Source organism: Anguilla rostrata, chromosome 13, assembly GCF_018555375.3.
Source record: "Anguilla rostrata isolate EN2019 chromosome 13, ASM1855537v3, whole genome shotgun sequence".
NCBI classification, from domain to species: domain Eukaryota; kingdom Metazoa; phylum Chordata; class Actinopteri; order Anguilliformes; family Anguillidae; genus Anguilla; species Anguilla rostrata.
The window spans coordinates 33,925,979-33,987,375 of NC_057945.1; the positions used below are offsets into that span (position 1 = coordinate 33,925,979).

General features: G+C 44.1%; 3 protein-coding genes across 9 annotated transcripts in view; 2 read left to right on the plus strand and 1 right to left on the minus strand.

Annotated features, from left to right (window-relative positions):
* Nucleotides 1–277: 277 nt before the first annotated feature.
* Nucleotides 278–21,426, plus strand: LOC135237101 (guanine nucleotide-binding protein G(i) subunit alpha-3-like). Of its 3 annotated transcripts, none has more exons than XM_064303845.1 (9): nt 278–1,035; nt 9,756–9,798; nt 10,685–10,826; nt 12,154–12,311; nt 14,088–14,216; nt 15,035–15,164; nt 16,044–16,197; nt 19,337–19,571; nt 19,793–21,426. In XM_064303845.1, exons 1-8 carry the CDS (start codon nt 918–920, stop codon nt 19,525–19,527), a joined length of 1,065 nt encoding a protein of 354 aa, XP_064159915.1. In that variant the 5' UTR covers nt 278–917; the 3' UTR covers nt 19,528–19,571; nt 19,793–21,426. The 3 variants fall into 3 exon arrangements, with proteins under 3 accessions (XP_064159915.1, XP_064159913.1, XP_064159914.1); XM_064303843.1 differs by having other exon boundaries at nt 279–1,035; nt 19,839–21,426; XM_064303844.1 differs by having other exon boundaries at nt 279–1,035; nt 19,337–19,561; nt 19,839–21,426.
* An 847-nt stretch (nt 21,427–22,273) lies between these two features.
* LOC135237100 (guanine nucleotide-binding protein G(t) subunit alpha-2-like) lies at nt 22,274–39,064 on the minus strand. Its single transcript, XM_064303842.1, has 9 exons — nt 38,728–39,064; nt 30,591–30,633; nt 29,027–29,168; nt 28,327–28,484; nt 27,328–27,456; nt 26,580–26,709; nt 25,105–25,258; nt 24,058–24,266; nt 22,274–23,139 (listed from the first exon to the last, which is right to left on the minus strand). Exons 1-8 carry the CDS (start codon nt 39,056–39,058, stop codon nt 24,076–24,078), a joined length of 1,278 nt encoding a protein of 425 aa, XP_064159912.1. The 5' UTR covers nt 39,059–39,064; the 3' UTR covers nt 22,274–23,139; nt 24,058–24,075.
* Nucleotides 39,065–42,455: 3,391 nt separating this feature from the next.
* Nucleotides 42,456–61,397, plus strand: part of LOC135237926 (AMP deaminase 2-like) — a 56,430-nt gene continuing 37,488 nt past the window's right edge. For 2 of the 5 annotated variants that reach the window (XM_064305487.1, XM_064305489.1), the window contains exon 1: nt 47,671–47,854. In XM_064305487.1, the coding sequence (XP_064161557.1) occupies nt 47,770–47,854 (85 nt within the window). In that variant the 5' untranslated portion in view covers nt 47,671–47,769. Of the gene's footprint in view, nt 42,864–43,926; nt 44,098–47,670; nt 47,855–58,352; nt 58,714–61,397 lie in introns of those variants that run through there. The other 3 variants (XM_064305488.1, XM_064305491.1, XM_064305492.1) reach the window with 3 other exon arrangements.

Sequence of the window (61,397 nt, forward strand, 5' to 3'; positions counted from 1 at the left end):
AATTATACATTAAGAAATATGACATAGAAATATGAAATTAACTTAATTATGTATGCATTTATGTACATAATAATGACCAAGTCCTCTTCTTCTTAATGATTATTATTACTGTTATTAATATTTTTAATAATAACGATATTAACCATAATCATTATTATTATTGAGAAAATGCATATTTTGATTTCGCCTGAAAACAATTGCAAAAGTATAGCACTGTTGAAAGACTTCATTTCCCGTCATTCCTGCGAAACATGAAGTTTACTCATATTTGCATACAATTTCTTTTTTTTTTTAACAGCAACGGACAGTTTGCTGGTTCGCTAGCACGAACAGTTTTGTTACTACTATTTACTTTCCCGTTGAATAAAGCTTAGCTAATAATAGTGGGCACATATTGCCCAAGTTTAGCGGAGCTGATTAAACGCGTTGTTGGAGAGCTAGCGGGTTTTTATAGAAGGTCTACGCTGTACCTGTTTTTTTCTCCTGATCTAAGGCAGCTAACCAGCAAGCTTACAAGTTGAGTAGCAAGCGTCTAGCTAGCTAACTATGCACAGTTTCTGAAGTCGAAAGGAGGGACAACGCCTGTTCCTATGAAACCGTCTTTGTAGTATATACCTGTTTTAATAACGTGTTACCCGGACTATTTTTGATATTACCGTCTAAATGGCAATTTTATTATCGTGGGAACATTTCGAAAAGTAGCTATACTTCAGTGTATTGCGCTGCTCCCTCCCATGTGTTGTTGCCAACGCCTTTTTTCGTCTTTGCTGTGGTTTACTCAGGCTGGCAGGGAGCTAGCAGTAGCAAGATAGCTTCTTTTGGCTAATTGCAGTTTTCATACCGGAGTAATTGATTTGCTAAAACACTGCTTCTTAGGTGTAGCGTACTAATAGACTAGTTAGGTAATTTATTTCAAAATGGGGTGTACACTGAGCGCCGAAGACAAAGCGGCAATGGAAAGGAGTAAGATGATCGATCGGAATTTACGAGAAGACGGGGAAAAAGCTTCAAGGGAAGTCAAACTGCTTCTTCTAGGTGAGTGATATAACGTATGGCACAAGTTAACCAATTTGAAAAGTGTCAAGGTTAGACTAACGTTTGTGATGTTGATGACAAGCTAGCTATATTGATATATTGGCCATCTAGCTTTCATATCGTTGATTAGCTGTCTAGCTTACGTTAAGTTTGATACGCTAAAATATATGTAACAGAGCTAGCTAAGTAACATTTGGTAACACTAGTTGGTAGTGAAACATTTAACGTTACCGCTTTCTAGACTGGCTAGATTAATACTTCTTTGTAATTGGCGAGCGGCCGTTAGCGAATTGTTCTATCATTAAGTTAGTCATTTGGCAAGCAGGGGGTCGGTAGTTTATTGTTAGTTAACGACGTACAATTTTTTTGCTAGACTGTGTGCTATGCAGCGGATGTCTGGAAATACGACCGTTAAGTTAGTCTAGTCTAGACCAGCTAAGTTAACATACTTGAAGACTCCATTCTTTTTGCTCTAGTTAATTTTAAGGTTAGTGAGCTACCTATCATTTTTGCTTAAGTTCCAGTCGACCTTAATCGACTGCACTGAGCTGGCTAGCCAAATTACTTAACAAAGTTTAAACAAAACGTGACAGGTATTCGTTTATAAGTCATCGTTAGTCTGTTCTATCAAACGTTACTTCTATCGACAGCTACAAACACATTCTGTACTCATATGGTTCTCTTCAAGTAAGCACACTTGACGAAGAACAGGGTGGCATAAACATTTGGACATCAAGGGACCCTGGTTACTTCAGTGTTGTCGTATTTTCAAGCATGTTTGCTACGTTGGCTTGCTGAAGTTAGCTGACGATGGCCAAGTAAGTTGGCCTTAATAGTTTGTGTTAAATACTCTTTATTTGCTTTTCGCCAGGCCACATCGCATATGAAGATTTAATAGTAAGCCAAATATGTTCCAGCTTTTAACTTGTTGTATCTCACTTAATTCCAGAATATAGTTCGTCTTTCATGGTATGTCCAGAAAGTCACGTTCAAGGCCAAATTAATATTTCCAGTAGGTGGTGTGACATTTTACTCCCATTTATGTGCAATCAAATCAGATAAAGTGTCTGTAAATAGGCGTCGTGGGGTTTCTTTTTTTTTTTTTTTTTGGTAACTAGCATCACACAACTGCAGTAATTATTTTTAACAATGCAGATTGCAGAGACGAGCAATAACTTGAACCGTCTGATATAAGTTCATAAAATTACATTGTGAAATTTTCATTATTGATTATACACACACGACCCTGCCACATAGTTACCCTGGAAGGATTTACCCTGCTGAGGGTACTTACGAGTGAAGAGATTGGGAGTAAGCTGAATTTTTAATATCCGTAAACTGCTGTTCTCAGCTTGACAATCTGCTTTGTTACAGTTGTGTGTCTGCTTGATTAAAAGCAGATCAGTTCAGTTCCTGGATCAACAAATCTGTCATTAATAATTAAAATGTCAGCCCAAACGGTTGGCTTCTGGTAATGTAGGTGTACATTTCAATCTCATCAGCGAGAGACCATATTGTCACTAATACCGATCTTCTTAAGTAGCTTTTCGGTCACAAGCTAGCCTTCTTTTGAACACAGATTCGGTACAGAGATAATGTCCTCTACAAAAGCACAAGTGGATACAAGTCAGACACTGGAGGATAGCCAAACAACTGAAGGGTTACAGGTTTCATAGTACTATTTAAATATGAGACTTCAGATGATCTCACTGGGAAGCTTTTAAATCACGCGCTTATACTGTAACTGTGGAGACATATTCCATTCAAACATTTTTGGGGAAACGAGAGGGGATGCGTTAGGTAAATTAATGTCGCGTTGATTACTGCCAGTTATTGGTGGAGGAAGTGTGGTATTACAGTTGTTTCTGTGTAGTGGTATAATGCACACCGCATGCATAGTTTATATGAGGTGTATAAATTCAACTGGATCCGGTTTCAGTATTATTTCAAAGACGTGTATCTTTTCCACGGTAAAAAAATTGTGAATGGCTTTTGTCATGGTTATATTTTGACGGGTAATTCAAATATCCACACCTACAGTGACTCCACACCTACTCCTACTGACTCCTGACACACTTTTGTACAACAGGCCGTAAATACAGGGGCTGAATCCAGTAACACTTAGTTTATATTACAAGCGCATGTGATACCTGGTTTGACAATATAGCCTTCCCAAGAAATTGCAATTCAAAAAAGTATGTCCCTACAGTTTTCCCTTTGAATGGTGTCATGTAGCGTGCTTGTGAATCATCCTGTTATTGAAATATAATAGTGGAGCAGGGAGGGGGAAACCAAGCACAGAGCCTTCTTTAGCCTAATGAGTGTGACAAGATGATGAGATGTAGTCTGTATGTGTTGTATATTTTCTGCATATATGAGGTTTTGTGGTTTTATGGAAATAAATTGGACAGATAATTGTTATCCATTTGCAAAAAGACTGGTTGGAATTTTCTGTTCATCTTTCAGTCTTACTCAGTTTATGGACATTTTGCGTAGTTTAAGATGTAATGCCATTGTTTATCAGAATTCATAATCTTCATCAATCAGGGTATATTGTGGTTGAGGTGAATTTAGAATAGGCTTAAACTGACCTCAACTACCTTATACCTTGATTGATGAAGCTTCTTTCAGTGCCTGACTTCACAGCAGTCCCACAGTCTTAGGCAGAAAAGGTTGGATACCAGCTTAATTGAAGTAGCTCAGAACTGCAGCACAAGCTGTGCACTTAACCGCTGGCTGCCCCTCTGGCTTGTCCTCCTGTCTACTGTGCCTGTTTCCAGAGCCTGGGAAGACATAGCTCAAGTGTAACGCTGGCTGACATCTCTCTCTCTCTGGGCAAACTATACCACCGTCCTGCGGTGCAACCTGACTTTTCTGTTACTGCATGGAGGAGAAAATTAAGTCTGTGATATTTTTCTGGGAAAAAGTGACCCCGACACACGGTTATGCAGCATTGAACGTGCTCAGTACTCCATTCACCTTCCCCATCTTCAGGGCTGGAATTTCTGTTCGTGATTGTGAGAATCATGAGTATTTGTGGAAAGCTCCAAACATTCGTTCAACATAACGCATGTACATACCATAATGTAGCCTATATACGCTGCAGACTATTTTATAGTGTAATCTCTCTGGTGTCAGTATTCTGTATCAGAGTTTGAGTGCACAGGTCTAATTGTATTTGTGCAACTATGCATGTATGCTCTTGAGTGCATATGTGTGAAATGATGCCAGACTTCCTTTTCTTGCAAGTCTGCTGAGTTTAACCAGAGGTGTTAGTGAGCTGACAAGATGGATCACTGGCTTATAAGAGGAACATCTTGTTCTTGTACAGAGGATTCCATTAATTGACTGTCTCCCTGTAGCAAAGATGTGCTGAACAATCAGCAGGCACGTATTCCCAAATGAGAGCCAAACCTTTCAGCCGTAGAAAGACGGGCTTCAGTCAGAATGACCGCTGATTTTAGCCATAGCTAGTTACTCTTCAAGTGCGATGACATGACCTGCTCAGTGTGCAATTCACGTATTTTGTGACGTTTGTGTCAATACTTCCGAATATCTGTGTTAGTTGAGCTCTCAAGTGATGCAGACTGCTTTTAAAGCAAAACACCTAGCCGAAATCTGCATGATGCTGCTGCACTTGTAGTAGCACAGGTATGGCCTCACGTGTCAGACTCTTATTGCTTATCCCTGAAATTAAAACATTCAAGGCGCAGTCTGCTCAAAAATGAATGTTTGAGGATTTTTGTAGGTGGATATGTTGGGGGGGGGTACGCATTTCTTAAGGTTTGGTGCCTTTGTCCAAATAATCTGGAGTACACCTACGGTCAAAAACTTCACACTAATGCCGACTATGCATTCAAGGGTTGAGATTTGTCCCATTTTTTGTAAAGGTATCAACAAAAAGTAGCATTTCAGTATCAGTATGAACTACTGGTACTGCTACCAAAAAAAACAGCATGCAGTTAGTTAGTTAGTCATGCACACATTATCTACATTGAAAATAAACAGCATATGCTGGGGCCAGATGGCTTTTGATATAATGTAGTCATTTTTTAAACGCTTGCATTGCGAAGGATAACGTGTCACGTGTAATGGATACACGTGTTCCAGACTGTAAAGGCCTTTTGTCTTATTTGTTTTTCCAACGGCTTTTTAATGTGCATGTCTTGTTCTGGTCAGAGATTCTCCGGACTATAAAACTATACTGTATGCTGCTGGCAGAAGAACATTTTAAGTGTCTGGGCCAAGGTTGTTGTGGGTTTACAGGGAGCTGTGACAGCTAATGCGGATAACTGAACAATTGATATGTTGATTTGTAAGAGGGAGAATTAAAATGCACATGAATTCTCACGCTTACAAGTGACAAGTGATTTAAATATAATGTAACATAACTGAGGTAGACACACAAACTCAAGCATGATATAGGAGTATTTATTTGCCACCTTATACTACAGGCTGTCATATTCTCACCCTGCTCCTTCTAGTTCTCAGCTCTTTGATGTCAGCACAGCAGCACCAAATGCATGCTTGGATATGTTTAGACATGTAAAGAAGCCATATTGTCGCTTACTGGCATTGCAATGTCAGGGTTTAATTAAGCCTACATGTTACTTCTCTTGAAAAGGAAAGTCTGTTTGAAAAGTGAATAATATACTGCTCTGTGGCAGCCGGCTCGCAGAAATGTAAGCATAAATGTGTTAGCCAGCTTTTGTGGTTGCATTGTTTGTAGTGTCATTGTGTGAAATCTCGTCAGCATCTTGTTTATCTGTTCGGCTTGTTTGTAAGCTCGTCAGGCAAACCTGTCAGCTGTGGTGGTGAGAAGTGGAATATGACGAGGCGATCACCAGTGCTGATTGCAGTGCAGCTTGCTTATGGCAGTAAGGCACTAATCTTTCATATGAATCGCACAGTTCAGTATTTTCTCATCTAGCCTCTACAAAAAATAAGATGGAACATTATAAACAAGCAAAAAAAAAAAGGTCAGCTCGATGGCACACGGCCTAAATAAATTCAGACGAAATGATGATAACTGTCTATTTAGCCTTGCTTTTATTTCTGAATTATTATTATTATTATTTGTTTTAGCAGGGTTGTTATCCCACTGAATTTTCCCCAGCTCCTGAAATATATATTATATATATATTACTACCTGCTGCTCTTGGCTTTGGGGTGCATTCTTCAGGGGAATCCTGAAAAACCTGTAGAAATATTCTGGGCTGATGTAAGCTTGTAGCCTCTGTGCGTCTACCAGTCCCAGTTTATCCTTTTGGCTGGAAGAGTTTCTCTTAGCTGGAATAAAAATAAATAAATAAATAAAAATTGGCCCGGGGTGGTATAACCGGTGACACATCCTAGTTGGATGAAGTAACAAATTAAGGACCAGACCAGACCTGTTTCTGTGGAAAACATGCAATTGCATTTTTATTTTAACATCCGCAGGTTGAGATTACACACCTCTGACAAGAAACTTGCTTTTAGTACACGCAGCAGGTAGAAGTGCATGCGACACCACTGACGGTTTTAGGTGCGATGGATGTGTAAAATAAAGCGGTAATTTCATGCAGTCTTTCTGTTTCCTGCGAGGATCATTCGTTTCACACCGGCCCCACCCTTCCTCTGATTCTGCATTTTTACATTGCATTTAGTCCTGTTTCTGTACCAGAATGTGGTGGAAAAGATGTTTCCTGCAGTTGCTTGTTTATCGGATTTACAAAACTACATTTCTGCCGTGGATGTTGAGCGAAATTTGCTAAAGTGGTGTTGTGGTTCTTAAAGACTCCCGTCTGTAACTTTTTAGTGAAAGGGGACCTTTGCTTAACGTGCACTTGAACTATAGATATATGCCTCAACTTGTCATTGAGCTTAGAATGGCTTGCTTCTCGTATCAAAGGGCAAATTCTGTCTGACGTGCTGTGCTGGCTTCACACATTTTCATGATTTTTCACATTTTTATCAACTTTCTGTGACTTGTCAAGAGTGACAACTTACTCCGATTGATGCTCTGCGTGCACATGGCTTTGGGAGCTGTTGATCTCACATGGTAAATTAACGAAATGGCGAAGCCGTATCTTGTGGTTAATATTTTACAGCTTTTTAATGGCACCCTCTGTCCACACATTTTATGGATTGTGCCTTTAAGTGTTTTTATACAAACTATTTACCCTTGTTTTATGCACCGTTCTGTGTGCTTAAGTAATTAGTACCAATCAGATTTCCCCTTCATTAAATGCAGTTTTATTGCTCAGTTAAACAGTACTAACCAAATAAACACATTTCAGCAGCAACACAGTTGTGGTAAATATACAAGGAACAGAAATCCCCTTGAAGTTGTGGTCAGTCAGCCAGGGTTGGATATGTGTTGCGTTTTCTGTAAATTCTGGACACCATGTGAGCAGCCTGGAAAAATGAGTTGTTCAGTGTTGTGACCAGTAATGTTCCCTTATAGGAGATTTATTGTTTTATATAACAAGGACCTCCCCTTTCCACCTCATCCATCCTCATTTTGTCTTTGTAACTTATGGGCTTTCCTGACTCCAGGCCAGGCTCTGGAGAGATGTTTCTATTGGTGAGGTGGCTTGAAGACTGAATTTGTCGACTGAAGTCACGCAAATAATGCAAATGCTTGCAATCAGAGCTCTAGCTGCAGAGCAACATTCATTTGTTACCAATCGGGTTTTAGAACATGGCACTGTACTGGCCTGGGAAGTGTACTCAGGAAGTGTAACTACCAACCTAAAAGCAACTCTGCAAGTCCCGTACCCCCCCCCCCCCCCCCCCACCGCGCCGGGCCACCAGGGATGCATAATATGAAAAATAAGTCTTGTAGAGTTCAGAATAGTTATGGTATTCAGTACTGCATCTGTGGGAAGCCAGCTGTGGGAAGCCCCCAAAAGGGGGGCCAGAGTAGTATAATGGGCAGGGAACTGGGCTTGTAACCGAAAGGTTAGATTCTCGGGTAGGGCACTGTCGTTGTTCCCTTGAGCAAGGTACTTAACTAGAATGGCTTCAGTTTTCATATATGGATGCAAAATGCTAAAAAAAAAAAGAAAACATGCCACTTAAAACATGTGGGAGCGCTCTGGATGAGAGTGTCTGCTAAATGCCAGTAGCATTAGATCATATTCGATTAATGTAATCTAATGTACCGTCCAGCGGCCCAACCGCAGCACCACAGTCTGTGTGCTACGGGGAATGTCTGAGGAATTTTCCACAGAACAGCGTTCTCCTCACCACAGCCTGCTGTTGGACCTGCTGACCGTCTCAGAAATATGGTCCAATCGGAGAGCCTAAGTTGTGGTTTTCAGGCATGGTGCATTAAACTGGTGTTAGCAGACCCTGCTTCCCAGAATGAGGTTTAACCCCCAGAGCTCTGAACTCCAACATGTTCATGCCTTGAAGACCTCTCAGATCTCTGAACTCTGTCATGTTCAGACCCTATAGACCTCTTAGATCCCTGGACTCTAGCATGTTCACACCCTGAATACCTCTTTAGTCTCCAGACTCCTGCATGTTCACCCCCTGAAGACCTCTCTAGTTTCTGGACTCAGTAATGTTCACACCCTGTAGACTTGCCTGCTGAGACCGTTTTTGGCTTCTACACAGGCACACCTGTTATGGTTACAGCTGCCATAACTTTATGCTTGTGGGTGTTCTGTGTATTTAACCTGGAAGTAAAGGTTGTAGTCTGGATTGATGACAAGTTCCAACTCGCCTGACCGTAGTATTGCATAGTGTACGCCTTTCCATCTTTTGTGTTCTGATTTGATCTTTATGTCATGTTTTTTAACATGCATGTAACGCTTTAAAAAAAATGATTTCTGTGTAGCTGTCTTTTGATTACACTTGTCTAAATACAGTAAAACGTGCTCCTTGAAAATGCCACTTTGTCATAGTCGAAGGAACCGCGTAAACATCAGACCCTACTGATGGGCTTAAAATTGTTTTGCTGATTAGTTTCTGATGAACATTCCTATAAAGATCAGTTAAATCCAGATTGTCCGAGTAAAGGCAGTTGTTTTATACTGAAACAAAAGGCTCAATTTACAACAGGGGCCTTTCGTTTCCCTCTTCATCCTCTTAATTGTGTTGGAACGTTTACTTGTCCTCTGGGACGTCTTTTTATCTCTAATTAATCAGATTCCTTGTCATGCAGTGTGGATTAATTTAACGTGGTGTTTATAACTGCACTGGGTTCTTTGATCTGACCTATGATCGTTTCACATTTCTTCAAAGCATGTCTTGAAGCCGGAAATTTGTTCTTGCCAGTTTAAAAGTGCATTTGTTTACATATTTGCAGCCCCCCCCCCCCCCCGCTTATTCTGTTCTTGTGGAGGGAATTTCCATCTAGCTGTTCAAATGCTTTTTTTTATCCTTTTCATTTCTCTGAAGGGATGGATCTTCCTGTAAAGCTGTGAAGCTTGGGATTGTGATGTTGGCCTTACCTCTGATGTGCCTGACATTCAGCATCACAGAATAGCAATTAGCTAGCGGGGTTAATATAGCAACTGTACAGACGCATGTCCACAGAGGCAGTGTGACCGACTTGGACGTTTTTAGAGTCTGCTGTGTATTGGCCAAATAATGTAACATGCAAGAAGGATACTAAATTAAGCGTTCAATGATCCGATTTATTAAAGTTTATTTCGAAGTCTTGTATATAAATAGCTTTTTGCTGAATTTGCATCCTTAAAATGTCCTGAATAATGTTTCTTTGTTTGCAGGTGCTGGTGAATCTGGAAAGAGCACAATAGTAAAGCAGATGAAGTAAGTACAGTATTAAGCCTGGTACAGCATTGCTTCCACTGTACGTGTTGGTGTCAAGAAGAGAAATGTTACCATCTTTGGGCAGAAATCCTTAATTTACTACAGTACTGCTTTCTGTAGCAAAGTAGTTAGAATTTCTGAGCTAGCTGAATGAATCGTTTTGTTTTTGAGCTGATGACATATACGTTAAATGGTTGAAAGCATACTCTTTACTGCCATATCAATGATTTGATATTCATCATGTCATTGTGTCAAGGAATTGTTAGCACAGATGAATGCATTTATCAAATTGAAAGTAGCCTGAAAGTAGTATCCTATTCCTGCTCTTTAAATGTGAGTTAAAAAATCTCTTCTGATGTTTTTAGCTTTTAAATGTCAGACCGTAGTTCATGGGTATTGTTTAAAAATAAATTGCATGTTGTGTGAAATTAATCACATGGGTTGGTGTGCGGTGAACCAGGCTGGTATGGTTCGGTTTCTAGTCATTTTTCTCGTTGCTGTCGCTCATTTCGCTTGCTCACTCGCTTGCCCTTTAACAGTCATTATATTGACTTACTCTGACAAGCTTTTTATAATCAATCCTTCATGGTATATTTTGTCACTTTTGGTCTGTTTTGTCTGATGATTTCTGAGAATAAAGTACCTGCACCTTGAGAATCATGGTTGAAACACCTGGAACCTGACCTAAGTCACCTGGTCAGGGATTTCTGTGGGCCCTAATCATCATAAATATCATGTTTTGTGTATGTACTCCTGACCGATGTGTGAGTGTAACCTCGTAGCTTTATAAGTTCCCCTGCCTGCGTGAGAAGCAGGGTAAGATTGATGGGTAAGAGTGTTGATTCTTCTCCTACCGGCAGCATCCTAACCGCACCTCTGCCCTTAGAATCATCCACGAAGATGGCTACTCAGAGGAAGAGTGCAAGCAGTACAAGGTGGTGGTGTACAGCAACACCATCCAGTCCATCATCGCCATCATCCGGGCCATGGGCAGGCTGCAGGTGGACTTCGGGGACGTGGCACGAGCGGTGAGCGCCGGCACTTTGGTCTGGCTCTGTTATCCTGGGCCCTCGGTCACAAAGCAGGGCTACTGAACTCGCTGGGTAACTGTAAAACCCGGAACACTCCCGAATCCGGAACATGGACTGAACCCCTGTTCTGGGTTTTACTCAGTACAGTAGTCCAGCTAAGTCAGTAATTCCTGCTTTGTGAAGCAGCCCCCTGGTATTGACTGGAGCTGCTGTGTGCAGAGGTGGCCAGGTGTGGGAGAGGAGCAGGAATGTCAGGCGGTAAAGGATGCAGCAGATGAATGAGGCTGAATTGTAATGCATTTTTCTTTCAAAGAGCTGCCGTCGGCTGCCCAGGTAGGGCTGCCCTCTGGCACCGTTCTGACTGCAGAGCAAAGGCTTCGCAGGAAACGTGCGCTGTTTTCAGCTTTTCTGCAGCTTTCTAAAGCTGATGGAGCATGTTGCATGTTGGGACCGGGCCACTGATATGATTGGCTATTGTACATTTGGAGAAAGCCATACAAATTTTAATACAATTTGTTTTAAAAAGCTGCAAGTGAGCCATGCAAATGGCTGTATGTGTAGATGCCTGTTATGCTGTTGTCCCCGTAAACCACCTTTCATTTGCATTCTGTTTAGAAACCTTGCAATCAGAGTGTAAGGGAAGCAGGAGAAGGCCTCAAACCCATAAACTGTAGTTCTCTGCAGGTTTACAGAGCAGACATGCAGAGATCCTCTTTTTCAAGGAATCGAAGGCAGGCTGGCAGAAACGATACTTTCACTTTTGAGCCTGATTAACCGGGCGTTTGTGCCAGCAACCTGCGATATGAAAATGCGTTTCCTCCTCCATGCCCAGGAGCGCTGTGTGAAAGAGCAGCGCCCTCGCCTCTGTGTGAACAGCAGACGGATGAGTGGTCCGTGAAGGCATTTCAAACGCGGGGCTTAGCGGCATCCATTTCCATTCACTCAGTCATAGCAGGGTCCGCTCGGTACTGAGCGTGTGGCTCAGGCGCTGAGTGCTCCTTGGGTTTCAGTTCAGTGGCTAGGTTTAGGGGCGTCCATTTCCATTCACTCAGTCATAGCAGGGTCCGCTCGGTACTGAGCGTGTGGCTCAGGTGCTGAGTGCTCCTTGGGTTTCAGTTCAGTGGCTAGGTTTAGGGGCGTCCATTTCCATTCACTCAGTCATAGCAGGGTCCCCTCGGTACTGACCGTGTGGCTCAGGTGCTGAGTGCTCCTTGGGTTTCAGTTCAGTGGCTAGGTTTAGGGGCGTCCATTTCCATTCACTCAGTCATAGCAGGGTCCCCTCGGTGCATAATGTGTGACTGAGGCGCTGTGTGCTCGTTGGCAGGACGACGCGCGACAGCTCTTCGTGCTGGCGGGCTCGGCGGAGGAAGGGGTCATGACGGCGGAGCTGGCCGGGGTCATCCGCCGCCTGTGGACCGACGGCGGCGTCCAGACCTGCTTCATCAGATCCAGAGAGTACCAGCTCAACGACTCCGCCTCATAGTAAGAGCCCCTGAGCCGCCTCGTGCGCTCAACCGCCTCATCATTCTCACCTGAGTGTGGTCTTTTTTTTTTACCTGGAGGAAGACCCGAAACCAGAGCTGCGTTCAACACGTTCACTGTAAACACTGTTTGCTGCTAGCTGTGGTAATTCATCAACTTTAGGAGGGTCGTGTTTGCCACTACTTCCTGTAACATGACGAAGAGTAGCCCAAAAATTTGTTGCTAGGCGATGAGTTCCCATCCTGAGGAAGGCACAGACCGTGACCAGCCATCCATACAGCCTGCTAGAGTTGTGTAATTTCTAATAAATACATGCATAGCTAGCTACAGTATTAGTACCATCTGCAAAGCCAGGAAGATATGGCCGATGGAGGTATACTTATTTGAAATGTCAATTATAAGCCTTATTTGTACATAGAAACTGGCCTTTATGTACAGTTGACACCAAGCCACCAGCTGTCTCTTCATGTAAAAAAAAATAATAATAATTCTTTGCGTTTACTTTCTGTTTGTCACTCTGAATCCACCACTGGAATTGGAATCTCTTTAAAAAAATAAATAAAAAAATAAATAAACGAAAAGAATAATTGCTTCATACCTGCTCCATTCTGCCGGTGGTGCTCATCGTGCATGCACTCCGCTTCTCTGCCTTCCGAGCGCTCCTCTTAGGCTCCGCCCCTCTGCAGTTACACGGGTCTCCAGGGTAGCGAAACAGTGAGTGCACAGCAGTATCCTCTGCCCCCCTTTTGCCTCAAAGGCCAATTAACACATTTTCAGAGCACTCTAGCAGGATGAGTGCCATTGTCACACTTTCATTGTTAGCGGTGAGCCTCAAGCTGTCGAGACTTGGAACAGTGTGGGTGTAATTCGAGAGCTCCCAGCTGCACAGCCGATGCCAGGCCACGGGCCTGCCTTTGGATTTGAGTGTCCTAATAAGAGGAGAGTAAGTGTCTCTTCAGTGCCCACTCCCCCCCCCCACCCCCCCCAAAGCCACTCTACCCTCTCAGCTCAATGAAAACCTGGGAGGCTGAGTGGTATATTGCGAGGGTATCGGTGTTTTAATTCCGGCTGAGTCGCTGTTGAAGCCAACGCCGCAGTCGCAAAAGGGAGGTGCCGTTGCAGGAGACCCAAATGGGTTGCCGAGAAGGACACCGCGCTTTATTATATAAACACGGGAGCCATGGTGGCTCAAGCGACAGTCGCGCACAGAAGTGCGCACACACAACGGGCACCTTGTTTACCTTTGGCCTTCACCAAAATATATACCTTTATTTGATGTTTATACTTGTTTTCCAGTGCTTATGCCGAACCACTTTAAGTTCCCTTCCTATAAAATCCAGGATCATTTTCATTTTGTGTTGAACTGAACATGCTAGCTATCGCTAATTTTAAAAATGGTTTAAAGGGTGCTGTGCAGTGTATTTGCTGCATTTAAACTGTCCAAAGACCCAGCCCCCCCCCCCAGCATGGAGACAAACCTGTGCTTTCATTATGCCCTGCTTTCTGTACCACCTCACATGCTGCTAGGAAAACACACTTGCTTAGTTTTGTACTTCATTGTGTGCTTTGTGCTTGACCACCAGTAGCAAGCGTCTTTGTGTTTGTATATCATAGAATTATAGCATTCTCATTTAATTAAAGCATGCGTGTTCCATAGAATTTACTCATGTAAAGGTTTCACCTCAGATTCATGGGAAAGTACAGATTGTATCCATTTTCGCAGCTGCCTCTGTGACGAAAGAGGAATGTTCACCAGTGTTCCTCAACCTCCCTTAGTTACCTCAACGACCTGGACAGGATATCCCAGCCGAGCTACATCCCCACGCAGCAGGACGTCCTTCGCACCCGGGTCAAAACCACAGGCATCGTGGAGACGCACTTCACCTTCAAAGAGCTCTACTTCAAGTCAGTAGTGATTTTCGCGCGGCGCAGATCCACTTTCCCTTAATGCCAGTCCAAGCACACGACTAGCCTGCTGGAGTGAGCCCTACGTTCTGTCTGCAGGCCTGTTAGTGTGGTTGTGACCGCCTTCCCTGGAAATGAATATTTCAGTGTGTCTGGTTTCCCAGAGAATAAGGGCCTGTACTGTATTTGAATACACTTATCTAATTGTATTCCTGCCAACGCAAATCTTCTATACTGCTGGCTTTGCTCTTAAACTTCACCTTATCAGTGAGATCTTTCATTTCTCGAATGACAAGAAGTTGCTCAAAGGGAATGTAAAATGTAAAGAAAGATATTGTGTGACTTGGTACAATTGCATGTTATGGCACAAAAACCTTCCTGTTTTAACGGCGGAATGTCGGATGCATTGTGTGCTTCATAGAAGCCTGTTAACCCTGTGCTGCAGGCTGCAATTCAGAAAACATTGAGCTGTTGTTTACATCACATTACAAAGCTTTTGAAAACCTACGAAAGCTGTATATTCTGTTTGCAAATTATGCATTTGTGCAAACGCTTAAAAATACCAACAAAAAAAAAAAGAAAAACTCACAAGGTGGTGTTCAGATTCATTATTTAAAGAAAATAAAAATAATCCTCTTACTCCTGTTGTCCAGGAAATGCAATCCTGAAGTGAAAAGGCCTTTTAAGTTGACATGAAACGAGGCATATTTTTTACGAACGTTTTCAGAACACCGATGCTAATGACCGTGGTGTCAGTCAGAGTGTTCTGTGAGCGTCGTGTGGTTTCTCTGGGAGAGGCTGATAACGGCTCTCTGCAGGATGTTTGACGTCGGGGGCCAGCGCTCGGAGAGGAAGAAGTGGATCCACTGCTTCGAGGGCGTCACGGCCATCATCTTCTGCGTGGCCCTCAGCGACTACGACCTCGTCCTGGCGGAGGACGAAGAAATGGTGAGCGGCGGTGCCGATTTAATTAAGCCGTGACCGGCGGCTCTGATTGGACAGCCCTTCCCAAGTTAATAAGGAAGCCAGCAGTCCGTTTAAGGCAAGGTTTGAATGCATCCTGTTGGAGGTTGCAGATCGGCAAGTGGTAAAGTTGCTCCTCAGTGTCAGTTGGTCACTGATACTTAGTTGGTTACTCAGTGTGGTTATAAAACATGTAGTTACAGTTAGAAAATGGTGGCGGCTGCTCTTTATCAGTGTGCAGATTGACCAAACCGGAAACAACATACAGTCACTAATGTTTGAGAGATTTTTTTCTTTCTTTTTTACTTGTGGTCAGAGTTGAGAATGAGAAGGTTGACCACCTCTGTTATTGCTTCACCCTGAAGTTTACTGCATGTTGAAATTCCATGTGTACAGACGTCATTTTCTGTTGTGTTGCCTTAGGAAACGAGCCTTCCCACTGAAATATTAAGCCCTGGATTCAATCAAACTCACTGCGCCAGTTTTAAGTTTAGTTATTGGACACTTTTTTTTGGTAGCCATATCAGTGGCATTGGCTTTGTGGCATTGTAGCAGTTTACTTTTGAATAGAAACATGACTCATATTGTGATATTAGCTTGTTTCTTTATTTTTTAAATTAAACTGTTGAACTAGATGACATTAGAAACCTGTGTATGAATGACTAAACACTGCTCAGCAAAAACTCGTGTCACATTCGTCGTGCCTGTTTTCGAATCCGTCACCCAGTCGGGGCATGTGAGCGGTCCTGAGGGCCTTGTGGTGTTGACCCCGAAGGCGTTTCTTATGTGGAATCTGCATCATAACAGCTTTAACTGCGGTCACCATTTTGTTTTCTGCCCTCAATGAACTGTTTTTCCCTGCAGAACCGAATGCACGAGAGCATGAAGCTGTTCGACAGCATCTGCAACAACAAGTGGTTCACGGATACCTCCATCATCCTCTTCCTCAACAAAAAAGATCTGTTTGAAGATAAGATCAAAAGGAGCCCGCTGACCATCTGCTACCCAGAATACGCCGGTACGAACCGACGTTCTTTAAATGCTGAATTAATTTGTTTCAAGCTGTCCTTTTCCCCCTCCATGTGATGTCACTAGTCTAATTAAATGTATGGATTCCCTGAAGCCTCTTATCAGCTAGTTGAACACGGCGTTGAAAAGCAGTCCACCCAGCTAACGCAAAACCTTCTCGCAAGGTTGCGGCTAAGTAGTGGCAATGTTATTACATCATAACATAGAGAGGACATTTAGTGTTAGCTGGGCAGGAGCTTGGCAGGCACATGGACCAGGATTGGGAGACCTTTTAATTAATACCGCAGGCTTTACATGCTGATAGACTTTAGTTAGGCATTATTCCATAACAAGTCCTGTTTATCACGTCTTCATGCATTGCAGTTACTGTGTGAATAGCAGTGTCCACCGTTTCGCTATGGCTATAAAATAGGAATCAAACACTGCAGAATGATGTTTACTTTATTTATTTTTTTAATTGCCTTAGGTCATGCTTATGCAACAGCCTGTATAGTCTGTTATGGTACAGTCTGTGTAGCGGTGTCATGTGATGCGGCCTGCGTGTCCTAGTGCCGCGGCCCTGGTTCCGCCCCGGCGAGCGATGAGCCAGCGAGCCGCGTCACCGCTTCGGTTGGGCGCCGTGGACCCCGAGCCGGTCCTTCCTGAGGCTCTCGTTGCGGGCAGACCGCGCTCGGGTCGGTTCGTCCCCTCTCGCCGCGGCGTAAATTAGCGTCTCGGCGTCCATCTTCCTCTCCAGCGTTTGTGTGCTGGGCTTGGCTGTGCTCCGTGCTGAACGCCAGGACATTGTCCCCAGGCTTTTAAAGTGTAATTGCCCGTCTGCTCACTCCCGTCTTCCAGGATTAAAATCAGCAGACACACTCATACTTTCCAGGGTATCAGCGTCAGGATTAATGTATGATTACTCTTGAAAATGGCCCGAGGCTTCTTTCCAAGACATAACCTATATTTTTCTTCCTTTTTTTTTTTTTGGTTGTGAAATTTGACCAAAAAAAAATCCCTTGGTGTCTCAGTTACATCCTTAAAGGACGTTTAGGGTAACTAAATTATGAGGGTATTATGATGCAGTATATTATTGTTGTACAGTAATTTATTAATTTTTGATTATGCATTTTGAAGTATAGTTAATTGTTTTGCAATTTTGCTCATCTTTTGATGCGATCTTTAAATTGTACTCTATGAACACAGAAAATTGAAAGAGGGGATGTATTAGATGATGCAGGCAAAATATTTTAAATGCAATTGCAATCTTTAAATTTTGTAGATCAGTAGTTTGCTCCTGTTTTTAAAAATGTCAGAATATAAGATTACATATTAATGAGGGCCAGGCCATTCAGTCGTCTGCCCACATCTAGACTTTCCGGATGAGCCTGGACTTGAATATGCCATGGGTCTGTGCTTCAGCTGTGCTGTACCTGGCGAACCGCTCTGTACATCGACAGCTCACTGTTTAAGATATACTTCTTCTAATATCCGTGTGAATGTTACCTTTGGCTAATTTCCACCTCTGCCTCCTTGTTCTGCTGACAGGACTGAACCAGAAAGGTTTTTGTTCGTTTCCTCTGTCAGTCCCGTATGAATTTGTATGAAGTGAAATTAATTAGATTCGCTTCTCTGCATTGAAAACTGTCCGCCTCCGATTCAGATATGCCACAGCGAACAGTTTGCTTAGACCCGTGTTGGTGAATTTCACTCAGCGTTGAGGGGCGCAGCTCAACATCACAGCAGTTCCCCATCTCAGCAAGGGAACTACAACATTACTGTGTAGGCAGTCAGTTAAAGACTTAAGTAGGCCTGGGTGCTGAACTGGACAGCCTGTAAATATGTTCATAGATGTGATTAAAGCGTAATAATTTGATCATATATATGTAACCCAATTTACTGAAGTTCAGCCACATCAAAATTGTAAACATAGCTCTTGGTCCCAGGAGTTAATGTGGCTTGACTAATTTGTTATTTGCAGGTCACACGATGGATTTAGAATGAATGACAGTTTTTCAAAAAATTGTTTTGAGGTTAAGGCCTCATACAAGCAGATGATTGCTCTGAACCATCAATAGATACAGTAATGCTCATGGATAATGCTGATCTGTTTAGGTTGTTGTGATATGTGTGTGCATAGCCTCAGGCAATTCCTCACTATCTTTCCATAAAATGCACATCACACCAAACAAAGGGGAACAGTGTGTGTTTGTGTGTGTGTCTTTGGAAAGAACACTTCTGTTATTGCTCTTGCTGTCTGAATATTGAGGGGAGTGGATCAGATGGAATCTGCGTAAGGAAAGCTCACGTGTAGCAATGTCACAATCAGTACATTAAGGCTTGATGGCCTGGGCCAATGTATGACTGCATCTGCCAGACATGTATAGATTGAAATTTAAAATCAACAGCACACACAGTGATCTTTGACCTTGTCTTTTGTGTGCATACTGTGTTCATATGGAAAAATGGCAGTTCCATAATGCCAAATGACATTCTTCCGCAGTGTTTCACAGAAACTGGGCAAGCCATATTTTCTACAGTAATAAACTGAAGTGACATGACCCTGCAAGGGCTTTTCAAATTGATAATAATTGTGTTGTCATGGTGAGTTGGTGACAGTGTAATTAGATAGCTTGGTGGCTACATATCCAGCTACTGTAATTGTTACTGTCAGAGGAAGAATGTTAGTTTGACCTGGGCGTTCCCCCTCAAGCTATAATAGGCTAAACTGTAATTATCATAAATGCCAATGACTGTCTAGCTTGCTTGGCTAATAATGTATAACCTTGGCTAGCTAGCGAGTCTTAGTTAGCCTCAGGTGTCTCTCTGTTCTTAACCTTTTCTTGTGGTCCATTTTAGTACAAATTGAGTGTTACAGTTCTGTTTTTTAACCGCCTTTCTAATAGCCACAAAAAAGATATCCCCAAGCAGCTCATGACATTGTAAACCGTTGCTTGTTAGGACCCCACACAAGTTAAGATGTGAATTCAAGGCATGATGATGGGTTAGGTTTTCATCATTGATGTTATATTAGCCAGGCTGAAGTTCTTTCAGATGGCAGTGTCTTGGCATAGTGGGTGGGATCATCGTAGGAAGCGCATCTGCGATTGGCTCCCTCAGTCCGTTTTTCCTCCGTCCTATTCGCCCAGGCTCAAACACGTACGAGGAGGCGGCGGCCTACATCCAGTGCCAGTTTGAGGACCTGAACAGGCGGAAGGACACCAAGGAGATCTACACGCACTTCACCTGCGCCACCGACACCAAGAACGTGCAGTTTGTCTTTGACGCCGTGACGGACGTCATCATCAAGAACAACCTGAAGGAGTGCGGCCTGTACTGAAGGCCTCCGCTCCTTCTCTTGCTGGTGCGTGCAGGTGCGTACAGGTCAGTACTTATACTCCTGGTTTCAGTAATATGTACTCTTCTCGTTTCAGTCATCCCCAGCTAATCTCATTGTGTAATTTTTATGATTTGAGTGCTCTTTCATTGTAGATCTCTAACTTGCTGACAAAACAAAAGCACATTTTTGAGTTGCCTAGTTCTTGCAAAAAAAAAAACATTGTACGTCACATCACTGAGATTCATGAAGCGTTCCACTCCCATAGGTCAGTGAATCTGACCCACTTCTCACTCTTGCCCCGCCCCCTGCAGGTCACTCGTGACAGGGAGGCATAACTAATTGGAGGAGGACCATTGTTACTGTCCGTGAGGAACAGCTACAGGTTTGAAAAGGATGGACCATTGTGATGTCGTTGCCATGACGCTTACAGGGGTTCTTGTGTTCTTCAGAGCCAAATTGAGGATATTGGATTGTTTGTATTTTTCTTAAAAGGTCTTGTCAAATGTGGAAAGCATGGCGGGAGAGTACGGTGCAAATATGATGGAAAAGCTCAAATTCAGTGGGGTTGTGCTGTGACGCTCGTGCTTTCCTTTATTGGACATTAACCCACATTTAAGCAGTTTGTTTTAAGCTGTCAGCAAATATGAAGAGAGAGAAATGCCTGTATGCCTATCAGCATTGAAGAAGCATATCTGTCTATTTTCTCCACAACGACATACGTTTGCTCTGTCTTTTTAATTGTTTTAACTGTACTATGCACAATGACCAAACTTTCTGTATTTTCTTTGTGTAATTTTTTTTGGTTCAAAACACAAAGATTTTAGACTGTTCATGAAAGAGGGAGATGGGTCTGTTATTCCTCCATGCAAGTATTCCTTTTCCTTTGTATTCCTTCAAAAATGTCTTTTTCATCTTGCTGTAAATAGTCTTTTTTTCAGGAATCAGCACTTATTTAGCTTGTCACAGGCTCACAAATCTTCTTATTTTTATTTTTTTGGCACAGTGAATTGTGCTTCACCATTTTACATCCACCCAATGGTTCTTTTACTGAATTTCTATATCGGTTGCACTTTGAAATTGATAAATAGATGACCTGACATTCCACGTTTATTCTAATCATGTTGTGCTTTGCTGAATTGTGAAACAGTGTGGTCTTTTAACCAATTCACAGGTCCCCTAGATTACACCACATACGTCAGACCAATTAGATTAGATGTATCTAAATTCTGTAGATGGAATCCTAAAGGAACTACTTTATATTAACTGATATTTTATATATATGGAGCTTGTCCACATCAGCGAAATTGAATTCAATTTTTGCCACATGCCATAGATTAATTGGATGCAAATAGTTTCTGAAAATGTTGCATTTAAAATGAAATCTCAGATGTGAAACTTGGCCCAGTTTGCATTGAAAAGAAATTACATTGGTAGTGTTGGTTCAGCATTGTTGTGCCTTTTTAAAAGAGAATTTTATTGGACAGAACACTTACTTTTATCTCTGTGAACAATAGAATTGGTGTTCGCATTTTGACTTTTTTAAAATTTAGTTTTAAGGGACTCATGTTCATAGTAGTTTTTTTGAGTCTGCTAAGCTGGTAGAAGATCCATTTTGTACCTTTAAATACATTTTTGAAAGAGCCATTTGTATTCATGGACTGGTAGGAGGACTTGTGGTATGCACCATTCACTAGTATTTAACAGAAAAAGTGTTTCCAAGTACCAATTGTTATTTACTGTAATGACTTCCACCTCTCAGTACTTTCTTATGTATGAATCTGGTGATATTTATGGTTCTGTCGGTTTGATTTTGTACAGATTGTATTGATATCTTGACCCTTAAATGGTTGCGATAAGCTTTTGTGCCGTTTCTTTTTAAAATAAAATTGGGTGAAGACAGCGTGCCTCCTCAGTGACTGTTGCTAATGTTGCGTTGGCTAAAGTTTCGCTTCACCTCTCCTGTCCTCCACCTCACCTCTCCTCAAGATGATCAGAAGAAAATGATCACTGTCGATTTCTCCAATGTAATTTTAGAAATACAAACCTTGTGTGGGTTTTTGGCTCCTCCTGGTACTAATAGCGTTAATATCAGAATTGACCCACTGTGCTTAAGTTTTCGCATTTAGTGTGTATGTTCCCCTAAGTAGTAAATCACTTAACAGGAGAAAGCCAGTGTAACATTGGAATTTCAAGCTATTTTTTATGATGAACTAATGAGTTAAACAGCATTTGTGTTTTTCATCTTTTAAATATTCCACGCTGTCACGTCTAGTGTTCCTTATCCAAAAGGAGATGTGAACCTTTCAGTGTGTGCTATGAGACTGGCGCATTCACCTTTGCAGGTTAATTCAAACACACCTGATGGCTTCCAAGTTCGATGGTGTTCATAAATATGTCTATAATAAGACAGAGCTGAGCAAGTAATTATATAAAATGTTTTTGTTGCTTATTGGTCACATTTTTGGACCAATAAGCAACACAATTTGTATAATAAGAAAAAATGGGTTTCTCTAGCCAAGGTCAGCAGAATAAGCAGTTTTTGGGGTGGTTTTTTTTGTTGTTCCATTTCAAAGGTGGATACCAATCCTGCATGGATTTTGAGTGAACTTTGTTCAAGAGTTCTCTTGAAAATTTTGTTTCTGAAAAGCACTCCGTTTCTGGATCAGATTAAGGTCACAAAGGCTCTGTGTGTGAACACAGTTTGTGTTTGTGCGACCACGGGCATATGGAAGAACCAGACACGGGCTGAAGAGCTAACACGTCTTTATTTCTCATCTTTACATTACAGGTCAGAATGGAGTTACTGATATAGACTTCAGGCATCAAAATAAAATTATTCTCTACAGGTTCACTTTCTTTGAATATTTAAAATATTTATTTTAGCATATACAGAAATTGTGTCTATCTTTATGTAGAAATGTATTACAATTCATTTCTATGTATTTTGAATTCCTTCTCACATAAAATGTAATAACCTTGCATACTTAAATTAATGGACTGATTACATCAAAGTAAAGATCTCATTTTGCAATAAGGATACTGTACTGCACAGTATCTGCAGTACAAATCGTTAAACTTTTTTTTATACATAATTATGATTTCAGAGTTTGAGATGCTAGATACTAGATAAAAACATTAAAATGCAGGGGGAAGGAGAGCTTGCAAGTGTCATGCTGATCTGTTCAGTATTTTGCATATAGGAATGGCAAACAAAGGAATCTGCACAGTTTATCAATGAGGGCAAATGTTCCGCTAGAGGTAGCCGCTCCCCTTCACTACGGACAGCTCCTGCGTCAGGTACCGCGCGCGGCTGTCAAACGCTTTGATCTCGACGGGACGCGTTGCCGCGTTAACCTGGTTGCTTTTGTAATTTGGTGCGCGTCACTAGTGTGTGTTCCTCTGAATTGGGGGACCTCTGGTGACGACGACGGCGGCGGCGGCGGCGGCTGTGGTGTTGCAGACTAGGCGAATCCCTGCGTTTGCCTCTGCTCGTCATGGAGACGGACGGCTGCGGGGAGGTGGAACGTTCTGGGGGTCGCCGTTCTGACGGAGCAGTTTGGAAGGGAAGCCGATGAACCGATCAGGTATGGAAGAGAGGGAGAAAGGGAAGCGCTGGAAAAGAAACGAAAAAGAAAGCGTTAGCGTGAAACGGTCTGATGCTCACCTCTGTCGTCTAAACCCAACAGTGTGCCGGTGGAGCCACGGTCTGTGTGAATGAGTAACAGGTCAGAGGTCAGATGGGTCCCTGTAAGTCTGTTTTACAATCTGTTTAAATTCAGGAGAGGGCAAATAATGAGGGTGCAGTTTAACTATACAGTATAAAATAAATACGTGTATATATTAACGATTGGCAGTTACAGCTCAAAAATATATTTTAAGGCTTGACTGGTGACCCAGTGGACAATCAGAAGCCGATTGGTAATTGCCAGTCAAAATTGTAGCTGAACTGAAAGCCTTCTTGGTTCACATTGACCAGAAGATGTGAAACTAGTTTTGAATGTGGAGGGTTGGAAATTAAACTCATATGTTAAGCTATAGTGCCCATTCTTAGGCCTACAATGACAGCTCTGGAGAGGGCCGTGGTTACAGTGAGAGCTGATATATTCTCATCCTGGGAATATTGCCTCATTCGCTGCAATACAGTCTTGGCTAAAAGTTGAAAGCAATGATTATTTGGTTGTAATTATATCAGTGATATATAGAACCGAATGACATCAAGCAACTGAGAGCAATTATGGCAGCGCAGGGGGTTTCATTTGGTTTTTTACCTCCCAGGGTTCAAACAGATTTGCTGTATTGTTGCGGTTCACACGGGTATGAAGTGGAGCACACGTGCTTTTCTCAAGCTGAACGCGAACGGCCACTTGTCTAAAATGGGCTCCGTGTTGAGTAAGCCGATCAGATTACTTGCTTTTCGTAACAAGGGGATTGGAGGGATATTAACACGTTTTAAGAAAGGCCGCAACTGAGCCTCAGCGGGGGGAAAATGCTAACGGAGCCTGGTTCTGGAGGGGGTTCTCGTAGGATTACCTGTGTTTGTAGCACCGCTTAGAACAGACCGCAGTCTTTGAGGTTCTCCTTGATGATGATGTCCGTGACAGCGTTGAACACGATCTGGACGTTCTGTGTGTCTGTGGCGCAGGTCATGTGGGAGTAGATCTCTTTCACCCCCTTCTTCATGTTCAGGTCCTCAAACTGCTTCTTGATGTAGGTGCTCGCGTCTTCGTACGTGTTGGGACCTAACGAGGTGGAGAATGCGAGATTGACGAGGTTAAGGGGATTTAGATAGGGTTATGAAAACAGCCGGCCTCGACTTCCACATGGAAATTGAACAAACATTACGTCAGCTGCAGGATGGAAATATTAGAAAGTGGCCGTGATTGACATCCGACATTATGGTCCCCAAGAGAAACCCCGCCCAAGGTTTTAACGAGCATTTTTTGGAAACCACGTCCTGTTAGTCATTTGAATTGGCAAACTGCATCGTATTTAGGCGAAGTAATGAACTGAAAGACATAAATTGGTTTATTCAAATTCAAACGAAGGTGCAGAAGACACTGACACACCACTGATCCCAGAAAAAAATGAGTTCCCTAGCAGCTTCCCTGTGGTGTGCAGCAGGCATGTCCATCTTCGTTTTATTTCAGGACCTATTTTGATTTGATTGTATTTTACTTAAGACATAAGTACATTATTATCCCCAAGGGTAATTTTGTGTCTGACATGTGATTGTAGCTGTGTTGATATAGCAGTAAACAATCATTTCATAATTCTTATGAAAAAAGTTGTTTTTTTCCCTCCTTTCCAAATATGGTGCAGCCAGTCCTTCCTCTGGAGTCAATGAAATGACGTTTACACCCATACGCCCAGAGTATAAAATCCTCTGATGTAGTTTCCTGTGAGCCAGTGACAATTTTACACAATATGGACCCCCAGTGTACTACAGGAGACAGCTAGCACCAAGAGGCATATCTCTCAGGAAAGACTAATGTTAATTACTGCCGTAATTAAACTTCGTTAAATTCTTAAATTAACGTTAGAACTGCCTCAGGGCTGCTGTGTAGAGGGCACACTGACCATCGTAGTCCGGGAAGCAGATGCTGAGGTGGACCTTCTTGATCTTCTCCTGGAAGAGGTCCTTTTTGTTGAGGAAGAGCACAATGGAGGTGGTGGCGAAGAACCTGTGGTTGCAGATGCTGTTGAAGAGATGGAGACTCTCGTGCATGCGGTTCTGCAAGGGGGAAGAAGAGAGAGAAGCTGTGAGGTAACCATATGGGGTGTGTCTTACATCAGTATGTTATTAAATCAAGACCAGAGGCAATTTAAACCTGTAAATATTTAACATGTGGTAGATTACACAGAAGCCTTTTTTAAATACAGATTTTCTCAATGGGAGCTACAGAAAGGCTGGGCAGACTCGATTATCAAAATAATAGCTGTGTGTTTACACAGGGACTGTATTCAGTCTGTGCCTTCACAGTACCCCAGCTTCACCACTGTTGAACAAAGAAAGAGGAGGAAGGGTGTGGGGGGAGGGGGGGGGAGGTTGCAGTTGCCCTGGTTACAGAGTTGCATCCTACTTGCCTGGTTTGCTCTTTGATAATGCAGTGACAGTGACTTCATAAACACCCCCTAAACCACTTTCATGAAACCAGGATCTCGCATATTTTGTGTCACACGGGAGAAACTAGGGGATTAGCCAGCCCCTGCTTAATCAGAGAGTTTATTCTCCAGTCAAGTAAAGGAAACATTTCACTGAGTATAAACATGTATTATGTACTGAGTGGTCTGGCTTGTGAGAGAATTACCCTTTACAGCTGGGATAGTGGAATCTGGCCCTCGAGGTCAGTGGTGCTGCTGGTTTTCAGTCTTTACCTCTAATCTCGCCTGATCAAACCTGGGACACCAGGTGGGCTGAATGTCTGGCCAATCAGTGGCATCAGTCGAGCAGTTAACTATCAGGTCGCAAATAAAACCAGCACCACGACTGGCCTGGAGGGCCAGCTTTGAGTATCCCTGCTTTACAGGGTCTGGCCCCTGGAATGTTTCCATGGAGGTGCTAAGGGGGAGCTAGGTGAGTACAGGGAGGTGCTTCTCGTTAATTCAAAAATGTTAAATTGTAAGAAAATGCTTGGTGGCTATACAACCCACCCGCCCGGCGCCCCCCCCACCCCCTCCCCAGTGCCGCCGCTGTCTGGCTATCATTTCCCACTATTCTTTTCTGTCAGCCAGCTGTGTCATGTGCCATGTTGCATTTTCCTCCCCAGGGGAAAGCAAGGAGCAAACAAGTATCGTGTATCGACACGTCCCACTGCGCACGGATCGGAGTTCTGATGGATGCGTCAGAGGTGAGTGCATTTAGGCGACCTAACATGACCCTTTAAGGGTTGAGTTATGGGACTCTGGTGAGGATCGGGTTGAGCTGTTGTGAGAGGATGTGTGCTTGGCTGTCCAGGTGATCGGGGAGGTAACTCATTCTAAAGGTGCGAGCAGGGGTTAGGGGGGTGGCTAGACGTGGCCGTGGGTAGAGTCGAGACGCCAGGTCTACCCACCACTTCGTCGTCCTCGACCAGCACCATGTCGTAGGCGCTGAGCGCACCGCAGAAGATGATGCAGGTCACGCCTTCGAAGCAGTGGATCCACTTCTTCCGCTCGGACCTCTGTCCGCCCACGTCGAACATCCTGTCCGGTGGGAGGGGCCAGAGATTGTTATTAGGGCTGGTGCGCAGGCACAAGACAGGGAAACCATTGTACCCTTGTGACCTTCAGCAAGGTACTTAACCTACATTGCTTCAGTCAATATCCCGCTGGATAATTGTAAAAAAAAAACTTAAAAATAAAAAATAAACTACAAAAGCTGTGTAAATCGCTCTGAATAAGATTATCTGCTAGGTGACTGTAATGTTAAGTAATTCTGAAACAGAAGTAAGAGCAGTTTGGCTTCATAAAATCATTTCTGGACACAAAGCAGGATGTAATAGATTCACTCTGGAACAAATTATGCTTAATTCTAAGAACCTTGCAGAATAAAGCAAACTATTTTTCACCTTTTTTTATTTCTTGCTAATTTTATCCGTAGTGATTTAATTCATAGAATGAATGTGTAGCAATTAGTTTCATAACTAGGTATTGTCTTATTTAATTTCATCACGTACAGTATACATAAAAAGGAGACCTAGCATCTATTCAGGCTTCTTCATCAAGACCAATCCAACTTAAGGCTACAGCACCTGAGCCACTTCCATGCACAGTAAAAATGTCCAGTGTTAATTCTACTCTAACAGAGTACATATGAGTCACCTGAAGTAGAGCTCCTTGCAGGAGAACTGCTCCTCGATGATACCGGTGGTCTTGACTCGAGAGCGCAGCACATCCTGTTCAGTGGGCAAATAGTCCGAATGGGTGATCCTGTCCAGCTCATTAAGGTAGCTGTGGGGAAAACATGTCATGTAAACGTCTTCCATACATGCATGCATATATTGCTACCGCACATCTGAAATTTAAGGAATACATTTAAATGTGTCCAAGTACGTATGCAGTAGTTGTACGAAAATGCACAAATTGTTGCTGCACGAGGTGCAAAATCCAGGTTCAGAAAGTGAAAGTCCTCCCCAGTGTTTTGTTCCAAACACCTGGATTTGCTAATTAGCAGAATTTTTCAGCAGGGAGGTAGAACCAATCTGTGAAATCAGCTGACTGAGTTCATGGGTGGAAGAAACACACAGCGGGACTTTTACTTCCTGTCCCCTGGACTTTCCACCCATGATTGCTGCTTTCAGATATTTAAATGCATGCTTGAATATAATGATGTAGAATTAGGTAAATAATTATTTGCAAATATAATGTAATTGCAAAGTATATGTGAAATCATATATATACAAGGAAATACTTTTTTGGCATCAAACAATTATAAATATGTTGGGCACACATTCAGATCTTATGTTTTTGATAAGGCCACTGCAGACTGCTGTCAGGGACCCTGATTACCATGGCGATGGTAAATGGAGTTTGGATCCAGGGATTTCTCAGCACATCCCGTGTCTTTATAATTTAATTTCCGCTGACCTGTTGAGTGGAATCAGTTGAATCAATTTACACCCCAGCGGGGAACTATCCCAGTGGTGTGAACAATTAGCCAAGTGCTGATTACCCCCTATTAGCTTTTACATCAATTTCCCGCTAGCGCCACTGTGCTGGAACTAAACGGGCACTTTGAGAATCCCAGCCCGGACTCCAAGCCCCACAGTGCTCTGTCTCTTTGGTCTCTTTCCCTTTGCCGTGATGTCACAGTGGACTCACTAAGAAGCAGAGTCGTTGAGCTGGTACTCCGCAGCCCTGTCGAAGGCAGCTTGGACCCCGGAGTCCCTCCACAGCCTCTTGATGACGTCTGCCAGCTCACTAGGCATGGTGCCCTCCTCAATGGAGTCTGCCAGGTTCTGCAGCTTCTGTCCGTCATCCTGTGTAGGGGGGCAGGGGTGGAGGTCAGGGGGTGAATAAAAGTCGGTTAGTCCATAGCCCATTCCCATTCATCAATCAATCAATTCATATTATCAAACCGTCTGCTATGGTGGTGCAGCCAGGTATCCATGCAACTAGTATAGTTCCCAAACACATTGTGGCGTAGCTGTGTGTGTGGACTAGAAGCATTTGAAATTCATGCTGTGGGTCGGGAAATCTGTGGTCATATCAGGCTGGTATCTGTTTCCTTCCCCTGTATATTGCAAACTGTCCAATCGTTGTTCCGCAACTGTCAGCGTCATTAGCGTAAGGGATCTAATGAGGAAACAGCATTGCAGACTTTCACTTAGTTATCTGTCTGCTTTGCTGTTGGTCTAGTAAACGTTTCAAAGCGAAAAGGGGAAATGTGTGTGCGGGTGTGTGCGTGAGTGTGAGTCTGCGCTTGTGGGTGTGCTTGTGGGCGCATGTGTAGTGGTGCGCTTGTTGCTCATTTGCACGCGAAACACATATGGGGCGCGGTGGGTGTAGGATGAAGACTGACCGAACCAGATGAGGATCCATAGTTAATGCCCAGCAGCTGCATTCCTCTGATGATGGCCAGTGCAGACTGAAGGATGTTTCCAAAGATGACGGCCTTGAACGCTATCTGCTCTTCTTTCGTGTAACCTCCCTGATGCAGAATTCTGCCAGGCACAAACAAAGGGGGTGGTCAAGAGGCCAGGTCAAGAGGCCCCTCTGTTATTTTGGGGGGGGGGGGGGCCGGGGCTGTTGGACCGCAGTAGGCACAGGGAAGAAATATTCCATGGGTAATGAATAAAAGTATGTGGTTATGTAATTCTTAATTTTTCCTTCATGAGGCTATTCGCAGAACTATTCACAGAACAATCCCTGACAATGGTGATAATGTGGAAGTTCAGCCCAAGTGTCCCTCAACCAAACTCAAGTCAGTACAGTTGCCACATTTCTTCCTTGGTGTGATTCCCTTTGCACTGTTTTTGTCAGCAAGTTTAATACTCACCAGTGACTGTGCACAGTGCTGCACACTGACTTAACGTTGGGTGAAAGTAGTGATGTAAAAAATCATCTGTACTTGGTGGTTATACTTCCATTGCAGTTTTCTGCCCTATACAAGCTGTATGTGGGAAATGATAGTTAACGTATGTACTGTTCAAGAATAGCTTCTGTTTGATTGACATTTTTGTTGTATGTTTTTTCCACCATGTGCAATTAAGGGGGTGTGGATCTCAGCTCAGCTGTGACACTGCTACGGTGTTTTTCTGTGAATTAGTATTATCAGGCAGTATAAACAGACCCATATGCATGCAGTCATTTCCCCAATTTTCTGTCGCATGAAATATTTTCATGCAGAAACTCACACATCAGTGTAAGCAACATGTCCTGCAGCACAAACACACACACCTACACACACACACTCAGCCCCACACGATGTAGACCAATGAAACGCATGCTCACTCACTGTACGCATTCACTAAGCCACTGTTAACAGCTGTGGGCCACAAGCCAAGTCAAGTCAGTCAGGATTAATTGAAACAATACCAGAACAAAACAAGATTCTGGCTAAATGTAAAAACTCGTTGTGAATTGGTACCTACATTTAATGACTTCTCAGCATCTGTGTGTGTGTTTTGGGGGGGGGGGGATGTCCATGGGTATAATTATGGTGCTTTGTGTGGATGAGAGAATGTCATTGCAATCCTTGCATACTGGTCTTGTCTGTGGTGGCTAATGATAAAGACTGCAGAACATAGTGCATCCAGGGCACACCTCAGCATGAATCCACAGCCCAGTTCTTTCACATTAACAGTCTACGTGTACATCTGGGTTTGTGTATGTTCCTAGCGTGCGTGATGGCAACCGCAATGCATTCCCATGCATTTTCCTGTCGTTGAGTTCGCCAGGATCTTAGCCACGTCACTCTTTTTTCTCTTCTGCTTGTCTGTGGCCCTCTGAAATGCGTGAAAGTATCAGCTGGAGACCAGTTCAAAGACGGAACACGTCGTCTGTGTGTGTGTGTGTGTTTGTGTGTGTGTGTGTGAAGAGAGAAGCAGCGCGGTCCCGTGGGAGGGACATCTAACTGTACTCACTTCATCTGCTTTACGATGGTGCTCTTTCCTGATTCACCAGCCCCTGTAACACAACAACAGAGTTTAGTTTACGCTGGAGCGTACCGCTCACTCCGACGCACTGAATCACAAGCACTGTTACGTTCCACAGTGTAGACCGCAATCCGTTCTTTCCTGTTCTACCATCCATCCGTTATCTACGCCCGCTTATCCTGGTCATGGTCGCGGGGGGGGGGGGTAGGGTTAGGATTAGGGTGGGGGGGGGGTGCTGGAGTCTATCCCAGCGTGTTCCTGTTCTGCCCTTTCCCAAAAATTTATCGCGACACTCTCTATCAGTGCAGCGTATTCCATTTTGAAGACCAGCTTACTGTCTACAGAGATTGCACGTTGAAAGGCCAAGGCCAGGGCAGAGGCCAAGGCCAAGGCCCGGGACATCTGAACATCCTATTGGGAAACAGGATGTTTAGATGTCATAGGGTGGCATAGGTGTTGTCATAGGTGGCATTTGTGCCAAGGGTAAGCGAGTACAGTAGTTGTTAAAACTGGAGATTGCGGCGACGCAAAGCCGAATTCGGTGGTGATTTCATCCACTTCTCCTGCAGAGAGCCGAAAGTTTAATCCAGCCTTGGCGGTAGTTTCATCTGGATCAGCATAATATGGGGGAAGTTCTCTGCGGTGTGGCTGAGGCAATTTCTAATGTCACTGTGCATGGCTGGGACCCACCTAACACTTGGCAGCACTTTTGCAGGCTAATGAAAAACAAATACAGTCAGCGGATGATGCAATGGGACCACACTGGTCACACTGGAGACAACCTAAACGTTAAAGGTTTGCGCTCTGAAAAAGCACACAGGCCAACCTCCCCCCCTTGCCTCTGTTACTTCCTGTTTTTGTGGTCATGTGCCTGGCCTTTTGCGCCATTGAACAGCGTATGTTCCCTCTTCCCCGCTGTTAGGCTGTCCTCCTGTCTGTATCTCCGCTCCATACTGAGCTGTTACTGCCACTCCTCTGTTTGTGTTCAATATTTTAATTGCCAGTTTTATTACCGGTTATTACCAGTCCCTTGAGAATGAAACTGGTGTTTTTAATCGGACGGCAAAGGGTTTTTCTGGGACACCTTCCAAAATGTGATTACGCAAAAAAAAAAAAAAACTTCATGCTTCATCGTTTTTATCCTGGCCAAAATGTATTGAAGAAGTGAAACATGACAACATATTTACAAGACTAAACTTGTTCTGCTTATTGGTTGTACACAACTCAACTTTTCCCTGGGAGTTCCCTGCTGAGATTATTAACGTATGGTTTCCTGTGAAAATGATTTCTGGGTGGGCTTTCAATAAATATTTGAATAAAAAAAGATTTTTTTTTAAAATAAGAAATTAGTTCCTCTTGGGATTTTCTCCTCTTGCGATTTAGTTGAGTGTTTTTTTGGTGAATATGAAACGAGAAGGAAACAAGGCAAACAAGGCCTTGGCGCCCCCTAGCTGTAGCAAATGAAATTACTCAGACCTGATGTTCCACTCACTGTTCCTTGGCCCAAGATTGAGTGGTCCAAACTCAATGTAGGGGAGGGAGCTCATGAGATCCACATCTGGCACGTTGGATTTAACGCTGGCTAAAGGGATTAAAGAGGCAAAGCAACCCAATTGGATTTGCAGAGCCTTCCTTCCCTAAAGAGTCTGAGGGAAAGCTTCTCAGGAGATCACTGATTAGGGGCGTTACCGTGGGGACCTCGCTGGTAACCTGACAGGGGCCGGGGTCCCCACTCAGTCAGGACGTGCTTAACCTCCTAAAACCCGCCAATTCATTTTTGTCCCCTGTAGGGGACATGAATGTGAGTTCTTACTCTGAAGAACCACGTGTTCTACTGTGCTGAATTCACATTCGCTACATTCAGGGACATTCAGTTAAAATGAAATTAATAGTTTGGAAACTATTTTCACTGCAGCATGGTTTTCTTTTGTCCTCCAAGATGCTTGTGTTATGTCAAAAAAAATTTAAATACGTGAACTTCTTTTTTTTTTTTCCTGCTGGGTCTCAGGAGGTTAAGTCCTTCCATTTCCTGAGGGCAGGGCCGGGGTAGATCGATTGGCTAATCAGATGAGTGGTGACGTCACTGGATTGACCTCTCAGGAGGGGAGAGGTGGGGGCCTCAGCTCACTTTCCATCCTATTTGCAGGGCAGCGTTAACGGCCAGTGGGACTCTCCACCATTCAGGGACCCCACTGCTTATATAATCTTATATTTATAGACCGCAGCGCACTTCCACACACCCAACACTACCTGAGACTGCAGTGCACCAGGTAATAACCCCCATGGCAGTGCAAGTGTAAAGTCAAAGCTCTCTAGCACCATTTTATGACTCTGTTTTAATGCTGTTGCTGCACCACTACTCTTCACAAAGTTTAAATCTTTTCAATTGGAAATAATGCGTGCAATGTCTGACCCCTTTAAGAAAGGCTACAAGTGATACAGTAAATAGAGATATGGTCGTGGTTGAGGCCACATAGTAGGTCCAAATCCTGTTAAACTTTATTTTATCAGTCAGCAGCTCAGACTCTAAGGCAAATTGTAGCTTTTTCTTTAACAAAAACCAATTTTGGGTAAGATTCTATTGCATTAACCCCAATTAACATGAGAGCGTCAGTATGGAGTGGAATAATCAGATACATCTCTTTATATAGCTGCACTAGGTTTTACACATTGGTGTGGAAGTTATCTACTGTGCAGGTTTTTATAATTGTCGGAGTGCTCATAAAATGCACACTACACTGATAAAAAAAGAGGTCCATGATCTGAGGTTAATTTAAAATGGTGGCACGATGTGCTGTTTTACATTAAACTGTAAAACTTAACAAAAAGCTGGGAGCCAGACTGCTTTACAGTCCAGCTTTCTCCAATGAGAATACAGCTTCCTTTTGTTTAGCAGAAGCCATGCCGTAGATCCTAGAGAAACACCTGCCATTGTCTTCATTTTAAAATATGCATTTTAAGTGACAAGATGAGCTACAAATTTAAATGTTAAATCATCCAGTTTATTCATGTGAAATGTTGAATGCTTTAATTGATCTACACGGGTCTGCATAATCTAGACTGATTTCATCAGTTGACGTTACAAGCTAATCCTCTGCCCAGGAGCCAGAAGGGGGCGCACGAAAGACAGCACCAATATCTGAACTATGCTATGGACTGGTTTCGTTTTTCTTGCTTTTTTCCCCTTTGGAATGCTAAACCCTTTTAGCACACACAAAACCAATACCATGACCAGTGACTGGTTATGGTATTTGTTTTTCACCAATCATTGGTTGTGTCATTAGTTTTGCATGTGTTACAGTGTTCTACACGCGCTGAAGGTAGTAAATCAGGTGACTGAGACTGTGGATGCCCAGTTGACCAGCAGTGGTTACTGGTGTGCGGTGAGATGACATGCAGGCTAACTGAAACCCTCCCGTCCTTGACAGGGCCAGTTGTGTGTCACTCTGCAGGACTGTCGGCCACTGCCAGCACTGGTGTGCTCTAGATTTTTGGACCAGGCTGTTGGGCCCATTCATGTACTGTAACAGTGGATGAGGCGCCCGGCCTGTAACTGCTATTCCTTTACCGGAAATACAAATTTTTTTTGCATTTTGCATTTTGGTATTAACTATTAAAATTTTCAAAATGGCAAATGCTGCTTTACGTTGAGAGTTAATGTGAGAAGACAGGGAAGATTCAGTCATCTAACAGAACACGAGGCAGCACGTTCTCTTGATTTTACATGTGTTTATTATGCACACATGGCCATCTAGCAAAAGAGATGGGGCAGGAGGTATGTAATGTGTGGAAAGTACACAACAGAGAATGGTAACCACAGGAGAAAGTGTCTGTCTGCCTTGTGTCTATAGGGCATGTGCTATATATACATCGAGGGGATATTATTCATTTTTGGTGCTGTACAGGTCACTAATATTATGTTTCATAGTGAGTTTGTTGTGGTTTATGGGTACTTCTGATTCAAGAAACACTGATCAAAGTCTTGTCAAAGCAGGTGACTTGACTTCCAAGGAGCTTCAGAATTCTGAAATACCCTCCCTGACCCCTGCAGTAACTGAATTTGCCATCACCTGCATCAATTCTGAGGGATGACTTGAGGAGAATATGCACTCTCAGTGTATATAACTCTATAAGCCCTTAATGTGAGCTGGATGTGTCGAATGAAAGCAAAGCAGGCAGAAGCCTGTTCAGCCCTCGAGAGTGTCTGGAGTAGAGCAGGGTGTCCCGTCATCACCCTGCTGTCAAGCAGCCGAGAGCATGGGTATATGGGTATAATTCAGGATACACATGTACGCACTTGAATAACTGCGTCTGTCTGATGGAGAACCAGTTAATCAAGACTGAAGCTCTCTCCCCTGTCATTTCAGCTCCTGAAATAGCCTGCTTTTGTTCCTGCACTCCCGGGCAACCTTGTACGTGAGGTTAGTCTTTCTGACACAAGAGTGTGTGCATGTGTGGTATGACCAAAGAACAATGAAAGGGAGAGAATTGTAAAAAATGTAAAAGCTTATACTTTGCTCCACAATTTGCTTGAAATCAACGACTGCACTACACTACTAACAAGCTGCAACCAAAAAAAAAAAGACTGGACCTTTTTGATTTTTTTTGTATGTAATATTATGCAAGCATTTCTGAATCTACATCTGGCTATCCATGGAAAATGGCTCCTTTCTGAAAGTGAATGGACTCAAGTGGGAACATATCCGACACCTTTGACCAAGGCCAACAGTTCTCAGACTGTTCCACTTGAACCCTGGACAGTTTGCAGTCAAGTAGGTATATCTATGAAATTATCTATGCAAACATATGAATAAAATAGTCCTTCAACGCTCCAGAATTATCTGGGTCACTTTTAGTGTGCTAGTGTATCTAATTTAATTGAGGAATTTCAAAAAAAGAGAACCTTGGTTGCCTAAATGCTAAATGCTCATTTTTATGCTAACCCCTAACAAGGGGCTTTCTTTGAACTTCCTTTGTGAGCATAAGGATCTGGAGACCAGAGAAGTCTGTTTTTTTTGGTTGAGCACAAGGCCTCATCTCTTTCTAGTATCTTGGCAAATTTTTTTAATTATGTGAATTTAAGACCAATGTCAGAGTTTCTTCAAGTAGAGTTTGCAGATAAAGTGTGTCAATATTTGTTCAGTATGGAGCCAACTAATGCTTCAGAGCTTTACTAATGACCCCATTCAAATACTACTTTGCTGACAAAGTGTATTTTTCCCTGTGATAGTCTAGCTAGCTCTCCATGAACTTGAGATGTATTTGTTTAAGAGGCCTGCAGATTGTTGAACACACACACACACACTTCATACACTTACTGTGAAGAGAAACAGGTATAACCAAATTAATCTTGGTTGAAATGAACTCGGATACTATAATTCTGTTCCTTGAATAACCGTGTGGTTTGAAAGGTTCCATTACAAACTATTTCTACAGAATAAGAAGAAATTCCTTATGGGAAGAAATTTATGCAACTCCCAGAATAATTTAGAATCATTTTTTTGCGTTGTATTCACAAATACAGTCAAGCTCAGTGTTTCAATGGTATGTGCTCAATACGACTGTCATTCAGGTCACTGTTATATAACTGCATTGCATGTAATGAACGGTTATTTAAAGTATACAAAAACATGTCCCAACTGAATATCCCTTAGCGATGTACTTTAGCCTGGTGGAATCATGTGAACAGTCGTTAACTTTAGGTCAATGTTTCAGAGCGATGTTACGATGTTTGTATGTACAGTAGCTTTCTCATTTGCAGCAATTCAATTTGGTAATATAACTGTTGTTAATACATGTAATTCATGAACTATATAAGCCACCATGTGTTTTGTGCTAGTAGAATATTAGAGATTTTCCTGTGGTAGCTTGGGTATGATACTACTACAGAGTAGTTCTTGTAATAATTTTCATTCTCTATATTTCTATAATTCTCTTTCTGCTCAGGGTCAACTGTGTAGAATTATCAGGCCAGAATATAAGAGCCAGCCCATTATCCAGAATCCATTCCAGTGTTGTTTATCTGAGTAGACTAGCATGCTGCACATGTTTTATGAAAAATGTTGGTTGCAGTAAGAGCACAATAGTAGTGAACAATAGCATTTTGTCCAAAATTATTATGGCATATGGGAAAGCCTTGATAAGCAAAAAAAAAAAAAAAAAATAGAAAAGAAATTGCAAGCTGTCCTGAACTGATGCTCCTTTTGGTTTCATATCTATAAACAAAAGGTTCCCTAAACAATGCTTACCTAAATATGCACAATACATCTGAGCTTCACAGAGTTTGTTATTTCGTCTCTGCTCATCTTTTGGGACACTTGTAACTTATTTTTGGTGGGCGGGGACTGTGAAATATTATATTTACATGACCCCCCCACCTCCCACCCCCTGTACAATCAGGAGCTAATTTCACTTGCCTCTCCTTCATCCTCCCACCCCAGCTGATGCACTCATACGCCATAGAGGGGTTGCTAAACAGGGCAGGAGAAAGGCCTGGATATTTGTGCCTGAGCCCCTGTGACGTTCCTCGGCATTAGGAGGTCATAGGCACACGTGTGTACAGAGAGGGATGTTAAGTAATCCTGGTCATAAGTCAGAAGAAAGATGATTATAGTCTGTAAAAGTGACGGGAAAGACAAGATAAGAGGGTTACCGTGAACCCCTGGGAAAAGCTGAGGATACAGCCTTGCCATTGGTAGATTTTTTGATGACCTCCTCCATCACCGTCACTTCCACCCTAATGAGCATCACTCTTAAGACACAACTGTCCTTTTTAATTACTGTGGCTTCTTCTGAATCAACGCTTTCTGTCATGTACTTTTGCAACATCAACTTAAAAAGGAAACAAATGATAAAAATTTAATGGATAATGCAAGGATCAAACCAAAGGTTTTATCAAGAATATATTCATAAATATATAATGACATGCACAAAGTAGCATTAGTGAACTTAGTGTTCACAGTCAGAGGTATTGCCTATTAATGGTAATACACGGAACAAAAATGCCCAACCAAAGCAAACAAAATAATAATAATAAATTATAATTATATGACCTGTGTCTCTATTGGACAAGAAGCAAACAAAGCCTAACCAGGTGGCTAAAGACTTAAATAAAGAGTGTAACTGCATTTGTATTTCATTTTCAAGTTTACATAATTCATTCATGCCCTAAAGTCTAAAAAATGTTTGTCACACAAAAAACTTCTTAATCTCAATGTGGCCTTCTTCCTCTGTGCTAAATTTGCAGTTTGCATATCAATTCATTCCCACTACAAATTTTGCAAGGAGAAATATCACCAGTGTATTGATTCATTTAATCAATCATTTAAAAAATAAGACATGTACCTTCAAACAGAACATAACTTTTCTCTACATTTTCTCTGCATGACAAGACATCCTCTGCCTGCTAAGTCTCTTATGTTCATAAGATCTCCCCCAGACAACCAGACAGGACTTACTTTGAGCTCACAAAGGTGCCCCTCTGCCTTGGTGCATCCTTTTTATGACACAATCACACTCACATTCATTACGCTTCAGCCCGGATCAGCCAGGTTCATCATAACATAACATAATATAATAACGAGAACTGGACATTCAGCCCAACAATGCTCGCCATTTTCCTAACTAAATTAGTGCTCTGATTGCCTACAGACTAGATAGTATCTAACACTGTATCAGTGCCTAGCCTTGAAAATCCCCAGAGTTTCTGCCTCTACTACATGACCTGGCATCATGTTTCTTTATATAATGACATCATACTATTAGTGTGGTAACCTGTCCATAATCAAGGCTGCAAAAGGTACTGTATGACACATTCTGGAGCCCATAGGCAGTGTCACCTGAAGTAATAGCACTGAAACAAACCCACAGGAATCTACCCACATCCAGCTTCCCATCCTCCAGCATGGTACTCCACCCACTACTACAATGCCTGATGCCCAAGACTGAATGGTCATTGCTGTTTGCCTTCGAGTGCATTTTATCTGTTCCAGAGCCAACCCCCAAGTTATCTAATTTTACATGCCCTGTCCTGTCGACGGGACCATGGCTGCAGGAGGGCGAAGCTGAGAGCACTCATTTGTCTCTGCGTTAGGAAACGTTTTTTTGCTAGACGTCGCAGCCTTACCCAGCAGCAGCAGCTTGACCGTCTTGGAGTCCTTGTCGGCATCCTGCTGCAGCTGCTTCTCCAGCTCTTTGGACTTCTTGTCTTCGGCGCTCGCTCCGCTTCCCATCGTGTCTTCGCTGTCTGACTCCTCCAAATCTAAGTCCTCGAGGAAGGAAATCTTGCCGAACGTTAGAAGGGGTGCTCGCGGGTGGAAAGCAGGCGCACGCTCTGTGCTCGAATCGTGATGTGGGGGGGGGAGGGGTGTCGGAGGTGTACACAGCAAGGCGGCCGGATAGACACTGCTCAACCGCTGAAGGGACTTGTCCTCTCTCTCAGCTTTCTTTCCACCCATAAGTCCCTCTGTGCTAAACCCAATTTCGCTGGTTAGGATTGGGGAGGGGTTTCTTAGCTTCGCGTAGGAAGTAGTTAAATCCAATTAGCCCAGCCCCAGAGGACAAAACCGAAGGTTGAAATGATACAAGTGTGTGGGACAGGCGGGTGTGGTTAGTGAGATTCTGCATAAAAGCACTCTTGAACATCTGTTATCTTAGGAATTTCATTCCTAATCTGAGTGAGTGAAGTTGATGGGCCGGCCAGATGTTTTTTTTTTTGTTTAGTTTTTTTTTTTTGGGGGGTGGGGGGGTGGCCTTAAGATACAATTGTAATCACAAATCATTTAATAAAACACACCAGATCCAATCATGTACTTTGAGTGACTATGCTTGTAGTTTTACCTTGACCTCAACATGAAAGTTTTATAAGCAACAGCTGAAAATACTTTTATTTATTTATTTATTTATTTATTTTACCCCAGAAACATGGTGAATAATATGTTTTTCTTGCATCGGCCATTATATGGAGGGCAGAAATGGGAGGGGTGTATTTTGGAGGGATCCTCGGTTGTTTGTGCCATAGCTGATAAGCAGCAAGTTAACTTCAGTCACAGCCAGATCAGGAGCTGCAGGATTCCATGGCTCATTCACAGGATTGTATTTCCCCCTTACTGGCCAGGGCATCAGGGAGAGCCCTGGGTTTTCATGGCTGCCACAGTAATCCACTTAATTTCCACTGCCCGTATCAAACCACAGGGCCAGGAGGTGCACCCCTCAATCACCAGTCAGACTCAGCCAAGTTGGCACGCCAAAGACACAAGATTAGGACACACGGAGGACGGAGTGTAGCACAGTGGGTAAGGAACTGGGCTTGTAACCGAAAGGTCGTAGGTTCGATTCCCGGGTAAGGACACTGCCGTTGTACCCTTGAGCAAGGTACTTAACCTGCATTGCTTCAGTATATATCCAGCTGTTTAAATGGATACAATGTAAAATGCTATGTAAAAGTTGTGTAAGTCGCTCTGGATAAGAGCGTCTGCTAAATGCCTGTAATGTAATGTAATGTAATGTAATTAGTATCAATGGCACAGCGAGTTGGTTGCAATAAAACAGCGACTCATCCCCTCACAGCGACTCATCCCCGGCCCAACCTTGCTTATGTAGATTGCCCATTGTGTCACAATTATCGGCACTGCATCTCATTGGCTCATTCAAAATCATTTTTATTCCTATTTTGTTTGCATACTTCCAGCATGATTTGAAATACAGCATTCTTAGTGGTTTAATTATTTTATTACAGTAATAGTCTTAGATTACAGTAATAGTTTTATTTGTTGTGCAAAATGTGCAAGGGAAAATATGTTGATACACATTCAGCCCTTTAAATCTTCCAAGTTATCTCAGTTAGTCCTCTACCGTGGCATTTACCACTGCTTAGAATTATCCTATATTTTAGACATTGTCATTGTTTTAAGATGAATGTGGGCCTACACTCATAAATGCTCATGCACAGAGCTTCCAAGCTTGGCCAAATAGGTCATGAATTGTCTAAATTAAATTGGCCCAAAACCAGCACAGGGCTGACAATTCCAATTGTATTTTTGTCCTGATATTATGTAGCAAGGGTCTCGCTGTTCTACCATTGAATAGTACACTGGGCTATGTTATCACAATGTTCTTATGCTGGGAATTCAATGTTTTTCAGCTCTGTTTCAAGCCAAGATGTCACTTTTAAATGACCATGCAGGCCTATGTGCTGAGTACACAAAAGGGAACACAGAAGCTTCTGCTCTGCAGCATTGCAGTGATGCGTTTTTTTTTTTTTGCGCATGGCTTCACAATTCATACCACTGGTGCCCTTCCCACCACACAAGTAGAGAGGTAAACCCACGGCACTGTCGGTGGACCAGTGGTCTAATTGCAGGTGGCAGGCTGTAACGGAATCATGCCTTCAAATGTTTCCAAGAGTTAAGTAGGAAGATAATCAGGGCAGCCTCTTCTGTTCTGCCGAACCAATCTCATTATGGTCTCTCCATCCCACTGCATCAGCATCATGGGATTGGCCGAACGACTCTGATCTGTTGACAAGATTACTCTCGGGTCTCAGATAAACCTTGGGCCAAAGCTTATGCTAGCAGATGGCAACTTACTGCCTACGTTGGACGTGATGCAAAGTGGAGGGAAAGTTTGGGGGAAACGTGGTGGATCGACAGAGGAATCTGAATTCCCTTTCTGGGGATGGGGCCTTCCAGACTCTGAGTTCATTAGATTAGTCTAAATCACTCCGTGAAATGCACTGCCATTTAAGACCACGTTATGGCCGAAAGACCATGGAGATTGGTGTGACTTGCAGTCTGCCACACCAGTTTTAATTCAACGTACAGGGATTATTTGTTCAAAGTAAAATGTTCAGAGTCAGTTCTACTCTACAGATTTTATATGAGTACAATAGGGATCAAATGTAATTAATTTTACACTAATTAATTTTGTGAATGTGTTTCTGTGCAACTGTGGTGTATGTTTGAGTGGGATGCATGTCATAAGACTCTAAGGTAGTAATCATTTCTGCCACAGACAATCATTCTATCTACTTACTATTCCTGTAAATAGCTGTAACTTAACTCTCATTGTTTATTCAAGGAGTCCACAAATACGGTAATTATACAAGGCTTAAAGCAACACAAGCCCAACCACACGATCCTGTCCACTGATGTGACTGCCCTCTAGCCTTAGTCCTGGTTATGGTTGGACAGGGCACATCTGTCCACAGCCTTTCATTGGACAAGACTATTTTGGACAGTCTTGCTGTCTGCAACCAGTTCTTTCTGAATTATGTTCGAAGTGTTCCTCTGATACAACAGCATTGTGAATGGTGATGAGTTATCAAAAAAATTGCCTTTCTCTCAAAGGATGCAACTGCAAAACCTATACAAATACATTGCAAACCAGGTGAAATGTGAGATATATTTGCTTTTTTTAAGCATTAAGTTCAATATTTAAAAAAAATCCTTGTTGTATAATCCATCTGCTTGTGTTCCTTACTATTTCCATTCCTGGCGGTTAATGCTTTTGTAAACTCATTAGAACAACCTAATAAACTTAATACTTAAGATGTTCAGTATTACGAAATGCAAATAAGATAATTACTTCAAACGGTATTAATAGATTTTAACAAAAGCTATTCGGGAATGTTAACTGTAGTCTATTTTTTGTTATTTAATTGCACTTTCCCCCCTCGGGCTATAGTTTTTACTGTTAGCCTGTATTAACTATTTCTCCCATCTTAATCGCGTTAACACGCTACACTGGCAGGAAATACACAACGCCACTGTCTCTTTAAATTTAGTTAAACTTTTCTTATTTCCTGGAATTTTTGTGAACGTACGTACAATAAGCGTCACTTTTGTGCTTTAAGGTAAAACACTAACGTTTGTCTCAGTTGTCGTTAACGTACCAATATGACAGAGACCAAAGTATAATGCAATTAGCAACATTATATAGCTAAATACAGTAAACGACATTTAATTTACGTAACGTTTGTTCGATAAATCAAACGTACGCAGTAAGATCACTGGTATTACCTAGTAAATGTGTATTTTATTTTTAGTTTAGCTACAACTTATAAGTGGCTAGAGTTTGCTCTCGTGAACGTTCGCTCAGTGTAATTTTGCTAGCTAGCTAACTAACGTTAACTAGCTGTATAAGGCTAGTTAAGTACATAATAAGCTGAATTGAACTTGTATAGAAGACGGAAATAACTTGGCTTGATCGTGCAGGTAGTGATTGCTATCGTCACTGAAGCGGCAAGAATGGCAATGTCAGGCGGTAAGTGCTTCATTCTTAGTAAAAAAGAATAAAAAGTCCTCTGATTTACCCTCCTGAAAAAAATATCAGTTGTGGATACAGCATTTTATGGCTTACTTGTTAGTTAGCTGTTATTCTCTATAACTTCAACAGCATCCTGCGCTTCTAAAACTTTAAATCACTTCGGTTTATAGCATTCATAGATGTCCACATAGCTGGCCAACATCACGTGGCGTTAAAATAAAAACCAAATGCGGGCACCAATATGCTCAACGTTAGCTACCTAGCTAGCTAGCTTTTGGAGTATTAGCTGGCTGTATGAGAGAAATAATGCTATGAAAAGATTTTCCCGGAAAAAAACCTGACACTAACATCTAGCTTGTATGTTCACTAGCTAACTAACTAGCAAGATGTTACTTAGATGCTGTTGGACATCATTGTTAACTTTGTAATACACATACACATAAATTAATACACAATCTTGGACTTAACATCCTGTACAGTTCAAGTTCTGTAGATCATGTTCACAGAGGCACAACCCATTGTTTTCTAGTGTAATGTAAGCTGTTCCTCAATACATTGTCATTTTGTTTTTGCAATTTTTGTCTTCAAATCACTGTGCACTTGAACTTCCTCCTGAAATGTGTTTTCCTTTAGTAAATTATCCCTAGTTTATGACTACTATATGGATGTCCTTTCCTTATCTTGTTTATGAAGTGCCAATAAAGCCCAAAGTATTTCAGGAGAGTCCTGGTGGGAACTAGGTAACAGCAGTTTGAACCTTAGTAACTGGGCTGAGTGAGGTATCTGAAAGGATCTGGACTGTAGATTTCCTGTTCTGGACGCTTCTTTCCACTGGCATTTTCTCGTCAGTGATGATGTCACATGGGAAAGGGTGGGGAGGTGCCCCTTTTGGGGGGCCAGAAGGGAGGTTGGGATGGGGGGGGCTGTTAAGATGAAGGAGGGAGAGAGGGAGGGAGAGAGGGTTATGAGGGGGAGGGGGAGGAGGAGGAGGGGGGGGGGGGTGTGGGTGCCTTTGCAAACAAAACACTGCACATTCCCAGTGCTTTACAAAAAAAAAAGTGAGCGAGGAACTGAGACAGGCCGGCCAGAGGTAAGGCCCAACAAAGGAAAGTGCTGACGGGCAGACGAGGAGAGTAAAAGAGCCGCACTGAGAAGGATCTGAAGAGACCGCCATACTGTCCCCGTTTCCCAGAACCCCTTTGCCTTTGGAGGCGAGGGCCTTGTTTCTGAGGTAGGCCCGAGCTTTCTGTTCTGTTGTCATGTTTTCTTAGACCTTGATTTCAGGAGTCTCTCTCTGTTTTCAGCCACTTTGAGCCACCTGAAAAAAAAGCAGAGCTCAAAGGGTAATGAAAATTCAGCCCTGAGGTCTTCAGTGAAATGGGGCATTTGTCAGTGGTGCTGTCGGTTAACCAAATGATGTGTCATTGTTATGAAACCTGGTGTTGCTGCCATGTCATTATTTGGCCAGACATTTAAGACTTGTTGCTTAGTCATTCTTCAGTGGATGAACTGAGCAGGAAATGTAGGGGGGGGGGGGTGCTTTTTTTGGCAAAATTGGAGAATTCTTTCAGAGCTGCTCATTTGTATTAGAGAGAGGGGGTATATCATGTTTTTTCCCCCCCTCATTGACGTGGTCCTTTTCTTACCACCAGAGGGCAGTCTCCCCTTTAAATTAGGCAAGATGAGTCATGGCACAATAGCGGCACTGGACTGTCAAATGCAAGTAATTACTGTTCAAATCATGTATGTTGTAACTATATGAGAATGTGACATGTCCTGAAAGGATGTGTAAGGGAAATGGTTGAAAGTGATCCAGTAGTGGATCTTGGAGTGGTTAGGTTCTGTATTGTTAGGTGGGAGAGATCTGAGCAGGGTCCCTGTGGGGCTGTTGCCCCGTATACTGCTGTGTTTCCTGTAAGCTGGGTTTACAAATGGTGTGGAAACAGAGAAGACCTGGCCTTCTCTGACAGTGGCATGCTGGTCTTTCTTTGTCTGTATTTTTCCTGTGCGGAAGCAGTTGAGTTGTGAATCGTGTTTGTGAGATCTGAGGAACTTGCTGTGCGTATGTGCGGTTTCTTTCTGTGTGTGTGTGTGTGTGTGTGTGTGTGTGTGTGTTTATGTTTAGAAGTCTTGGAATATTTTCTTTTTCTCGTAACAAAATTGCATAATGCTGGCCTGTCCTCCAGACCTCTGGTATCAGATTTTAAAAGAACCTTTGTCTTCCTGTCTGCCTTCGGTAGTAACCAATAGGAGGGCTGTACCCAAATGAGAAGGCGGCACCTACTGCTGGTCACGATCAGGTCTTTTCTTGTAGAAGAGTCCTCTCTACCGTAATGCTTAGAGTTATTGCCCCTCTGTCCGTTTCTTTCTCTCCCTATTGCTCTCTCTCTTTCTCTCTATCAGTAACACACACCAAACCCTCATGTCTTATACAACAGCAACGCTGAAATGAGATGCAGGTTCTCCCCGTGTGCAGAAAAGGGTGATAGATCGAATGAGACATCACAGCAAAAACTGTTTTCATGACCGAAACCCCAGCTCCCCTCCCACCTACACACGCACACAAACACACACACACACACACACACACACACACAAACACACGCACACACACACGCACACACACACGCACGCGCACACACACACACAAACGCACACGCACACAAACACACACACACACACACACCCACACGCCACACAAACACGCACACACACGCACGCACACACACACACACACACACACACACACGCCAACACACACACACGCACACACACACACACACACACACACACACACACCACCCAACACACACACACACCCACACACACACACAAACACACACACACACGCACGCACGCACGCACGCACGCACGCACGCACGCACGCACGCACGCACGCACGCACGCACGCACACACACGCACACACACACACACACACACACACCCATCCTTGCTGCCTCCCTTTTCAATGGACGGCACGTTTTTTTGACCAGGCGTTGTTCACACAGCATAGTAGCCAGTCAGCAGTGTGAAAAAGGGGTTACTGTTGTTATGTAAAAGCGCTTTTTTGCAGCGCGGTGTAGGTGCGAGGCCCGGCGTGGGATTCCGCATGTGCTGTCATCTGCACTGTTAGTCATGCACAGAGATCACAAAGGGCTGAGAGGTGGTCGCTGTCCATTCACAGAGCCCGTAACGTTCAACCTGTCCCCATGTGCGGTGCGATCAGCCATCCAAAAACGTTTTTAAGGATGACGGTTTGAAAAATATCAGTTTTTAATGCCTGGATTTGCCATTTTAGGAAATTCTGTGTTGTGTTATGAGAAACTACCATCCGGTCTTGAAAATAGGGTTGCCATTTTAGCATGTGCTTGAATAACAATCGGTAATTTTTCCCCTTCATTGGAATGTCCAGCTGTGTTCATTGGGCTGTAGAACAAACAGCAAAAATCACATGGGTCCAAGCAGTGCTCAAAGTGGCAGCAAAGCATATAAAATGTATAGGCTATACTGGGAGATACTGTAAAGTTGCAATAAGGAAAAAGCTATTAAGGAGTGTACACAAACTAAATACATTTTGAGTGGCATATATTTGGTTTGTGCACACTCATTAAATTTTTCCTTATAACATCACAGTGTCTCTCAATATATGTTTTTATTTATAGACCAGACCCATGACTCCAGTGTCTTCTGTTTATTCTGCAGAGAACCTCTCTCGGGTTGCATTTAAATTTCACTTCCATTTCTCACCACTTGTGAGAGTTTATTGGAAAAGGTTTCCAGCTGACACTATAAGGATGTGATTGACAGGTTTCCAGCTGACAGTAGAAGGATGTGATTGACAGGTTTCCAGCTGACACTATAAGGATGTGATTGACAGGTTTCCAGCTGACAGTAGAAGGATGTGATTGACAGGTTTCCAGCTGACAGTAGAAGGATGTGACTGACAGGTTCCCAGCTGACAGTAGAAGGATGTGACTGACAGGTTTCCAGCTGACAGTGAGGATGACGGGTTCCTGACAGTAGAAGGATGTGACTGACAAGGTTCACCAGCTGACGTGAAGGATGTACTGACGGTTCGTGACAGTGACGATGGATGACAGGAGACTGACTAGAAACACTCACTTAGAATTTTGAATAAAATCATTCCAGAAGCCCTACTCTTCAGAGGGGCAGAGGCTTTGCTTGTGTGCTTGTTAAATCAGCTCCTCCAGGCTGTTTTCCCAGAGTGCAGCGTTTGTTCCCCGCCCCCAAAGCCCTGCACACTGGCTGGGTTTTTTCTTCTGCCGCGTTTTACTTGAGATGTCTTCCCCTCTTCGTCCTGTTTTTGTGCTGAAGGTTTTCTAGCTCGTTCTCAAGCTTTGCCGTTTTCTCTCATCCTTATTTTGAGAAAGGAGCCATTTTCACCCACCGTTTCCCAGCCTCCCCCCCTCCCGTGAGCGGGGTCATTCCTCTGCGAGCCTAACATTCATTCGCATTAGAATCCGAATCTCGCCGCAATGCCCGCCGAGGCCGTGGCGCTCCTCCGGATTGGCCCTCGCCGGCTGGCTCTGCGGTTGCCGCGGCAACCGGGGAGGGAGGGAGGGAGGACGGGGCCTAGCGTGGCCGGGGGAAGCCGAGGGCTGTCCTGTCCCCTGCCTCCACCGCGGTTGACGCTCAGCCTGGGGACCGCGGCGAGGAGGAGGAGGAGGAGGAGGAGCCAGCCCCGCCAGGAGCTGCCGCCGCTGCGAATGGCTTTCCGCCAGCCTGCGCCGGCCCATCCCCCCGTCACAATAAAAGTCCCCTCAGACCGGGAGGCGGCAGTAGCAGCGTAGCTCCGCCGCCGCCGCGTCCGCCGCCCGCCGTCCCCGCCGAGCGTTCCGCTGCTCTGACTCCGCCGTCGCCGCGCGCAACCAGGCAGGAAAGATGTCCTCCCCAGCGCTCCCGGGAAAGCCCAAACCCAAGTCCCCCTTCCGCAAGCGGGGCAGCCTGCAGATCACCGCCAGCCCTGGTGAGTGCAGGGGGGGATCCCGGGACTGGGGGGGGGGGGGGCAGTGGCGGGAATGTGCCCGATGCGATGATGCAGACCCGGGTGCAGCGATGTTGAGGCGCGTGGCTGAATGGTCGTAGCGCAGCGAGAGCGATGTCAGGAGCGGCAGGAACACAGCGAGGCGCTGCCTCTCTCAGCCCTGGTCTCTCTCAGCGCTGGTCTCTCTCAGCGCTGCCTCTCTCACCACTGCCTCTCAGCGCTGGTCTCCTCATTCTTCTTTCTCATCCGTAGGGATTTGTGCTGGGAGGCATCGTTGCATCGCTGCGCTTAAAATTGTTTTGCGTTTGTTTTTGTCTGTGTGGCTTTACACGTGAGGTGCGCAAAGTAAATATCACACGTGAGGATGCTGGAGAGGGGCTCTGCATCACTTTTAACAAAAAAGAACCTCTTTTTGTTACCCCAGCGAGTAAAAAAAAAACAAAACAATTTTGATCTTGATTGATGGCTGGGACATGACCCACATCGATAAGCAGCTGGAACCAGCAGCTTTTATCGTAGGTCCAGTAACCATTCATCAAACGTTCTCTCGCTTTGTCTTCTTTTACAGAGAGCGAGCGGTACACAGCATGCTCTTCGGTAGTGGTGTGCACTCAGATTATTATCTTTTTTCTTGGGGGGGGGGGGGGGCATGGTGGGGTTTGCTCAGATCATGCACGGTCCATATAGATAAAAGAGAGCAGTGCTATTTTGGCGCAAGATCCTCCTGGGTCCGTGCCGTGGCCAGGGGTGACTTTACCCGGGGGCAGTCGGTCCTGAAGGACACTGCTGAGCTCGGTGTGCTCATATTTCTGTTAGCCAGCCGGACCGCGCGACAGGGACCTTATCTCACTCTGACATCTCCATTAACGGCCGGGGGCTTCTGCTTCTGCTCTGTGGTCTGCTCCCAAACGGCGTTCCAGTCTGCGTGTTCTTCTCGCGTGCGTTTTATTTTCTTTTGGAGAACATGCGGAGGCAGGCTTTGGAATACGTGTTTAAGTGATAATTTGGGTTGTGTTTTTTTAAAGAAATGGGAGATTCTCTGCTCTGTTTGTGGACAGTAAATTTCTTTCGGCTCTTGAGCTCTCAAAAGCTGTTGGGGGGTGTTTTCCTGTGCACCCCACGTGTGGCGTGCCCCACCCCCCTGATTGTACCAGAGAAATTTTAATTATTCACTAAACAAAATGTAAGTCTTAGTCTATGTGCTGCTGTGGAGAGAGAATGTGTTCTGTTGGGCTAATGTAATTGTATGTGAAGTTCACCACCGTCTGCTGTTCTTAAGTGTGTAATCCATCACTGTAATTGAGATGTAATGAGATAAAAAAGGTTCATAGCGGTGTCTGATATCAATATACTCAGCATCCTCGCTCCAAAAATCAATGATTTGCACAAGTCAGATGGCTTAGCGCCGTACTTACTGCCCACCAATCAGGCGGTTAATACTCGGTTTCTCCTCCATTTGGCAATGACCACCTCCCTTCAGTGTCTCGGATGACCAGTCTCACTAAAGACTAAAGGGAATCATCAAACACCCCCCCCCACCCCCCTGCACCCCCACCCCCACCAGACGACGGTTCGTCATTGGCCGGGACCCCAGTCCCGCCTCCGCCATTGGTGGAGATCGTGGCGCATTCCCCTCTTCCTTGTTTCAAGGGCCTCTGCAGCCGTGAATCTCCACCTGACAGACGATAAACGGAGCTGCGCATTCCAGCCAGACTGGAACAGCGCCCCCTTCAGTTTATGACCCTGCACAGCCGCCCGCCCTTCCGAGTCACGTCCTCACCTTGATGGGGACAGGACTCAAGCCAGGGTTGCTCTCTTTTTTTTTTTTAATCGCTGTGCTCGATAAGAGATGATAAGAGCAGAGAATGTGTCTTAGCCAGACATCCTCTGTCATCCTCTGTATTCCTACAGTGGAAAAAATGGTGCAGTATTTTTCCGTGGAAGGATGTCTTCAGTTGGCTTGATTTTAATTGCGTTGCAGTGCAATCACCCAAACGCCCATCCCCGCGTTGCCCTTGAGCCAGCAATTAGCCAATAAGGACAAGCGTCCAGCATGTTGAATTTAAAAAAAAAAAATTTCACTTTTTAAAAAAATGCAGTTTTCTCCCATTTTTCAACGCCTAAACGTATCATTCCGCCGAGCAGCACTCATTCCTGCAGCCTGTGCTGCTGATGGAGCAGCGCATCAGGTGAGTGAGGTCAGCCGTCCACTCTTATCTCCCTCTGAAAGGCGGGGGCTGCTGGGGGCTGCTGGGAGAGGCTCCCTGTGCGGCTCAGCAGGCCGAGCCGTGGGCCGCTGGTTAGCGCCGCGACGCTAATCCCCCGCTGGCTAAATCCCTCCTTTTCCCCGCGCGACGCCCGCTTCGGCTCGCCCTCGCCCGGGGGGGGGGCTGCCCGCCACCGCTGGCACTGCCAGGGCCCGGGTTCCAGATCGGACCACCTGGGGGCCCGTCCGCACACCATAACAGGATTAGCTGCAGGATCAAGCTGGAAAATGTTTTTTTTTTTTTTAGTCCCAGTCGCTGATGCAATAAAATGGACGTTCCAGCCTCAAAATATGAATTTACAAACCAGAGTTTGTGATAAAATGCTGAAAATATTTCATTACATTACATTACATTACATTATAGGTTCTTAGCAGACGCTCTTATCCAGAGCGACTTACAACAAGTGCATTACAAAACTCGGAGACAAGCGCTTTACAACATTCCTGCAAAGAGCTACATAGGTATAACTTTGCTTAGTATAAGTGAATTGTACACCATATGAGCGACTTCACAGTCTTACAAAACTCGGAGACAAGCGCTTTACAACATTCCTGCAAGAGAGCTACAATAGGTATAACTTTGCTTAGGTATAAGTGTGAATTGTACACCCTATTTTTTTTTTTTTTTTTTTAAATTTCATTGGGAATAGTCACTTGCAATGAATCCTGTGCAGTATAGAACATTCTTGTTGAATGTGTAATCTTTCTATAATAATCACAATAAATTTGTGAAGGCCTTCTTTTTTCTATGTAATTATATGTTGGGGCATGATGAAAATGTTCAGCAATAAAAATTAAGCTAAACTTATAAAGGTGATCGAATTACAGTAGTTTGTACAGAATGTTTGACTTTGGTTTAAAAGGGGACACTTGATGATGTTGTACAATTGAATTAATGACATTTTATTTGTCTGCATTGGATATCATGAATGGGCTGATAGGACATGTTTTATTTTATTATAAGAGTGTGTATTACCAGCTATAATAGGAGAGATGAGATCCTAGGAGACACACACACACATACACACAAATGTGTGTGCTTTTGTAATAATCGTGTCCTATTCCTTAAAATGCATCTGTGTTAGGTGAGACTGAAATGGCAGAAAGCTGTGAACAAAATCCCAGTAGAGTAGTAATGAGTCAGCCAGCAGAGCGTGCTCTTTAAGTGCAGTCCTCTCCATTTACCGTCTGGCTGAGCCCTTAGCGTGCGGCGCAGTCCTATAACAGCCACCTGTTAGCCGCGAGCATTTCTCCCTGTTAGCCGCGAGCATCTCTCCCTGTTAGCCGCGAGCATCTCTCCCTGTTAGCCGCGAGCATCTCTCCCTGTTAGCCGCGAGCATCTCTCCCTGTTAGCCGCGAGCATCTCTCCCTGTTAGCCGCGAGCATCTCTCCCTGTTAGCCGCGAGCATCTCTCCCTGTTAGCCATGAGCATCTCTCCCTGTTAGCCGCGAGCATCTCTCCCTGTTAGCCACGAGCATCTCTCCCTGTTAGCCGCGAGCATCTCTCCCTGTTAGCCGCGAGCATCTCTCCCTCTTAGCCGCGAGCATCTCTCCCTGTTAGCCACAAGCTTCTCTCCCTGTTAGCCGCGAGCATCTCTCCCTGTTAGCTGCGAGCATCTCTCCCTGTTAGCCGCGAGCATATCTCCCTGTTAGCCACGAGCATCTCTCCCTCTTAGCCGCGAGCATCTCTCCCTGTTAGCCGCGAGCATCTCTCCCTGTTAGCCGTGAGCTTCTCTCCCTGTTAGCCGTGAGCTTCTCTCCCTGTTAGCCGCGAGCATCTCTCCCTGTTAGCCGCGAGCGTCTCTCCCTGTTAGACAGATACAGGAACAGAGGCATAGACAGGTCCCAGCCCCCCTGTGTTACACAGATGCAGGAACACAGACACAGCTTCCCTGTGTTACACAGATGCAGGAACACAGGCACAGACACAGCTTCCCTGTGTTAGACAGATGGAGGAACAGAGGCACAGACACAGCTTCCCTGTGTTACGCAGATGCAGGAACCGAGGCACAGACACAGGTCCCAGCTTCCCTGTGTTACACAGATGCAGGAACACAGGCACAGACACAGCTTCCCTGTGTTAGACTAGATTCAGGAACGGAGGCACAGACACAGCTTCCCTGTGTTAGACAGATGCAGAAACAGAGGCACAGACACAGGTCCCAGCCCCCCTGTGTGTGGTCATTTTAGGGTGATATACAGTACCACGCCCCCGCCGACTTCACGTTGCTGCTGTCGCAGAATTCCCATCATGCACTCCTCTCTGACGGCAGGCCCCGCCCCACTCCCACCTCCCCTGAATTACAGGGCTGCTTTGACGCGCGTGGTGGCGTGACGGGCCCGGTTAAGTGTGCTGCAGTGTGTGATTACTCTCTCCCGCCCGCCCTCCCCTCTCTCTCTCTGTCAGAGAGCTCCTGCCTTTGTTCCAGAACATCAGATTAGCCCTCCTGCGCCGTCCCTCTAATGCAATTTCACACCCTCGTTTTTATACGTCTAGGAAATGCACAGTGCTCCCTATGTTCACTCTGTAAAAGGAATTCAAATTCTTTTAAAGATGAATTTGTCTGTATAAACACACACACACTGGGGGGGATTTTTAGGATCTATTTTAGCCCTTATCTCTGCTGGACGAAGATGGCCAGGTTGTGCTAAGTCTTCATTTCCGCTGAGACTCTTACTCACGGTGGTGTATAGGGCCATCAAGGCATGGTACATATGAGATGAGCTGCTGCAGCTAGGCTGTGTGCCCAGAATAGCAATTAGCATCGCGAATAACAGTCAAGCGAACGCTCAGCGGCGGTAGCGGTGCGGTTCCTTAGTCTTCAGGTTAGACATTTGAGCGGTGCCAAGCGTTGCTGAATCCAGTTAATCCCGGCCATTAAACCGATTTGATTACTGTAATCTGTTTGTTTGATTGAGGTGGCCGGCTGTCTGTCCTGTTTTAATGGCCACAAGTGTCGCTTGGCTGTGGTGTAGTGCAGTGCTTAGGGTACTGGGCTTGGAACCCTGTTGCAAGCCCAGCATGGTTCAGCTGTTGTTCCATTGAGCAACGTCCTCTGTTGAGTAAGTCTTAACTGAGCTTCCGCATATTTCTGCACACAAATGGAGAAGTGGATAGTGCTATGTGAAATATGCCGATCATTCTAATCACATAGTGATTGCTGTGAATGTGAGAGTGCGATGACGACTAAAAAAAAACTCAAAAAAGTAGGCTACAAATTAAACACTGGGTTAAAAATGTAATTGTTCATATCTAGAAATCTAGAAAATATACATCTTGAAGACTGTTCAAGACTGGTCAGTAAATATAAAAAAATTAGGCCTGTGCCATGAGTAGGAATCTATAGTCAAATTAGAAGCATATGGCGCTATAATAAACTTTAGCAACAACTGGGTAGATCCTCAGATTTTGATGTATTTTGTTTCTCTCACTAATTTCATAAGCCCCCAATTTTAGTACTACTGTGAAGCTGGATGTGTGTAATATCTGACGTAATTATTATGAAATGGACTGCATGCATATTTGTTTTCGGGCTATAAGCAGACTGAGGGGGAGGATTGCACAGCCTCTGAATTGGCCATCGCTCTGTGTTCCTCTTGAACTGTTGTCAGTGATGTAATAAGTGAGATGTGGGCTCTAGGTTACTGTCGGTCTGATTACACTGCTTATCTCACTTTGTTTTTTTTTTTTTAAGTTTAATTGTGGTCTTTTTTTCCATCTCAAGCCCCTCAGTATTACTTTCCCAGTGTTATTTAATCAGTACTTTTCCCTTCTGGAGTGTAGTACCATTTGCAGATAGACTTGCAATGGTCTATTTTAAGACATGTAAAGACTGTTTATTCTGGGTGCAGGCTAGATGTGTAATCCATCAGCGTCCTCTACAGCTGTGTTTGAAAAGGCTTGTGGGATTGTGCTGTGAGGAAACGGTCTACAGAGAGATGCTGGCTGTGGCTGTGCTGGCTGTGACTGTGGCTGTGACTGTGGATGTGGATGTGGCTGTGACTGTGCTGGCTGTGACTGTGGCTGTGCTGGCTGTGCCTGTGGATGTGGCTGTGACTGTGCTGGCTGTGACTGTGGCTGTGCTGGCTGTGCCTGTGGATGTGGCTGTGACTGTGCTGGCTGTGACTGTGGCTGTGCTGGCTGTGCCTGTGGATGTGGCTGTGACTGTGCTGGTTGTGGCTGTGACTGTGCTGACTGTGGCTGTGCTGGCTGTGACTGTGGTTGTGCTGGTGGTGGCTGTGACTGTGCTGACTGTGACTGTACTGGCTGTGGCTATGGCTGTGTTGTGCTGGCTGTGACTGTGCTGACTGTGACTGTACTGGCTGTGGCTGTGGCTGTGGCTGTGGATGTGGCTGTGGATGTGTTGTGCTTTGCCCCTCTGTATGCTAGAAATGTCCAGCTGAACAGGTTAAACCCAACCCTGCATGTTGGAATATGTATTTATATGAATACACTTGTAATCTTTCAATCATTGTGGTGACGAGGTCACTGTGAGATGTGCATGCTGAGTGGGAATGACAGAGTAAACTAAGGGCTTATTTCCCACAAACATCCCTGTGAATCAGCATTTAGCAACCCCCGGTTCTAGCAGAGCACCGCATACTTTTACTTTTTGAACTGATCAATCGTAGCTGAAAATCTGCTGATGGAACGTACGCTAGGGTAAAGCGACCTTCCTGCACAGTGCTATTCGGTTTAAAACCTCAATAGTTGCCACGTTTGTTATTACACAGTCTGCAACGTTTACTGTAACTGCCGGTAAGTCTTTAATTTCAGCACTACAGAGGGATGCGCGTGTGTACAAGTAGTTAAACACTCTCCCTGCTCCACCGTGAGGCAGCTCGTTAGGGCCTTTCCGTGAGTGGGCGCAGCAGACAGCTGAACAATAGATCTGAGCCATCTGCTTTGATAATGAAGAAAAGGAGAAGAACGGCCTTATGGGAGCGTGTCTGTATCCAGGAGCCATCTGGTGTGCGTAGAGAGGAGGAAAATAACATTAATGGGCTTACAGGTCGGAAAATGGAGGCTGTGCTGGTAGAGGGCATGGATCATTAGGCGAGCGTCAGGATCATGATGCACATCTGAGCGAAATCACGCACCGTTCTTTCCTTCAGTTCAGGACGCAGCTCATATTTCCCAGAGGGCCCTGCTCTGTCGGGTGGGGGGGGCTCTCGTCTCATGTAGTGAAGCAGTGCCATCTTACCTGCGAGTTACGCACCTGAGACAGCTGATCCACCTGATTCACCTTCTCATAGCATGATTGTTTGTCAGCAGTGGACTTCCACAGTCACGTACCAACTTGTTAACATCTCGGTGAAGAAATTGCTTCCATTCAGCTGTGTATGCTTGATGTATTCAGATGCTCTTGTTTGTGTGCAATTGTGTGTTTGTGTGTGTGCGTGTCTGTACATATGTGTGCGTATCTGTGTGTGTGTGTAAATATGTGTGCGTGTGGTAATGTTTGTATATATGTATGCATGTGTGTGTGTGTGTGTGCAGGTGCGTGTGTGTGTGTAAATATGTGTGCGTGTCTGTATGTGTGTGTGTGTGAGACTTTGTGTGTAGGCCTAGCCTTTTTCAGGGTATTATAGCTGGCAGGTTGGCTAATGGCCAGCTACTCTCACAGAGAAACACTTGCCATCAAACAGCGGGTTGAGTAATGCCATTCTGCTGCATTGAAGCAGACCCCTAATCTTCCGTCTGAAAAGGCCAGGCGGCCTTATCGGGGCATTTTGCCATTTAATGGATACATGCAGCGTGTTTGAATGATGGAAAACTGAAGGGCGCGGCCGGCCATGTCTGGAGACAGAAAGCACGGACTGAAACCAGAGACACTGAGACAGCAGCCTCACTGGAGCTGGCTTGTGTATCGTTTCTTATGACACAATCAGTAATTCCCATTTTTTTACGCTTAAAAAAAGAATATTTTTTAAAAATAACACCCCGCACATATTTGTACCCAAAGTAGCGCATGTAAATCTATGGGGTTGGTTATGCTGTAAGTTACAGGCTCCAGCCCTCCTTTGTAATCTCAGTGTGAATGACTAATAATACAGATGACTAATGCTGCATGTACCTCACTGATGGGTGGGTGGCGCAGATAGTTTATGTACTTCAGTAAAGACATTTCTGCAGGCTTTATAATCAGCTGTAATTATCCCTACTGAATAATAATAATAATAATTGTTATTATAATTATTATTACATAATAATAATAATAATAATAATAGCTATTATTATTATTGTTATTATTATTATTAAAATTACTATTATTATTCATTTGCAGTTATATTTTCCATTACTTGAATAATGAACGCATAAGTTGAAACGCTAAAAAGCGTATTCCCCTGAAACGCTTTGGTAGGACACAGACCCTGGCGTCGCGGTTGGGTGGCGGGGCCTTATGCATTGTCACTTACGCGTGGCCTGTACAGAATTCTCCCACGCTTCTCTTCTTGATGTGTACTCTTAGCATTCTGTGCATGAGAGACGCCGTGTGCCAGCGGAGACCGGGCTTGTTGGGAGAGCTGGCTGTGAAGTGCTGGGGGTGGTGTTACCGCCTCAGATTCTCACTTCCTGCCTGTGTTTTGGCTTGTTTGTGCCCACACATCGCATTTTCAGGGCTCTGCATGAACATTTTTTCCAGTTAAAAATTTTTTTGGAGCGTACTATAATGCTCCCCAATTAGTGCGTGTGCTGCTAAATCATTTTTTTCCAGTTAGAGCACATGTCAGTTTTCAGAAGCAGATGCTCCTAAGGTGGGAGCACTGCAGAGCCCTGGAGGGCGAGCAGAGACTCCAGAGCTAATGCTAACTGCGTTTTTTACAACATCATTTTAAAGGGATGCTTCACTTTGTGAGGTTTTAAAAAAATATGTATATTATCTTAGTTGTAGTGCATTGGCCAAGACAGCTTTTGTGTGTGATGGAGGATATTTTAGATACTTCCAGAAGGTTCTGAAGACCTGCCCGCTTTGCAGTTGCAGGAGTAGGGCATTGGGGATTGCTCTTTAGGTAACGCTACAGGTTGTGCATATGTACTATACCTGCTTGTTCTGCAGGTAATTGTATTCAATATTATGTTGTGCTGGAACTAGTGCCTGTGGTACAACTATCTGAGACCTCTGTGCTCAAGGAAAGAAGTACTGGTATATTATGAAACTGATTTTTATGTGTATGATTATGAATAAATGCTAGAAAATGAATCAGTTTAAATATAAAGCCTATTTAAATGTAACGTAATGGTACATTATGTCAACACAGTTGTGGTAACATAAGGTCAGCCAAGGACTGGTTTATTGGCTCACTCATCAGTAATCATTGGCTAGACCAATCAGAGGAGGGTGCGTGCCTCCTGCACTGAGAAAAGCAACATGTCTGTCATCTGTGGCCCACCCACATTTATGGCCCTTCTGTAGTGGAGATGACGTCATCGGGACTTGCCCAGTCCGTCGGCACAATATAGATGAGCAGTGCATGCTGGGAGTTTTTACACAGGGTACGACTTAACAGAGACTGCCAGTACGCCAGCTCACTTTCGACACTAAAATAATTTAACAAGCGCCCTTTGACCCTTGACCCCTCACGGGAAGGGTTCACCGCCCATGCTGAGAGGGGTTGTCTCAGTTTAGGGTGCATGTGAGGTGTGAGAGGGAGCACCACTCCCAAAACCTGACAGGGAAAATTCCACACACGGTGGAGTTCTGTGCTGTTCTGACCGTTGGGGGTTTGCTGCCTGATTTTCTTGTTTTTTTTTCTCCCCTTCAGCATGTGCACAGCACAGCGTGTTTATTTTATTATTTTTATTTATTTATTTAACCTTTATTTACGCTGAGAGGTCCTGCTGAGCAGACAGTGGCCTCTTTGTCAGAGAAGCTCTGCCACGGGCAAGCAAACATTGAGACGCAGTACTGAAACAGCACAAAACAAACATGGAGTCACTACACACAATAGTGAAAGAAAGAAGCGGACAACACATCGACACTGTGTAAAATGTTTACAAAATTTGTACAGACACTAGTACGTGAGAACAAAAAAGATATCAGCTGTGTTTATTTGGGGGGTGGGGGGTGGACAAAGTAAAAATGCAGCTTCTAATAGACACAGTATAGCCCTAAACCTTTTCATTCAAAGTTATTTCATAGTAGTATAATGATCAGCGTTTCATTTATGGGAATCTTATTTCTGAACATAAGTTATTTTGTGCTGTTAAATCTAGATTGGGTGGCAGTTGGTCTTCATGTTCATTTACATTCCGGAGAAAGAAGAGTGCCCTAATTTCCAAGTTGTGTGTAGTTCCCCTTTTGTGTTGTGTCATGGTTAGGCCATATATCCGTGTGTGTTTTCTGGTGTACTTTGCCCCCTGTGGGGTGTGATTGGCCCCTGTGGTGGAGTCGTGGAGGTGCCGGATACCGTGTGAAAACAAGGGGCCTCCCTCTGACCCACATCTACGCCAGCGCCAGACCAGGGCTGCTCTCTCAGCCCGGGATACCCGCCGTCTTACCGAACAGCCTGCGCCGCTCTCCCTCAGACTTGTGGGAAAGACCTCTCTCTAGAGGAAGCTTTGTGAACATACGGTAGGAACTGCAGGCCTCTTTTCAGCTGTGGGTTTTCGGGCTTGGAGGCTAACGCTGTTTTTTGACGTGTTATTTCTTCTGCCTGTTTCTACGATGAATAGATGTCTGTCATCAAACTGTTTGTGGGATAACCGTATCGTATGTCTTATGTGACCTCCCATGTTGTTTTTTTTGGAGCCTATGTGTGGTGTAATGTGAGCAGTTGTGCTTTCAACTAGTGACCACTAGAGGGAGCATGATGCAAAGGAAAGCCAAGGGCGGGCATATTGACATCAACAAAACATCGCATTGTACTTCAGTCAACCATGCTAAAGGAGTAGCCTCTGCTGTAAGGTGGAAAATTTCAGGCCATATTTCTAAGTATAGACGTGTGAGTAACAGGAAAAAGGGACAGTTATTAGAGGGAATGGGGATTTGGAAGGAACCTGTCGGGTTTGGCAGCCAGTGACCCAGGTCGACTATTCTGGCCGGAGGGTTTGTTGCCGGGGGTAACTGGATAGCCAGCAGAGGCCCCCCTGTCAACTGCTTGTAATCCGTTCCCCTCGTCCCGCGTGCACAAGTCCTCTTGCCCCCCTCCCTGGGGAATCCCGTTTGGAAGTTTTCCGCCCAATCAGAAGGCCTGGAACCTGAGAATCTGCATCGATGCCTATTTGTTATTGTTTGTGTTTGATGAGGATGATAGTTAGCTACCCTTGCGTCACACATGAAATTATGGCTGTGAAGTTATGGTGGAAATACTTCACAAGTATAGATGTCCGTTTAATCCTGCTTGTTTCAGCGCTGATGTTTGGTGTCAGCTGGTGATCCAGTGCTGGGGTTCCAGTAACACTCTGTCATCTTTATCATAGGAAAGGGACAGAGTTACATTAGAGTTCTGTTATGGTGCCTTATATAAATGGCCCCTTCACCCAAAGTGAGGCCTATCCCCCATCACAGTAAATGAATGTTAGCATGTGTTTTTGCCTTTGATATACCATTTGAATCTGATCCAAGACAGGACTGAGGACACACACACACACACACACACACACATACGTACAGATCCATGTACAGGCACCGGTAATATCTACAAAGTGTGTGTTGTGTGACGTGATACTGATTTTGTGATTGGCTGCTCTGGACCGTCCTGGTCCAGTATGGTGGCGGACATGGAGCTGATGCGGGTTCAGTGTACTGGACTAGCTCACAGCTCATAGCCCACTGCTTAACAAACACTGTCTGGCTGGAATTTGTTATGTTTTAGCATCGTTTGCCCTGACGTGATAATGGCAGTGTGCTGGACTGTGTTTTCCTCACGAAAGCCACGTCTGCTGTAGCTTATCGTCGTTAAGACAGCAACAAAGTTGCATATAGCAATAGGTAAACATGATATTATTTTTAGCCGTGACTGTGCATGCGCGTATCGCGTCGGCTGTCCATTTTGTCTACACGGGAATGGTACAAATGTGGGATGTTATGAGAATTCTATGAGAGACAGAGTCCCAAGGTGATAAAGAAGGATTGCCGCGCAGATGTAGAGAACGGGGAGAACGAGGGAGGCAAGGTCAGGCTCTCACACTGCGAAAACGTCTGACTTCACAAGCGCTCACGTCTTGTACCGAGACTAAATATGGAAAGTTACTGTTTGCTTGACGAGTGACGAAGTTTTCTTACCCCAAATCTTGAAATGAGTCGAACTCTCCCACCTCATTTGCAATATTATTGTTTTATTTAGCAAAAAAGTAACAGAAATTGAATTTTTAAGGCTAAATATAAGACTTGAGTTGAGATGAACTTTTGTTTTTGGTTTTTTCAGTGCAGTCTCTCAGCAACAGCTGTGAACATGGTTTAAGTGTTTTGGAGACTAAGAAATGTGACTGTAGTTTAGGACACACTTGTAAATAATTTATATTTCAAAATAGATTGGCTTTCTGTATTAATTACATTGTACGTGAGCAGTGAGTGCAGTGGAATTTGCTGGTTTGTCTCTGCTGTGATTTCTTCAGGCTCCTCAGACTCAACCATGAACCAAATAGCCTAAGTGGGCAGTTTATTTAAATAAGTGTGCATTTTTAGTTACTGGACAAACCTCAATTTTTAAACAGTTGTCCCACACCCCTTGTGCACACTGTGCACTAAAGAAGCTGTTCTGTACGCTAGTCAATCCAAGTGTGGGTCATAAATTCTTTAAAGTGTCTCTCTCTTCTCTTCTCCTCACTGTGTGTGTGCGTGTGCACATGTATGCGCTCGTGTTTGTGCGTCTGTGTGTGCGTGCGTATGTGTATCTGTGTGCGTATGTGTGTGTGTGTGTGTGTGTGTGTGTGTGTGCACGTGCGTGTGTATCTGTGTGTGTGTGTGTGCCCATGCGTGCATTGGCATGTGTGTGTGCGTGTGCAGTTGTGCGTGCATGTGTGGTGCGTGTGTGTGTGCGTGTGTGTATCTCTCTCTCCTTTCTCTCGGGGTGTGCTGTGACCTCATAGGTCCCCGATGTTTGGTCATTTTCAGGCCGTTGTGACCCATTGCGTGTCAGTGAGGAAGTGACCCTGAATGACCAGGGCTCTAAAACACAGCGGGGCCCTGTGCAGTCCCCTGTGTGCAGCCTGCTGGTGCATCGTGGGAAAGGGAGGGAGGGGCCACGTCGCTTCAGACTGCACTGCTGCAGGACTCAGCCCTGCTGTTGGCAAGGTTACATCACTGATCATGTG

Coding starts and splice junctions, on each gene's coding strand:
- LOC135237100 (XM_064303842.1), bottom strand. CDS start 39,058: ATGGGTGGAAAGAAAGCTGAGAGAGAGGACAAGTCCCTTCAGCGGTTG. Junction 28,485..29,026: donor ATGGATCCTCATCTGGTTCG/GTCAGTCTTCAT, acceptor CCCCCTACACAG/GATGACGGACAGAAGCTGCA. Junction 25,259..26,579: donor TGGTCGAGGACGACGAAGTG/GTGGGTAGACCT, acceptor TCCCCCTTGCAG/AACCGCATGCACGAGAGTCT.
- LOC135237101 (XM_064303845.1), top strand. CDS start 918: ATGGGGTGTACACTGAGCGCCGAAGACAAAGCGGCAATGGAAAGGAGT. Junction 9,799..10,684: donor ACAATAGTAAAGCAGATGAA/GTAAGTACAGTA, acceptor CTCTGCCCTTAG/AATCATCCACGAAGATGGCT. Junction 16,198..19,336: donor CTGCTACCCAGAATACGCCG/GTACGAACCGAC, acceptor CTATTCGCCCAG/GCTCAAACACGTACGAGGAG.